The 72089-nt window shown below is 38.5% G+C and overlaps 2 protein-coding genes across 2 annotated transcripts in view; one reads left to right on the top strand and one right to left on the bottom strand.

Annotated features, from left to right (window-relative positions):
* Window positions 1-14575: 14575 nt before the first annotated feature.
* Window positions 14576-29478, bottom strand: LOC123774738 (probable ATP-dependent RNA helicase DDX43). Its single transcript, XM_069310976.1, has 12 exons — window positions 29232-29478; window positions 27675-27865; window positions 25959-26068; window positions 25370-25587; window positions 22965-23130; window positions 22166-22275; window positions 19548-19680; window positions 18182-18329; window positions 16990-17100; window positions 16270-16400; window positions 15416-15578; window positions 14576-15260 (listed from the first exon to the last, which is right to left on the bottom strand). Exons 1-12 carry the CDS (start codon window positions 29476-29478, stop codon window positions 15141-15143), a joined length of 1848 nt encoding a protein of 615 aa, XP_069167077.1. The 3' UTR covers window positions 14576-15140.
* A 38498-nt stretch (window positions 29479-67976) lies between these two features.
* Window positions 67977-72089, top strand: part of LOC138355655 (probable ATP-dependent RNA helicase DDX43) — a 15182-nt gene continuing 11069 nt past the window's right edge. The window contains exons 1-4 of the mRNA XM_069310977.1: window positions 67977-68223; window positions 69587-69777; window positions 71388-71497; window positions 71869-72086. Of these exons, the coding sequence (XP_069167078.1) occupies window positions 67977-68223; window positions 69587-69777; window positions 71388-71497; window positions 71869-72086 (766 nt within the window). The remainder of the gene's footprint in view (window positions 68224-69586; window positions 69778-71387; window positions 71498-71868; window positions 72087-72089) is intronic.

A 72089-nucleotide genomic window follows, 5' to 3' on the forward strand; every position in this document is an offset into this window, starting at 1 on the left:
GGCGTTTGACATGCCATCTTCAATCTGGTGCCCCTAGGAATCACATGAGACAAGCCCATGACATTACTCTAACAAGAGAAATGTTGAACAAGAATACTTGCATAATAGACAAAACCCAAGATTCAAGAAGATTACAAATTCTTGAGGCAATTCACATAAGAATAGAGCGACCTACCATGAACACCCAAATCACGGAACTATTTACTCTACCCACCATGAGAGTAAGGACAAGACAAGAACATATCGATGCCAACACAGAAGACAATGTCCAACATAACAGGCCAATTACACTGGATTAATCTTTGTGTTTAGATAGGAGATGCCTCGTATGGGCCAATAAGCCTTCTGCAGCCCCTATGTTTATCCCTTATGTATCCCCCCATGTTTTCACCTTCATTGTATTATATATATATACATATATATGTCGTACATTACGCTTCACTGTTGGAGGTAAATCAAAAATCAATTCTCCAAAATTTATTTTTATTTCTAGTCTGACGCGACACAGGCGCGTTTCGTAAAACTTTTTACATTTTCAAAGACTTTAGTTCACAAATACACAACTGAATAGAACTTACGTATCTCCGATTTTATATCTACATTTGAGTGAGGTGGAAGGGGTGATGTGGCATTACCACAAGACAGAACAAAGTGTGGTATTAATAGGGTATTAATTTCATCAACACAAGACAGAACAAGAGTATTAATAGGGTATTAATTTCATCAACACAAGACAGAACACGAAACAATGGATATTGAATAGAAGTGTTTGTAGAAAGCCTATTGGTCCATATTTCTTGATGCTTCTATATTGGAGCGGAGTCTTGAGGTGGGTAGAATATAGTTGTGCAATAATTGGCTGTTGATTGCTGGTGTTGACTTCTTGATGTGTAGTGCCTCGCAAACGTCAAGCCGCCTGCTATCGCTGTATCTATCGATGATTTCTGTGTTGTTTACTAGGATTTCTCTGGCGATGGTTTGGTTGTGGGAAGAGATTATATGTTCCTTAATGGAGCCCTGTTGCTTATGCATCGTTAAACGCCTAGAAAGAGATGTTGTTGTCTTGCCTATATACTGGGTTTTTTGGAGCTTACAGTCCCCAAGTGGGCATTTGAAGGCATAGACGACGTTAGTCTCTTTTAAAGCGTTCTGTTTTGTGTCTGGAGAGTTTCTCATGAGTAGGCTGGCCGTTTTTCTGGTTTTATAGTAAATCGTCAGTTGTATCCTCTGATTTTTGTCTGTAGGGATAACGTTTCTATTAACAATATCTTTCAGGACCCTTTCCTCCGTTTTATGAGCTGTGGAAAAGAAGTTCCTGTAAAATAGTCTAATAGGGGGTATAGGTGTTGTGTTAGTTGTCTCTTCAGAGGTTGCATGGCTTTTCACTTTCCTTCTTATGATGTCTTCGACGAAACCATTGGAGAAGCCGTTATTGACTAGGACCTGCCTTACCCTACAGAGTTCTTCGTCGACTTGCTTCCATTCTGAGCTGTGGCTGAGAGCACGGTCGACATATGCATTAACAACACTCCTCTTGTACCTGTCTGGGCAGTCGCTGTTGGCATTTAGGCACATTCCTATGTTTGTTTCCTTAGTGTAGACTGCAGTGTGGAAACCTCCGCCCTTTTCCATGACTGTTACATCTAGAAAGGGCAGCTTCCCATCCTTTTCCATCTCGTAAGTGAAACGCAGCACGGAACTCTGCTCAAATGCCTCCTTCAGCTCCTGCAGATGTCTGACATCAGGTACCTGTGTAAAAATGTCGTCAACATACCTGCAGTATATGGCCGGTTTCAAGTTCATGTCGACTAAGACTTTTTGCTCGATGGTACCCATGTAGAAGTTTGCAAACAGGACACCTAGGGGAGAACCCATGGCGACCCCATCTACTTGCTTATACATGTGCCCATCCGGGCTCAAGAAGGGTGCCTCTTTAGTACAAGCTTGGAGTAGTTTCCTCAGAATATTTTCTGGTATGTCAAGAGGAGTACAGGCTGGATCACGATACACTCTGTCGGCTATCATTCCGATTGTCTTGTCCACAGGTACGTTGGTAAACAGCGATTCTACTATGATTAGTAAGAATTTAAAACAAAAGGATCAATGCATAAATGTTCGTAATAAAGCAAATCGGACACTTGGATTTATTAATGACAGCGTTAGTAACAAGACACCTGGTGTGGTTCTCAAGCTATATCTTGCTCTAGTTAGGCCCCATTTAGATTATGCAGTTCAGTTTTGGTCGTCATATTATAGAATGGATATAAATTCACTTGAACGTGTCCGGCGTAGGATAAGAACATAAGAACATAAGAACAAAGGTAACTGCAGAAGGCCTATTGGCCCATACGAGGCAGCTCCTATTCTATAACCACCCAATCCCACTCATATACTTGTCCAACCCGTGCTTGAAACAATCGAGGGACCCCACCTCCACAATGTTACGCGGCAATTGGTTCCACAAATCAACAACCCTGTTACTGAACCAGTATTTACCCAAGTCTTTCCTAAATCTAAACTTATCCAATTTATATCCATTGTTTCGTGTTCTGTCCTGTGTTGATACTTTTAATACCCTATTAATATCCCCCCGGTTATGTCCATTCATCCACTTGTAAACCTCTATCATGTCACCCCTAACTCTTCGCCTTTCCAGTGAATGCAACTTAAGCTTTGTTAATCTTTCTTCATATGAAAGATTTCTAATTTGGGGAATTAACTTAGTCATCCTACGCTGGACACGTTCAAGTGAATTTATATCCATTCTATAATATGGCGACCAAAACTGAACTGCATAATCTAAATGGGGCCTAACTAGAGCAAGATATAGCTTGAGAACCACACCAGGTGTCTTGTTACTAACGCTGCGATTAATAAATCCAAGTGTCCGATTTGCCTTATTACGAACATTTATGCATTGATCCTTTTGTTTTAAATTCTTACTAATCATAACTCCCAGATCCCTTTCGCAATCCGACTTCGCAATCACAACACCATCTAGCTCGTATCTTGTAACTCTATCATCATTACCTAACCTCAGAACTTTACATTTATCAGCATTAAACTGCATCTGCCAATCCTTTGACCATTTCAAAACCCTATCTAGATCAACTTGAAGTGATAGTGAGTCCTCCTCCGAATTAATTTCCCTACCGATTTTCGTATCATCGGCAAATTTGCAAATGTTGCTACTCAAACCTGAATCTAAATCATTTATATATATTATAAACAACAGAGGTCCCAGGACAGAGCCTTGAGGCACTCCACTTACAACATTTTCCCACTCTGACTTGATTCCATTTATACTAACTCTCTGTTTCCTTTGGTATAGCCATGCCCTAATCCAGCTTAATATAGCACCCCCAATACCATGAGACTCTATTTTTTTAATCAGTCTTTCATGTGGCACTGTATCAAAAGCTTTGCTAAAGTCAAGGTATACAACATCGCAATCCTTACCACTATCAACTGCCTCAACAATGCTAGAATAAAAAGATAACAAATTTGTTAAACATGAACGGCCATTTATAAAACCATGTTGCGACTCAATTATTAATTTATGTTTTTCAAGATGAAGACGAATTTTATTTGCTATTATAGATTCGAGTAACTTTCCCACAATAGACGTTAGGCTAATTGGTCGATAGTTAGACGCAAGTGATCTATCTCCTTTCTTAAAAACTGGTATCACATTAGCAACTTTCCAAAACTCTGGCACTCTGCCTGACTCTATTGATTTATTAAATATGGTTGACAGTGGGTCACAAAGCTCCTCTTTGCATTCTTTAAGCACCCTAGCAAACACTTCATCCGGCCCTGGGGATTTGTTTGGTTTGAGTTTTACTATTTGTTTAAGAACATCCTCCCTGGTAACTGCTAAACTCGTCAACCTGTCCTCGTCCCCACCCACATAGACTTGTTCGGCTGAAGGCATATTGTTAAGTACCTCTTTAGTAAATACAGATACAAAATATTTATTAAAAATACTACTCATCTCTTCATCACTATCTGTTATTTGACCTGTCTCAGTTTTTAATGGACCTATCCTTTCCCTAGTCTTAGTACGATATAACTGAAAAAACCCTTTAGGATTTGTCTTTGCTTGCCCTGCTATGCGAACTTCATAGTTTCTTTTTGCTTTCCTTATCACTTTTTTAACATTTCTAACCAGTTGTACGAATTCCTGTTCTAAAGTGACCTCCCCATTTTTAATCCTTTTGTACCAAGCTCTCTTTTTACCTATAAGGTTCTTCAAATTCTTTGTTATCCACTTTGGGTCATTAGTATACGATCTATTCAATTTGTATGGTATACTACGTTCCTGTGCTTTGTTTAGAATATTCTTAAATAAGTTATATATTGAATCCACATCGAAATCCCCATTTAAGTCACCTATCGCTGGGTTCATGTCTCGCTCCAAGACCGGCCCACACCCCATACCCAAGCCATTCCAATCAATTTGACCCAAAAAATTTCTTAGGCTATTAAAATCAGCTTTTCGAAAATCTGGCACTTTAACAGAATTTTCTCCTACTGGTCTATTCCATTCTATGCTAAATCTGATTTCTTTGTGATCACTGCTCCCTAGCTCACTCCCTATTTCGATGTCATTAATTTGCGTTTCCCTGTTAGTTAACACTAAATCTAAAATATTATTTTCCCGTGTTGGTTCCTTAATGTGTTGCGTAAGAAAGCAATCGTCAATTAATTCTAGAAAATCTTCTGCTTCACTATTCCCTGTTTTGTTCAACCAGTTTATTCCGCTAAAATTAAAGTCACCCATGACATAAATACTGTTAGATCTAGATGCTCTAGATATTTCATCCCATAGATGCTTTGCTTCCATTCTGTCTAAATTTGGTGGCCTATATATTACTCCTATTATAATATTATTAGCTTTTTCGTTTAATTCAATCCAAATAGTTTCTGTGTGTGGCTCTGTTTTGATTTCCTCTTTGAGACTACATTTCAAATTGTCCCTAACATATATGGCTACTCCACCTCCTCGTCTAATATATCTATCTGTGTGAAATAGTTTAAATCCATATATTTGATATTCAGCTAATAGTTCTCTATTTTCTACATTCATCCACGTTTCGGTAAGTGCAATAATATCTATTTTTTCTGTGCAGACAAGAGCATTTAATTCGTTAATTTTATTTCTTAGACTTCTACTGTTAGTGTAATATACCCTAAGTGAATTGTTATTTTGCGGACCTTCTCTTTCCCTGATCGTTTTGCCAATTCCTTTCTCCCACAAACACATACTTTTATTACCTCCTTCCTCCAAATCAATTCCCATACCTCTAACTACTAACAGTTTAAACCCAAACAAACACCTCTAACCACTTCTTCTAGCGAGTTCGCAACAGCAACAACCCCAGCTCTCGATAGATGCACCCCATCACGAGCATACATTTCATTTCTTCCATAGAAGTGTTCCCAGTTGTCTATGAAAGATATTGCATTTGATTTGCAATATCTTTCCAGCCGGCAATTGACACCAAGTGCCCTCGATATCCATTCATTTCCCACTCCCTTTCTTGGAAGAATGCCACATATGATCGGGATTCCTCCCTTGCTCCTAACTAACTCTATGGCTGTTTTATACCTCTGAATCAGTTCCTCACTCCTGACTCGACCAACATCATTTCCTCCCACGCTAATGCAAATAATGGGATTGTTCCCATTACCAGCCATAATATCATTCATGTTGTTTATAATATCACCAATGCCAGCTCCGGGATAGCAAACCCTTAACCTGTTCCCCCTATCTCTAGCACAAAACGTTCTATCCAAATACCTTATCTGGGAATCTCCCACAACTAATGTTTGCTTAGGTACTTCCTTTACTTTCTGAGGGGCCTGCGCTTCCTTTCTCTTCGTTGCTTTCCCTTTTGCGCGATCCACAGTCTCTCCACAGCACTCGTCCTCCAAAACGTCAAATGAATTTGAAGTTGCTATGGCGTTTGAAGGCGGCTTTATCAAAGTCTTCTTAAGGCCCCTGTCTTTCGCAACTCTCCAAGACGAGGTCCCTTTACTGCTGGTCTCCTCCTTCGTTACTTCTCGTAGTTTTTTAAGCTGACGCACCTCCTCCCGCAGAGAGTCCAACTCTGTCCTCAGGGCTCCCACTAGAGTCATCCCACTAGAGGATGACTAAGTTAATTCCCCAAATTAGAATTCTTTCATATGAAGAAAGATTAACAAAGCTTAAGTTGCATTCACTGGAAAGGCGAAGAGTTAGGAGTGACATGATAGAGGTTTACAAGTGGGTGAATGGACATAACAAAGGGGATAATAATAGGGTATTAAAAGTATCAACACAAGACAGAACACGAAACAATGGGTATAAATTAGATAAGTTTAGATTTAGGAAAGACTTGGGTAATTACTGGTTCAGTAACAGGGTTGTTGATTTGTGGAACCAATTACCGCGTAACGTGGTGGAGGTGGGGTCCCTCGATTGTTTCAAGCGCGGGTTGGACAAGTATATGAGTGGGATTGGGTGGTTATAAATAGGAGCTGCCTCGTATGGGCCAATAGGCCTTCTGCAATTGCCTTTGTTCTTATGTTCTTAGTGTAATATACCCTAAGTGAATTGTTATTTTGAGGCCCTTCTCTTTCCCTGATCATTTTGCCAATTCCTTTCTCCCACAAACACATACTTTTATTACCTCCTTCCTCCTTCCAAATCAATTCCCATACCTCTATCTAATAACAGTTTAAACCCAAACAAACACCTCTAACCACTTCTTCCAACGAGTTCGCAACAGCAACAACCCCAGCCCTCGATAGATGCACCCCATCACGAGCATACATTTAATTTCTTCCATAGAAGTGTTCCCAGTTGTTTTGAAATGAAGTAGAGAAAAAATACAAACATTCCCATATGTACCTAATACATGCATAAAAATAGTATAATATATATTTACAGCATTTCGCGGGTACAGATTGGTCGCCATTAGCGTTATTAGCATCTGTTTTGCATATTTACTTTGTTCTGATAAATGTTACTATATTTCAACATGAATTGAAGTTGTAGTTGTGTTAGGGGTAAAATAAAATTATATTTCAATAACTTTATTGCATATACGTGAGAAGGCGGTCATCTGGTTCCCATCGTGGTGGGGAGGGAGCAGTTGCAGGAGGAGAAGGTGGGAGTGGGTGAGGGTATACTGTGTATGAGAGCGATGCTTTTGCTCAGCTGAGCGTGCCTCGCTTCCCACCACCTTCCCTCAACATGTATAACACACTTAGACACATAGGGCAGTGTGTGTAAGAACGATGCAACTATGTACTACTCCATGACATAAGTGCTTCGACACGAGTGCGTTCCACCTCTTCTCTCTGGAAGCAGAGACGCTGACTGGGGGATGCGTGGTGACAAATCTCGGGAAAAAATCTTTATTTCTCCATTTTTTCTGCAATAAATCACATTTTTCTTCAACATGCATGCATGACGGCTCGCCCACACCAGCAAAGACAGTATGTTGTGCAGTCGGTGGGTGGGGGGGGGGGGTGAGAATAACTCGTAAATTATTTGTTTTAACGTATAGGGATGAAACTTTCACGACTCTGATGCCACACCCGACATGATTTAACTGGAATATTTCTAAAATATTCGATTTTTAGTCAATATTTTTCGGTTCCCGGCCCTTAATTGTTTTCCCATAATATTCTCTTAAGGACGACACTTTCCTTTCTGTTAACTTTAATAGTAGAGCATTTTACATTTTTGTATGTTTTCAAATCGTCAGTCGTTCACGTGGCACATTAACCAGAAATTTATTTCAGGCCATAACGTGACGGGAAGGTGTCCGAAAAGTTAAGCAGTTTAGTTAAGCGGGATCTACTTGATAACAATACAATATTGTGAATATCATGCCTAAAGATTCTCCTCACATTCTTCAGATAGAAGTCAAACTTTGCAGAAAGTTTTGTTACATGCAGAAAGTTTACAATTATGTGATCGGTGATGACCAGAACCTGTACCAAGCAGTGCTCAATGTTAAAGATCTTTCTGTAACCATTTAACCCACAAATAGATTTTGTAGCAATATGCAAATATGTAGCAATATGTAAGGACCCGAGCGGACAGCGCATTCGACACGTGATCCTGTGGTCCCGGGTTCGATCCCGGGCGCCGGCGAGAAACAATATGCAGAGTTTTTCACCCTATGCCCCTGTTACCTAGCAGTAAAATAGGTACCTTGGGAGTTAGTCAGCTGTCACAGGACGCTTCCTGGGGGTGGAGGCCTGGTCGAGGACCGGGCCGCGGGGACACTAAAAAAAAAAAAGCCCCGAAATCATCTCAAGATAACCTCAAGATAAGATGATATTTTGTGTATATGGCCTTTAGATGTAAACACAGACGAATTTGTAGCCAAACTTAATGATCAAGTCACCTCTACAAAATTTACTATGGAGACTGAAATTGATAAATGTTTGTCATTCCTAGATGTACTTATTCATAGGGAAGACTTTTCACTAAAGTTTAGTGTCTACAGAAAACCTACGAATAATTTATCTTATGTTCATTATTTTTCAGGTCATAGATACAATGTGAAAAAAAATAATTTTTTTCTTCAATGTATCTAAGAGCTCTTAGAGTTTGAGTCCAGAATTCTTAGATGAAGAGTTTAAGAATATTGATTCGATTGGTCTCAGGCTTTGTTACCCACTGATTTTTTTGGAAGTTTGCCGTAGCAAAGCACGTCGTACATATTATAATAATATATGCAGAGAAAATATTTGCCCAAAGAATGTGTTATATTTGCCATATTTCTTGGGGTTTGAGAATGTTGTCAAGGCCTTGAAACTTTTTGATATACATGTATTGCTTAGCTATGAAAATAATGTTGGTAAGCTATTAGTTAGAAATAGCCCTCGTAGTGATAATTGTCATTTATAAAATACCTTGTAAAGACTGTAATAAGTTCTGTGTTGGGCAAACATCTAAAGATTTGAAATAACAAAGGATCTGAAGAACCTTATAGGTAAAAAGAGAGCGTGGTACAAAAGGATTAAGAATGGGGATGTCAGTTTAGAACAGGAATTCGTACAACTGGTTAGAAATACTAAAAAAGAGATTAGGAAAGCAAAAAGAAACTATGAAGTTCGCATAGCAGAGCAAGCAAAGACAAATCCTAAAGGGTTTTCCAGTTATACCGGACAAAGATTAGGGAAAAAATAGGTTCATTAAAAATTGAGACAGGTCAAATAACAGATAATGATGAAGAGATGAGTAGTATTTTTAATAAATATTTTATATCTGTATTCACCAGTCAGTCAGGTGCTGTCACCGTAAGAGGTTGTGTTAGCTGGAGCTCCGATCGTAGTAATATTATTACAGCAATAATGGAAGGATTAGTAAAGGAACTGGTCAATCTAGTTGGAGATCTGAGGACAGAGCTGGATTCGCTACGGGAGGAGGTACGACAGCTGAAACAACATCAGGAAGAAACAAAGGAGGCGACCAGTATTAAAAAGACCTCGTCTTGGCAAGTTGTAAAGGACAGGGGTCTTAAGAAGACCTTGGCAAAATCGACACATAATAGCTTAAGGACTTCTAACGCATTTGATGTGTAAGAGGACGAGTGCTGTGGTGAACCTGTAGTTCAACGAGGAGGCAAAGGCAAAGCAACGAGGAGCATTGAAGCGCAGGTCCCTCAAAGTGCCCTAAAGGAAAAGGGAGGAACGAAGCGAATTTTGGTTGAGGGAGATTCCCAGGTGAGGTATTTAGACAGAACGTTTTGTGCTAGAGATAAGGGGAACAGGTTAAGGGTTTGCTATCTGGGAGCTGGTATGGGTGATATTGTGGGAAACATGAAAGATATTATGACGGGAAATGGGAACAAACCCATTATTTGTATTAGTGCAAGGGGTAATGATGTTGGGCGAGTTAGGAGTGAGGAACTAATACAGAGATTCAAGACGGCAATAAAATTAGTTAGAAGCAAGGGAGGAGTCCCGATCATATGTGGCATTCTTCCAAGAAAAGGAGTGGGAAATGAATGGATGTCGAGGGCACTTGGTGTCAATTGCCGGCTGGAAAGATATTGCAAATCAAATGCAATATCTTTCATAGACAACTGGGGACACTTCTATGGAAGAAATGAAATGTATGCTCGTGATGGGGTGCATCTATCGATGGCTGGGGTTGTTGCTGTTGGGAACTCGTTGGAACCAGTGGTTAGAGGTGTTTGTTTGGGTTTAAACTGCTAGTAGATAGTGGTATGGGAATTGATTTGAAGGATGAAGGTAATAAAAGTATGTGTTTGGAGGAGAAAGGAATTGGCAAAATGATCAGGGAAATTGAAGGGCCTCAAAATAACAATTCACTTAGGGTATATTACACTAACAGTAGAAGTCTGAGAAATAAAATAAACGAATTAAATGCTCTTGTCTGCACAGAAAAAATAGATATTATCGCGCTTACCGAAACGTGGATGAATGTAGAAAATAGAGAACTATTAGCTGAATATCAAATAAATGGATTTAAACTATTTCACACAGATAGATATGTTAGACGAGGAGGGGGAGTAACCATATACGTCAGGGACAATTTGAAATGTAGTCTCAAAGAGGGAATCAAGTCTGAGCCACACACAAACTATTTGGATAAAATTAAACGAAAAAAGCAAATAACATTATAATAGGAGTTATTTATAGGCCACCAAATTTAGACAGAATGGAAGCAAAGCATCTATGGAATGAAATATCTAGAGCATCTAGATCTAACAGTATTTGTCATGGGTGACTTTAATTTTAGTGGAATAAACTGGTTGAACAAAACAGGGAATAATGAAGCAGAAGATTTTCTAGAATTAATTGACGATTGCTTTCTTACGCAACACATAAAGGAACCAACACGGGAAAATAATATTTTAGATTTAGTGTTAACTAACAAGGAAACACAAATTAAGGACATCGGAAAAGGGAGTGAGCTAGGGAACAGTGATCATAAAGAAATCAGATTTAGCATAGAATGGAATAGATCTGTAGGAGAAAATTCTGTTAAAGTACCTGATTTTCGAAAAGCTAATTTCAATAACCTAAGAAATTTATTAGGTCAAATAGATTGGAAAGTCTTGGGTATGGGGTGTGGGCCGGTCTTGGAGCTAGACGTGAACCCAGCGATAGGTGACGTAAAAGGGGTTTTCGATGTGGACTCAATATATAACCTATTTAAAAATATACTAAGCGAAGCCCAGGAACGTAGTATACCATATAAATTGAGTAGATCGAATACTAATGATCCAAAGTGGATAACAAAGGATCTGAAGAACTTTAGCATAATTATTGTCATGGGTGACATAGATGGTCCAGGACGGACCGAAACGTAGTCCTCCCTTCACCTTCTAGTGTGTGGTCTGGTCAAGCATCTCTCATCTTTTAGAGAATCAGACATCACCCATTCTGCTGAACTCACTATACTAATTAATAAATGATGGTCTTGTCTTATAGACATAATAACATAGGCTAAAAACCCACACTTGTGTATTTGTGAAAGTTATGTAAAAATTTACACCAAGTCTTTTGCAATATCCCGAGTGCTTTGTCAAGGTCTGAATATGTGGTTACAACTAGACTTTCATCTTAAGGACTAATGTGGCTGAATTAGAGCCACATTAGTTATTGAGATGCAAGTCTCATCCTAACCACATACTCAGACCTTGACAAAGCATTCAGGAAAGTTCAAAAGACTGTAAATCTTTACATAAATTTCACAAATACATAAGTGTGGCTTTTTAGCCTATACTAATTACTCTCACCTATGGCATCTGTGCACAAATTTGTATATAAACCATATGTACTTTGTAAGAAAAAAATATATGCCCAAAACGCTTTGCGTAATAGTGGCTTTAGGCATTGTATGTACTAGCTCTACCTATAAGTCAACCAATGTTCGTAAAAATTTCTTGTATGTATGTACCTTACCTAAATAAACATTTATTTATTTATTTATTTATAAATTAGTTTTAAGTTGAAGTGCTATATGCCATTCATATGACATGTATATAGATTATGAAAGCAAATATATAAACTAATTTTTAACATTGTCAAAAAGTGGTATGGATGTGAACAATGAAAAAGTTGCACAAGAAAGAACTGTGTGGAGGCTCTCTGTAAATACAGTAGTTCACGAGATTGCCCAAAAACTATTTAAAGTAGATTATCCTGAAAATCAAAAGGGAAAACTAATAGTACTCAACCAATATGAGAAGTTCTTATCCTCTTGGATTGACAGCTATTGTTGATCGTGAACATTTGTCGAGGTGGTGTGGTGGATATAGATGGTGTAAAGTTATTTTAGATAGGGATCAAATCTGATAGGGCACCCTCAGATGCTGAATTGCCATTGTGATGAACCAAGTGCAGTCAGCTTACAGCAAGCTTTCTTAGATGCCCTTTACACAAAAGTAAGTAAAGTTGCCTCGTGCCTTGTGTTCAACTTCATAGACACTGTAAAAAGCTCCAAAGTATCAAAAATCATTGTTACCCAACTCTATATACCTTATAAGACTCAATTTCCTCCATTCTTTCTTGCTCCTTGTACACAGTCACTAAATCAATAATTTCGGCATCAGTTGGCTTTTGAGAATTTGCGACTTCATTCCACATTATCCACCATTTTCTATTTGTTGTAAGTATTTTCTACCAATTCAGCTTTTAGTTTTGGGAATAATTCTCCAAAATTGGCTTAGTGATGGTTTATCAAATATTGAAATTCCTGGACTTTTTCTGAAAGCAGTCATTTTACCGCAGACATTTTCATCTACAGTATTTGCACTTATGACAGCACTGCCGCCAAAACACACACTACACCTTAGCTCTACTCACGGTCTTTATTGCCGACTTCAAGAAACCGTTGAAGACTAACTTTACCTGAAAGCATCACCTTCCTCACTTGATATCTGTGCATACAATTCTTGGGAGGACTACTCTTAACACTTTTTTTTATAAGCTCTTAGTTTTTAGTAATCATAGAAATTGATTACCCTTGGGTTACTTGCTTGATTAAGCCAATTGTAACACTACTTCATTTGTAGCAGATATGGTGCATGGATGTTCCTTAACTATAATGCAGGTTTTTTAGATCCACTAGCCCTCGTCATCCTGCCAGGAGAGAGGGGCAAGACTGATTCCAAATCAGAACACAAACATCACACGAGACCAGAAGGCATGGCAGGATGCGCAAAATACCCCCAATGAAAAGCAGATGTGCGATAGGTATGTTGAGGGAGAACTATCAACATCAAGTGCCCAAGACTTTTCAACACACCCCAGCTACACGCAAGGAGCATAATTGGCCAGCCTCTCAAGTGTTCAAGAGAGAACTCGACCAACACCTCCAAAGAATACCCGATCAACCAGGCTGCAAGCAGCTGCGACCCAACAGCCTGGTTGACCAGACCAACTGGGAGACTTGGTCGGAGATCAGGCCGCTGGTATGTTGATCCCCAGTACCTACACAAGGTAAGGGGGTTGGAGAAAAGTTTTCTGTTAACATGTTTCAAACAAGATATCTCCCCATCTCTTCTTCTAATCAAAATTTATATGGACCTTCTCAAAAATTATAAACTAGCTATTTTGAGTAAGCCGTGTTTGGAAAGCTAGTTTTCATGTCTTGCCTTGAAAAATTTGAGAGTTGTAATGTTAGGCTTTGTGATACAAGACCTTGACCCTTTATTTTCTGCTTCTACACAAGTGACAGTAAGAAACTGCGGAATAATATCAGAATTGTTAGCAGAAATAAAATGTACAGTACTCTTTCAAGTACATACATGAAGTAAGTAATTACAGTATCAAAAAGAAGGCACCAAACCGGGAAGGATATGTAAGTACATACATGAAACACATGGTTTTCAATTTCTTTTACAGATATTTCTTTTATTTAAATAGCAATACATTTAATACACAAATTTTTGCCTTTTACATTTCAATTTTGCTTACTATACTTAATACTAAGTTGATTGCATAACTAGGAAAGCAAGTAGAAAAATATATGTATATCTGTATTCTAGTGCACAATAATTCCCTATAAAAAAGTAATTTAACTTAAAGATCAGTACAAGTTCCATTAACAAAGATTTTACATTTAACAAAGATGTGGTCTTGCACTTGTCCCTCTTATGGAGGACACTAAATACATGCAGTTAGATTTCCAGAAACTTATATCAAGACTAAATAAAATTAACGACACTTTGGTTCTCTTGTCTTTAAAACTTATCATTAACTAACCTTGTATAACTGACAAGAATAATGACATAAGGATACCATCACACAAATAATGGGTATACTACTTTAAAGTCAATAGTATTTTTAATAGGTGACAAATAACATCAAAAACAGAATATCAGCAGCTACTTCTAAATGTTCCACTGACCTGTGATGTCCAGATTGTACTCAGTTCACAACTAAATTTCCAGTCAATTTTTTTTTAATTTTCCTAAATTAAAAAATACCTATTTATTATTTTTCTAAAATATTTTCTAGTATTTTCCTAAATACCCTATATCCACTAAAATTATATCATGCAGCATTTTTAAATGACAATAAATTACTAGCTAAAAACATTTAAGAGAAACCATTACTGGTAAGATGATCAGAAAAAAAGAACAGTGTAAATGCCACATGTACAATGTGCCAAAAATCACATACAAGCATAATGAGTGAAAATAATATGGATAGCCAAAGTCGAGACAAAGGCGTGTGAAGGAATGTGTAGCAAGCCGAGGCCCTGTATGACTGAAATCCCACATATACCACTTTTCAAATCCTAATGCTAATTCATATAATTTATTAATTTATAAATATATATGATTTAATCATTCAATAATAGATATTGATTGGTTAAGCTTTCCAACAAATTATTACTAAAGACATATCCTTTTTAATTTATACCCTTTTGATATCACTCATCATATCAATCTACCTCAGATATGATGATATTAAATCACCAATAAAACAGTACTACTGGTTGAATATCTGTAAAACTATGCCCAGCAAAACAAGTCTGTATTGCAAATTAAAGTTATCTTTTCATACATTAAAGATATCAGAATATTAGTTGTACGTTAACTAAATATCAATGATTATTGCACGCACAGCATATATAAAACTACTTCAATGGTCCTTTAATAATATACATCTTGAGGCCCCCTATTTCTATACCGACTTGTATTTTCACGAAGATTTTTTTCAGTCCTGGCTTTCTCCCAACGTTCCTTCATGCGGTATAATTCAGGGTGGACCTCCTAGAAATCATTAATATGAATCAACAATAACAATTTATTACTTTGCAAAAAAAATATATATAAATATGTATGTGCCTTTAGTAAATATAAACAGAAGTTTAAAGTACTGTACAGTATTTAAATATACAATATATTAAATAAGCTGGTGTAATTACCTGATTTGATTTCTCCAAGATTTCAATCAACTTGCCAGCGGTCTTCCAGTCCTCCCGTGTGACTAATGTACAAGCACAGCCAGTGCGACCAGCTCGGCCCGTGCGACCAACACGATGGACATACTCCTCCATATCTCTTGGACAATCATAATTCAAAATGTGTCTGTTGAATTTAAAAAATATGAATGAAACAAGTAATACCTACCCTCAAATAATACACTGCATTTTGACAAAATATGATTCTCTACAAATCATAGCAGCTTGCAAAAGTTCATTTTCTATTCATGGGACATCAGTTAGGTTCGGTAAAGTTAATTCAGCACATTGTGATGTAACGAGCAAATGGGCTGGAATAATATATATATTCCGGTTTTGTTTGTATTTTATGATCTTCAATTACAAATACCTCAACATTAACCTCAATTAAAGTTGACACAATAGTAGAGAAAGGGGTGAGAAAGATGAGTGTGCAAATGTGGTACTATTGAGGTACAGTACTAGCCTCACTAACCAGACAAATTAGCCAAACAAATTTATTAACTAATAAAGGCCATGTTTAATCAAGGATTAACACATTAATTTAACCCCATGGTACTGCCTATCCCTGAAGCTATAAATGCCACGACCACCCAGATTGAAAATCCAGTGGGAAAAAAAATCAGGAAAAATGGTGGGACCTTAGACAAACCGCCAGCTTCCTGCCCCCATCAAGTCCACTAGATGGATGATAAGCCTCTGATAAATTAAGCAAATAATATGTAGCAACAATACACAAAATTTCAAGACTTATGAACAAAGTTACAAACAACAACACATTAACTGTACATGTTCATTAACTACCAAACAGTACTTACGTCACATCAGTAACATCAATTCCTCTTGCAGCAACATCGGTGGCAATAAGAACTTTGACTTTCCCAGTTTTTAGATCATTTAATGCTTCTTCACGATCACACTGTTCTCGGTCACCATGCATGCTCTGTACCTGAGAGCGCACACGCATTATGATCATCATAATTAACATGCTAAATATTATTCTCAATCATAATCCTCAAGTTGAAAACAGTTATATATGGCATAACAAGCTAGGGTTGGGAGAGGGTACAGAGAGCTAGGGTTGGGAGAGGATACAGAGAGCTAGGGTTGGGAGAGGGTACAGAGAGCTAGGGTTGGGAGAGGGTACAGAGAGCTAGGGTTGGGAGAGGGTGTACAGAGAGCTAGGGTTGGGAGAGGGTACAGAGAGCTAGGGTTGGGAGAGGGTACAGAGAGCTAGGGTTGGGAGAGGGTACAGAGAGCTAGGGTTGGGAGAGGGTACAGAGAGCTAGGGTTGGGAGAGGGTACAGAGCTAGGGTTGGGAGAGGGTACAGAGAGCTAGGGTTGGGAGAGGGTACAGAGAGCTAGGGTTGGGAGAGGGTACAGAGAGCTAGGGTTGGGAGAGGGTACAGAGAGCTAGGGTTGGGAGAGGGTACAGAGAGCTAGGGTTGGGAGATGGTACAGAGCTAGGGTTGGGAGAGGGTACAGAGAACAAGGGGGTGTGAAAGACAGGGTACGCAGGCATATCATAAAGAACTTACAATCTGTCCTGCTTCAAGCATTAAGACCGAAAGATGATCGACCATTACCTTCCTTCCGACAAACACAATGGCCTTATCACCGGTAGCCATACCCTTGATAAACTTCAAAAGCTGAAAATATAAATTATACATTTCTTACAACTTTCAAAACTATAAATTTAACAAGGAAAACCACAATGCTAAATAAGAAGCTAACATGATTTTTTGTTGAGCAATTTAGCAAATGACATACTATTTAGGTGTCAATGATGAAAGGCACAGGCACACAGTATATAAAATTTACAAAAGCAAACAATTTTTTATAGAAAATTTGAGTGAAATTTGTTGTATGTTAATTAATATTTCCTCGTTTCTCACTTTAAAAGTTGAATGTCTTCCAACCTGTTTATCACATTTGGGAGGTCATTCCACAATTTGGGACCCTTTATTTGCTCAGCATTTCTGCTTTGCTAAAGTCTCACTCTAGGAATATCAATTAGATATCAGTTTCTAATTTCTACTGATGACAGGCAAACGATGATAAATTCCAACCAGACACCACTCAACACCCTTTGTGAAATCCTTGAAAGTTAATATTTAACTCTTTCCACACACATTATTGTACTTTCAATATGCTTATGTACCAAGTACTCTATGTCTATGTACAAAACACTGAACTGCAATACTAATAATTACATCAAATACTTCCTGGAGGGCTAGAACCCATAACACCACACCAGAAGCAAATATCTACTGTTTTTTATATTCCTAGAGTAGCAACAGGTGGCCCTGTATGATAACTGTCACCTCAGGTGGGCCCACCCCCTGTAGTGACAGCGTCACCTCAGGTGGCCCACCCCCTGTAGTGACAGCGTCACCTCAGGTGGCCCACCCAATGCAGCAACACTGCCAATGAGTGTAGCAGCAAGCAGCACACGATGTAGCTAAAGCTAAGAACCAAGAAAGGAAGAGCCCATTCTTCTTACCCCTCACCAGTACTGGTACTCTTATATTTGACAAAAGCCACTTAATTTCTTCGTAATTTACATAAATACTAGTTTGTGAAATAAAACCATCCCAATAAATGAATAATCATAGCAAAATGCTGACAAGAATTATGGTAAAAAAAAATGTATTAACGTCTTCATCTCTTCTCTACTCGAGTCCAGCATGTGAAATCTTGGAAAATGTTAAACCTCGGTAAATACTGTACCTCATCCTTTTTCCCATCCTCAGTACAGAAGGTGACATGTTGAGTCACTGTGTGCACAGCCTGAAGAGCTAGACTCCCCACAACAACATGTATAGGATCCTTCAGCAGCTTTTTTGCCAGGTCTCTAACACCTTCAGGCCATGTAGCACTGTAAAGCAATGAAAATTATTAATAAAGCATACAACACTTGCTTTACCTAATTAATTACCCAAGTGTAGTTAAAGGATGAGAGCTATGCTCGTGGTGTCCTCTCTACCCAGCACTCTTAAGAATGGTATACCTTGCATCATCACATACCAATGTCAGAACATTAGGTCGAGACGGGTTTCTTTGGCTGCTATTTAACCAATGCAAGCGATGAGTCACAATAATGTGGCTAAAGTACGTTGACCAGACCACACACTAGAAGGTGAAGGGACGACGACGTTTCTGTCCGTCCTGGACCATTCTCAAGTCAAGACAATCGACTTGAGAATGGTCCAGGACGGACTGAAACGTCATCACCCCTTCACCTTCTAGTGTGTGGTCTGGTCAACCATTAACTAATATTATTGTATTTAATGTCTATCTTCAACAAAGGATGCAGGCATGATAGTTTCACATGATCCCCAGTTTCCTTCCATCTTGAATGTGTCTATAGCTGGTGCTAAATTCCCAAATGAAAAAGTATCAAAAGCACATAATTACTTTTTTACTTTCCATGTATCCTTATAATAAAAAGCACACTTTACATTAATTACATTTTGATGCCCTTTACACTTTGTAGTTTATAGCCACTATTCTGGCCATTTTGTCCCCACCCTCACACAAACAAAAATCATAACTGCTATGTATACAAGAATACACAACTTCACTGCTTTCACAGTTTCTTCAACATATTTTAGTTGAAGAAACTTGGGGTTGGGAAGGGGGGACACTTTTATAGGATGTTATATATAACAAAGATTAATAATCCAATGGAATTTAACATTTATAATTAAGTAGTTATGTGAATTCAAATACAATGTACCTATCATTACATTTATTGGTTAGCTTAAAGATCTGCCCATAATGCTAGGAGTATTAGTGGCTTTACAAGAATGTACTACTCAATCAGCATGATTGTAATTTATGTAATGTATGTAATTTCCCAATGCTGTGTACCTTCTTGTATATAAATAATATACATGCATGTACTAAATGTAACTACATGGGAGCCCATGGAACAACCCTCTCTATTGGTAACAAATTCCAGATGTTTTAATGTTAGTGAAAGAGTACAACAGGCAAACTATCATGTTCACAAGGGTAATGACACCGTCTCCATACCGCATCTCATTACTTTTCAGTTACAATACACGACATTTTTATAGACCCTATTACGTACCTTGTCATTACACACTGTTTGTCTGGACGTATGTCCAATACAATCTTGCGTATTTGGTGTTCAAATCCCATGTCAAGCATACGGTCTGCTTCATCCAGAACCAAGTACGATACGCCACTTAAATCGATGACTCCTACAAGATAACAGCAATGCTATTAGTAGACATAATTTATATTCACTTCTCGTAAGAACAAACATTTCAGTACTTTAAGGAGTTTCCACAATTTAGTCAGCATATATCATTACCACATTTCCCACTTTCATAGGCATATCAGGCCAAAGGAGTGAAAGCAGTATAGGAAAAAAATTTGGCTTAAGATAAGCATTTCAGGCAAAACTTAGAATAATTCAGAGGAACATTAAAGGTATAATGGGTATAATGGGGTGATCACTTGATATTAAATGAAAAATAAGTTAACATGCAAGATTTTCAGGAAATTACATCAATATAAACTTCGTACTTAATGATGACAGGCATATACTACTACTACATTATAGAACCTGTACAAACAACTCTTACTAACACATCACAAACTGTGGACCTCTTTGTCTTGTTTGTCATCACATTCAAGAGTGCCTTCAAACTATCACTTCCCACCTATTCACTGTTGGCCCATCAATTTTTTACCCCCATTCCCTCAAACACACTTCACCATTCTAAATGACTCAAAAAATTATAGCTAGTTTCACAATTCAGATTAAAAGCTGGTTAAGGAGATCAAGAAAGGCTTGTTGATTTCATGCTCTACAAGGAAGACGAATGCAACAAGCCATTTACCGAGCAAGATAATTTCAGCCCTAAACAAAGGTGAAGCCACATCCACTGGTGACGATGGTATCACTTATGATATTGTGTTTGCTTCCTTTAATACCAGGAAATCCCCTTCTTGAGCTGTATAATATCACCTACGTTACTGAACTTCCTATCTCTAGGACCAACAGTATGAACATTGTAATTCCCAAGACCATTCAAGATAATGCTTTCCACCCAATTTTCCTTACTAGCGGCATTTGCAAAAAATTAGAGAATGGTCCTAACTATCTCCTCCATAGAATAAGAATTGTGCTATCCTCCCAGATTTCCTAATCCTCCCAGACTTCATGCATGGATGGAGCGTGCATCATTGCATCACCACTTTTCTTACCCTGCACACTGAAAAGTCATGTACCACCTTCCTAGATCTCAAGTCTGCCTTTAATATTGCAAACTGACATGTTATCGTGAGTAAGCTTGCAAGAATGAATATTGGTGGTCGGCTTCTTTGTTGAATCGGGTTACTTATCCAACACGAAGTCATTGCGTTTTTCCAGGGGCATAGAAGTGTAACAAGAAACTTCGAACTTGGTATTAGATAGGGAGGTGTCCTCAGTCCTACATTTTTTAATATCTTAATAAACATGCTGTTCAACTCTGTACCGAGCAAACCGAGCATGCATATCATTAGCTTTGCTGATATAATGATACACACCACTGGGTATGCTAACATGCAGAACACACTTAACTCTGTATTAGACTCATGTCAGGGCCTAGGTTTAGTCATCTCAGCAGAGAAAGATACACTAAATCGGCACTCACCCAAGTAGGGAGGAGTTGTTCCCAAGATGCAACTGTATGTTTACATAGTCAAACTGGCTACCAGCTTGACTATGTAAACAGATTCAAATACCTTGGCCTTGAGGTGCCACTGTATGGTCATGTATTCAGACTGTCGTCAGTATAAAGCGAGGCTTCGAGCTCTCGAAGCTGTTGCAGGTTATCACTCAGGCTATGGTGCCAATGTCAGAATTGTCAAAATGATTACCTTGCATACATCAGATCTTTAGTGGATTATGCTGCACCTTTGCCTGCTTTGATGCCTGAAAGAAAGCTTGGTAGGCTTGAAAAATTGCGTAACGAAGCCTTGAGGATAATCCTCGAGTGCCTTCGTACCATGAAGATACTTCACATGAGTCAGGAACTTAATATTCCGAGCATTGTTGATTGTCTTTGATTGGCATAAAAGTGCTTAGGCTGGCTCATCCTAACCCTTGCACAGAAGCCCTCCATAATTTCTTTATTGAAGGTCTACATTGTTCTAAATGGATAACTAAAACTGGAACTTAGTTAAAACTCGGAATGTATCAGACTTATAATTTTGTACTAAGGGAAACGGTAGCACTTTCCTGCACTGTGGGAGATTACACCCTTTCCAATTTTAATCCCTCCCTTTCCACCCAAAGGGTGAATTAGAGGTCAGCCCAAGCTTCGTCTTGAGGCAAAGCTCAATGCCTTAAGCCATATTGATGCTCTGTCCACAGAGCATTCTCTCTCAAATCATATACACTGATGGTTCCCTACAGCACCCCACAGGTTCAGCTGGAAGTGCAATTGTCCCGACAATGGACGATGGCTTATAATTTGAGTAGGGAGTCCGTATGAACAACTGGGCCTCTAAACATGCATAGGCCTTTTATTAACACCCTTCCACATATTTTAAGCCTCTCAACTTACATCTAAAAAAAAATTTAAATCCTTAATAAATTAATGCCAAAGTAAACAAATTCTAAAAACTACCTTATCAGCAAGAAAGGATATCACATCAAATCTCATAAAATCACAATAACTACTAATACATTACTTTTGCTGGTAAATTCATTGAGTCTCCCAGGAGTAGCAATAACAATTTCTGATTTGGCATTTATCTTCTGAATTTGCTGATTTTTATCGCCCTGACCATATACGCACACACTGTGAAGATACAAAGGACCACAAGGCATTAACCAATACTCTGCAAAATACTAAACAAGACTATTATTAATACAGATAAGTCATTAATAATAAAAGCTATCATTAATCAATGAATTATGCTGAAAGTCAAAATACTGTACAACAAATGTATAATTTACAAGTCAATAATTCAATACGATTTAACATTTGCTCTCCAAAATTGGAGAGCAGCTCCTTGACAATTTTCCCAAAGATGTTGACCTATGTGAAATTCAACTTAAAACTGAAGAAAAAACCTTGGGAATGGAGCAAACATTAATAGAAAGGAATTAATTCTCAAATCAATTTGATTGAAATAATTCTTTTCCAAAAATCATTTCCTATAAAATAAGAAAAGGCAAGCTTATTTTTGTTAGTATGAATTTAGACCTTGGGATAGGTACCAGATCCAGTTAGTATAATGCAGGGTCATAAAATCAACATTTTGAGTTTGATCACATAATTGTCGAGAAATTAAAGAATAAATAGTTATGATGTTTCAACAAATAAGCTTATCAATTAGCTTTGATTTTACACAATGTGGTAACACTCCACAGAAACATTCATGTCTGCTTGCATTACTATTCCAACATTTAGGGCCATTGCTAGAAGCACTGTACAGTACTCGCCATTAAATAATAATATACAATAATTTATTAAAATTAACCTACCATCTAATATTTTCATATTGATATTTAGACACCTCCTTTTCAATTTGTTGAGCCAATTCTCGAGTTGGAGCGAGAACAAGACAAGTAGGCCCAACACGTTCCCAACGAGGGGTTGGCTGAGCAACAATGTGCAGCAGTGCTGGCAGAAGGAAGGCCAAGGTTTTTCCTGTAAAGAGGAAAGTGATCATTCATGAATAATAAAGAACAACTTTTATAAAAGCTCTATGGCAAAAATCTTCTCTCACTCGCACGTATTTTTGCATATACCGAACCTCATCCAGACCTGCAGCTCTCCTATATCAGTAGTGAAGCTCTCCACAGCTTCAGCACCGATAACTTCCACAGATATATCTGATACTTTATCTGCCACTCTTCTCAAACTAGTCAAAATCATATTCATGATGGCATGGTCATCTCATTTCTCCCAACACATTCATAATACTTTTTCTACCTACATTCAATTACTTTACTTCAAATCTTCAGCCCTTTTAAGATGATGCTTTTTGATCTTACCCATGCAAATTCCTCTCCTCCCACAAGTTGATAAGTTATAATATTAATGAAGATAATGAGAATCCTGGATGGTGTAAGTCTTGTTTCAATTGTGCATGTTTAGATATTATTTAAAAGTACATGAAATAGTTGCAGAGTTTGACAGTCTACATAAAAAGTAATACCTATGCTAATACTTAACATTTACCTACATACAATCACTATTATATTTTTGTTTATAGATTATAAGATTGTAAAAATAATAATATAATACAGCAGTAGAAAATTACTAAAGTGATGTGGAGAAACTAACAATACTATTTGTAGCCGGCATTAACCCTATTAGGCAATCATCAAATCTGACGGACATCCACGGCTGCATTTTATAAAGGAAAAGAGGGGGAAGAGTTAGGTCAATGATGTGAATGTGGGACAAGGTCAATGAAGGCCAGATGTTAAATAAAAATGATATAATTTATCATACAAGAGGTAACTATAATGTTTCTTCACCAAAGAAGAAAACATTATTAGACATGTCTAGTATCTTCAGCCACCAAACAGCACCACCATTCAAAAGATTGAAGGAAAAGTCCTAATTGTATCCCCCTCTTCTTACATTAATACTTAAAAATCAAAATTACAACAATCCATGACATAATAACTATCATTACAACCACAAATTTCCACCATAAGGCCAACACTTTTTTTATTGTATACTGTACATCAATGATGTAAGAATATTGCAATCATTAAATTTGCAAATTACACCAAGATCTATGGTAATGGAGAATGCAAACCTTACATGGACAAATACTAGACCTTGCATATGAGCACAACAGTGCATAGCACAGCTCTCAAAACACTACCATCATACAGCAAATTGATGAAGAAAAATACCCTGGAACCAGGATCCATCAGTCATTGAAAGTGGCACAAGTGAGCTGCAGAAAAAACAAAAAGGTACCCAAACCCTAGGAATAGTTAAATGAATCTTTGATTCCAAGGAGAAGAAATTGGTTATTAATTTTACAAATCTGGGGCCAGATTCACGAAGCAGTTACGCAAGCACTTACGAACCTGTACATCTTTTCTCAAACTTTGGCGACTTTATTTACAATTATTAAACAGTTAATGAGCTCTAAGGCACCAGGAGGCTGTTTATAACAATAACAGCTGATTGGCAAGTTTTTATGCTTGTAATCTGTTAAATAAATGTAATCAAGGCCGTCAAAAATTGAGGAAAGATGTACATGTTCGTAAGTACAGTACTTGCGTAACCGCTTCGTGAATCTGGTCCCTGGTGTATGCCCATTCTATCCAAGCATGGAGACCTCACCTTCAAAAGGATATGCTGTACTGTATCTACTTTAGAGAAAGCAGGATAGAGGGACAAAAACAAAGGAATGGTTGAGGACCATAGATCTAATACTGCAAACCAGACATTACAAGGCTGATCTCAAACTTTTAATAGTTAAAGATATTAATCAAAACCACTTCTTTAAAAAGGTCAATTGTAACATGGAAGGAGCAACAGCTTCAAGCTCAACAAGCCACAATGTAGGACTGAAAACATGGGATGCTTTTTTTTGCCCCCTAGGGTTAATCCCATACACCTGTCTATCCACTGAAGATGTAAATACAAAGACATTATTGCAGTTCAAACTCCAGTTGGAAAAAAACCTTAGAAACAATGGGGATACCATTGACAGGCTGTCAACTTATCACTGTCAAGGCACCAAGAAAGAAAGCAACCCTCGGGTAAATTTAAGTAAATTATTCAAGTGTTGTTAATGGATTGTGCATCTATGCACTTTGTGTGCCATTGGTTATTTAAGTCTTTTTAATAACAATTTCTTTGGTTACCTGAGGACTATGTAAATGACAGCTTCTCCAACAAAGACATAAACACATACCTGTGCCTGTTTGCGCAATACCGATCATATCATGTCCTTGCATCAAGATTGGCCATGACTGACACTGTATTGGTGAAGGGGTCTCAAATCCCATCCTCTCTATTTCTGCCAGCAACTCTGGATAAGGCCCAAATGCCTGCTTAAACGTGAGCACAGGCTTTGGTATTTTCTTACTGTTGCCATCGTCCCAGCGAACAGTTATATTGAAATTCTTCTTTCTGAGGTATTAACAAAATTAATACATACTTCAGGTTAATACATAACTAAATGTTGTAAATAATAAAACACACATTTAAACCTTATCATATAAAATTAGTACAACTGTAGGGATACATATTGAGCAAAAGTTCTCAAAGTTTAGTTATTTGGAAGAAATAAAAGTAAAGGTGACAGACTATCAATTTTGAGCAATAGTAGGGTTTGAGAAACTGATGGAAGCAATTATCAAAGCACAGTATACTGTATATAACATACTATGACTAACAAATATTCCCAGAAAAGTCCACTACAGTATCAGAAGTGGCAACGGACCGATTCCATCAACTGATCCCCTTGCACTCAAATGTGCTACAATGAACATTTAACATACCTGAAATTCTGCACTTCTTTTTCACTGAGAATCTTGACCTCAGGATCTTCAACATAAAGATTCTTTTGTAGTGGTGGCAGAGCAGCCAAACGTTCTGCCTCATACTTATTCTATAAAAAGAAACACAATTGAATGTTTTATTTTGTGAGCAGTCCCTGAGCCCATTATGTGCCTTTGTAACCCTTTCCACTACCACCCACAAGATGGGTATGGGATGCATAATAAATTAACTAAACTGTGTGAAACAAAGTCAATCAGAATGTTGCTCGTGCTTATCAAATATTGGGTAGTGATCCTTAATTTTTTTATGAGAGCTATAAAAGCTATAGCTTTTATATATTTTTTATAAGAGTTACACTTTACATATATAGTTAAAGAGCTATCCAAGCAAGGAGCTTGGTCGCTCCCCTTAGGCAAGATCCATTTTCCCATGAAAAGTATTCAGTGTTCAGGGGAGGCCTACATTTTGCAATTGCACATCAGGAGTTTGCTTAAACTTCCCTGTCAGGTCCCACTGCTTCATTTTCTCCCTTTAACACCAGTCTTATTTAAGGCCAGAGTGGCCTTGTGAGACCTTCCAAGTTCTACCAAACATCAAATGAACCACCAATCAGCTCTGCTAATTGCTAGTTGGCCTGCTCAGCTCCTACACTTGGCTAGTTACCTACCACCACCATGGTACAAGTACTGTACCTATTTTCCAACCTCACAGTTCTATTTTGACCAGACCACACAATAAAAGATGAAGGGACGACGACGTTTAGGTCCGTCCGAAATTTCCAATACTGTACATACATAGTTTAGACTGGTGTAGACTAAAATAACTCAATCAAGTGACTCCAGGATGGAGTAACAGTTTACTAATTTCCCCTTTGGGATGGCCCAACAGGGCTGGCTGATCATAAAGATCTATTTCACTGGTGCAAAATAATGACCTGCCCTAATTACCAGCCTATCTCTGTTGAAACAGTTTAACCTTGCCTAAATGAGCAAGATTAGTGAAGCAACTCGGAAAATGCTATGCAACTTTCTGAAAAAACCTATAGTATGAATTCATAAAGGTAATGCATAAAAAAACATGACATTACAATCACATTTCCACAATTAATACTAACAGAGATTTTAACCCAAGTGCGTAGGTGAGCAAAGTGGCATACATTGTTGGAACTACCGAGCTTTAGCATAAAATTTAAACCCCTTAAGTGCAGCTTTGATCGAAGTTACCTCTGCAAAAAATTTTTTAAATATATAAAATGATACATTTACATGTAAAAATATACGCAAAAAATAAATAAAACATGCATACATATATATATATCTCCTAGTCTTTTTCTGTGCCATTTTCTTGACTGCATCCTAACTGTTCACTCCCAGTATACAGTTTAGGTTTCAATATTATGTCACTTATCTTTCCACCACTGTTCTCCATTTTATTCACAAACTATTACATGCCTCCCCCCCCCCAAAAAAAAGCAGGTATCAATGCCATACTCCTATAACAATTATTCTTGTCGGGGACAAGAATTGCCTCCAAATTTTAAATGGGAAATCCATTTAAATTTATCCACTGTTTAAAAGAACCCTTTTAGTGATGTCCGGATTTGGGAGATGTGACTGTACATGTGAACTCCCATACATTATAAAAATATTTGATACATCTGAATGTTTGATTAAATCTTCCCAGACTTGCAACCCAAATAAGAAATAAACACTTACACTCGCTTTAATAAGTGCATCCCAATCAATTAGTCCTTCATTTGCCGGTTCACATTTCTCGCTCTTTTCATATTTATTTTCACCTCTGTGATAACCTTTTTCACATGTCTGGCCACTACTTTGACCTCTCTGCCGATCAAAACTGTCTTCCTTTTTCCACTGTGGTGAATCATGCGAGGAGGATCGAGAGCCTGAAACCAAAATAAATTTTAAAATATCAGACAAAAAAATTATCTCTGATACTAAACATACACCATACAGTCTCCTGAACATGACCCGACAGCCGAGTGAACAGCGCTCGGTATTCGTAGTCCTGAGGTTCCGGGTTCGATCCCCGGTGGAGGTGGAAACAAATGGGCAGTTTCTTTCACCCTGAAACCCCTGTTCACCTAGCAGTAAATTGGTACCTGGGAATTACAGCTGCTATGGGCTGCTTCCTGGGGGGGGTGGTTTTAACAAAAAAAAAAAAAGAGACCTGGTTGAGGACCGGGCTCGTGGATGCTGAGCCCCACAATCATCTCAAGATAATCTCTCCCCCTTTGTACCAAAAAAAAAAAAGGTAGAACACAAATGGTACAAAGAAGTACTAAAGTCTTAGTATTTAAATACTAATCATAACTTTAAACTCGTTAGATGGATGTACAGTTAGAGAACCCACAAAGATGAGGACCCTATGGATAATTATACTATGTGATGAGTATATCTTAAAAATTTACTACATACTGTAGTATAATTTAGATACAGAGTTGTACGCATATACAGTATAATAAATGGATGAGCGACTTATTTAATATCTAACTTTTTTTACATTAATTTCTCTTCTCTGGACTGATGCCTCCCTGCCCCATGGTGGGAAATGAGGTAATGATAAAGTACTGCATGTAGAGCCAGCACCATGCCCGAAATGCTATGCCTGTTAGTGGTTTTGTAAGAATTTAAGAACAATGTTATGTACTGTACTCTCACAAACCTATTGTGCCTTTGTGTATATAAATAAACCATTACACTCCAGCAATACTGTATATACACTACAGCACCCAATGTAAATTGCAACTCACAGGATATACATACATCCTACGAGTTTCAATATAAAAAATATAAAGACTTTACAAACCGATTCCATCTTGCCACATTCGTCATTTTTGTATTCTGTTCACACTTCCTCTTTGCTCGTTAGTACGATTTATTCCAAAGACATTCAAACAACTCACAATCAACACTGGTTGGCTTATGGATAAATTTAAGCTTACGTCACGTCAACAAAAGACTGGTCTGACAGTAGGCTACACAGTATGTATGCCCATTTGTATCCAGTTTTTAAATACCATTCTGTATTGCTTAAATAGTGAATACTCCTCACAGATTAGTAAATCTCAAGCTATACCCTCTTAATATTTGATAAAGGCTGTAATATGTGACGGTAAAAATTCTTCTGGAAATTAACCAAATAAGATTTTTGAAACCGATTTACCAGAATAAACTTAAAAGTATGTTACCAACATCAATAACTTTCAGGTTAGCTTTAACATTTACGTTTATACAACCAAGTATACATACCTTTTGAATCTCCACATTTAAAGCAATAAACTCTATTAGAATAGTTGGAAAAATTGCACTTCTGACACTCCCAATTCGAGTCAGAGTTGCTCGACCTCACGGACTTCTGACTGGCATAAGTTTGATTAGGCTGGTTTTTGTAACTATAGTTTCCCCGATTGTTGACATTATCACGATATCTGCCTCTACCGCTGAAGCTATCTTGGTAATTGTCACACTGTTGACGGCCACCTCTACGACGATTCATGCTAGAAGTGAAGAACGAAAAATTATTAGTCCAATACTTTCTTTTTAAATAGGTATGTTATCCTGAGCACCTTGTAGTAAATCTAAATACATTATTTTATTAAATATCATTAAAAAATAAAATATTCCTTTGTAATGTATACTACTATTAAAACTACTGTAGTGCACAAGAAAATCGTGATGTGAAAAAATCGTGAAATATTAACGTGATGTATGCGAGAAATTCAGTAAGAGCCATGAGGAGGATTCGAACCTCTGCTTTGGGATACTCCCAAGCAAAGTAGTGGTCTAACGTGTTTGTTTGGGAGCACCCAGAGCATAGGTTCAAATCCTCCACATGGCTTCTACTGATTTTTTCACTAACCACAGTGATAGGTCATCATATCAAAAGTGAAGGTGTCAGGTTAAGCAGGCGATGAGTCACAATAACGTGGCTGAAGTATGTTGACCAGACCACACACTAGAAATTGAAGGGACGACGACGTTTCGGTCCGTCCTGGACCATACTCAAGTCGATTGTCACAATCGACTTGAGTATGGTCCAGGACGGACCGAAACGTCGTCGTCCCTTCAATTTCTAGTGTGTGGTCTGGTCAACGTGTCAGGTTAAATTCCTACAGCACTAAAGATAACTGGGTACATTTCCCCTTCACCCAATGGATCCAACTAATTATGCAAAGCTTCCTAGTATTATGTAAGTAATGAAGAAATACATATGTTATATTTACTCACTATAATGTTGGTGTTGAATGTAGAACATGAAAAAACATTTTTACTCCGAAATAATATAATTTTATCACGAAATTTGACAGAACCAGTTGGCAGCCGACACCATAGGAGTCGATGATCAAAGTGACATCTTTGATCGCTTTGAGTAATTAGATGGACCCAACTTTGTTATAAAATTATATTATTTCAGAGTAAAAATATATTTTATAAAGTTATACATTCAGCTCAAACATTTGAGTAAATACAGTATGTAATTTTTTCACTGAACATGTCATTTCTTATATTACTTATGTAATGCTAGGAGGTTTTGGGTAGTTTTGGGTAATTACATGGACCACACTCAGTGACTATTCATCCAGCAATAAATAGCTAACTGAAAGACGGGCAACTGATGATAACCAGGAAAAATGTCAGTAGGTTGCAAAGGGTGACTGATAAGCCTTAGTACCACTCCTGTATACTTTTCTTCCTTAAAAGTGCTCACATAGTTATTACGGAGTCATTGACAATGCCAGTGACACTCAATAACACTTATTGAAGCCGTCAATAACAACTTCCCCCCCCCACTCTACCACTGACAGTAGGGGTGCCACAGGGCAGCATCTTGGGACCTCTCCTATTTCTTGTATTTGTCGGAAAATCCGACACCATTTAATATATCATACAGACAGATAATAATTGCTGCTGTATTACCAACAAGTTACCCATAGAAAACGTAACTTGTAGTGGAATTACTGTCTATAGAAAACGGGATATCATCACCACATACTATTATAATTCACCACCTATTATGGTGGGAATTATTCTTAAATACATTAGTCTTTGGACTTTACCATCATAAAAACATCTCATATAAATTAACTTAATTATCAATATTAAAGTAGAGTAAATGTGACCCTTCTATCACTTTCTGTCATGTGGACAATGTAGGCCAGGCGTCAGTGAGGAAGGAGGGGCAGCCATTGTTGCGTCACCTCCGAGACGTGTGGAGCAAATTCGGCTCCTATCATATCTGGACAATGTCGGCCAGTAGCGTCAATAGTAAGGAGTGTTAGACATTGCCATTGTTGAGACTAGACCAGAGGCTCACACGGGAGCAAATTCGGCTCCTGTTAATTTTACTTGGACGTAGTGTTATGGAAACCAAAGGTGTACCATCTCCAACACGCTGTCATCAAATCAAGTTAAGTGTTCTTTCCGAAACCCGTTTATCTATCATTAGTGGCCATTAATGTCATTGGGTAGGGTGTCCCGGTTAGATCACGAAATCGCCTCAAACTAAAGGTAATTAAGCCAGGTCTTCATTGTTCCATGTACTGTATAGTGTTTTCTCTGATATAGCCTGTCATATATAGGAACCTGGCTTTACAGCTAGCGCCCTTTTAACAGGTCACGAGGAACCTGGAAGACGAGGAAGAAAGACTTTGTGCAACAGTTACTGGGTGATGGAAGCTACCTCAAAGAGGATAATTTGGTGTCTACATCCTAGTTATATCTGTTTGGACTAAGGCCTGCTGTACTATAAAATAAGGAACCTTTTCAATGTATGTAGTTAATACTGTAGTAAGATTGGCTGCATATATATAAATTTAATTAATATAAACCCCCCTAATGTGTAGAGGATCGATTTGTGAGATTATGAGATTATTGCAGAAATACAGTCCACTTATCATTATACAAATTGCTATCGAAGTATATAAATTAACGTAAATATAAATTCATATAAATTAAATAAATATAAATCTCACAGGTCGGTTCCCACATTATTTGGTCATCTTCGAACCGGATGACGGATTATTTGATTCTTTGAACCCACATTTCGTCATCTTAGTACCGGATGAACCAGTTAACCAGTGGATTCAATAAATAAACTAGTGCAGTGTTATTTAAACAAAGCCAGCAGTCAATGATGGCGGCGTTGACTCGTGCGAGTTCACGAGCCCCGCTCAGTTCAGATCAGCTTCGTCAGCGGTTTCATGTACACCCACAGATTTGGTGGCGTGTTATTCTGTGAAATGACAGCGCTAATATAGAAACCAGCCAAATTAGTGACTGTGTCTTCGCGATATTGTTCACGGATTTCGTGGTGTTAAATTTCGCGAGAGATCATCTACGAATTTTGTGGACTTTATTTCGCGAGGTCACTAATAATATTTAATACTTCTAGATAATATTAGAAGTTTCATAGAGGCTAATTAAGAGGATATTATCAATAATTGTGTATATTATTTCTCCAAAATAGAGAATTATTTAATATATATTGCACTAGTGATCACAGTATAATATTTACTAATTGCCAACCCACAACAGGGTAGGATATTAAACATTGACTAGTTGAACTATTATTGCTCATCCTAGTCCCATTATTACCATAGTCAGTTGTACTATATTGATCAATTTAACACCATTAATGAATGGTCCAGACCCTATTTTGGGTGTAATTTTTATCAACTCGAGTTGAGTTGTATATATAATAATTTACTTATGATCATTACACCTTTGAGTGATTAATTAGTGTCTCTACCATCCTAGGGTGATATAGAAGAGCTAACCTAAAGGTACTTCCAATGACACTGGTTTATCACTCAAATCATTAGTGTGTATGATTGTATATATATAATGTGTATTAATTTTAAGTGCTAACCTCTAGTAGAGGTAGGATTATTGCCTAGTGAGTGCAGAATTTACCCTAGGCTACCATCAGTGCTTGTTCAGTATTATGAGCAGCCCAAGTACAAGCCCCACAAGGCTTCACCAACTAGCCAGTATGGATAATGCAGGGAGAATGAAAAGAACCCTTGCAGGTCTTAAAGGCCACTTAACAAAACAGATCAAGAAATGTGAAGATTTGTCACAACAATCAACAGTTGATTATGCTGACCTGGAAAGCTATTATCAAGCAGCTGCAGGTAAATTTGAGCAAATCAAATGTCAAATAGCAACATATGTGGCTGAACTTGCCAACACCAATTTATCAGAAACAGAAATAGATGACATTATGGTTGATCTTGCGAATTATGAAGATCACACTCAGGCCACATTACAGCCTTATGTCAAATTAATTGCCCAGAACAAGGCAACAACAACAACAGTTGCATCTAATACGAGTCAAGCAGAAGCTCGACTCCCTCCAATTAATTTACCCGCTTTCTCAGGAAAAGATGAGGAAGATTGGGACGAATTTTGGAACAAATTCGTTGACCTTGTAGACTCAAAACAATCTTTACCAAAGAGTAGTAAATTCTCTTATTTGCAAGGCCAATTAAATTTAATTAATATAAACCCCCCTAATGTGTAGAGGATCGATTTGTGAGATTGAGATTATTGCAGAAATACAGTCCACTTATCATTATACAAATTGCTATCGAAGTATATAAATTAACGTAAATATAAATTCATATAAATTAAATAAATATAAATCTCATAGGTCGGTTCCCACAGTATTCACCAATGATTTGCCAAATGTTTCTACCACTCTTAAACCTATATCATTTGCTGACTATACTACCTTCATCTATTCTGACCCCAACCCCCACACACTAAATATTGTAAATAATGAATTAAAAAAAAAAGTCCACTCATGGATGTCAACCAATAAACTCACACTAAACATAGAAAAGACTTGCATTTTATTTGGTAGTAAATCATCAAATTGTATGCAACTTCAATAATAAATGAACTAAAAAAAAATCAGATAGACAAGGTTAATATTAGCAATAAAGATGAAGATCAACTTCAGCATCCCACATACAACACAAAATGTTGTCACATACAAGGCATACAAATTTTGCCACATACAAGGCAAAAAAAATCTCAAAAAGTCAGTAAACTCATCAACAATATGGTAAACACCGACCACAACTACACTCCCTTAGCTAAGCAACTTACATATGTGGAATTTAGTGGTACATTTGGTCACCTACAACGCCTAAGACGGCTCATTTAACCCATTTTAAAACTTATAAGCTAAGAAAACACAACCTAATTTTAACACGTTGACCTCCAGTTGAGAAGACCAAAGAGGACACAGCTCAGCCCGCAAACACAACTACGTGAGTACGTATATAACCTAAGCTAACACAGCTTAAACTTACGTTTTTTAAGTAGTAAAAGATCTCTGTCGAAACAGCCGAATAAGATTTGAGTGAAGCACCAAGACGCTATAGTTGACCCGTCTTAAAACACTGCCGTGACCCAGGGCGACACAACTCCTTAACTACAGCTCCAGTCACTAGCAACAACACATTTATAGACTCCTCACCTGAACTAGGAGCGGTGTAACCACAGGAGGCAGAAAGTGGAGATGGAAGAGGAGGTATGGCGCGTGTTGCCCACGTCCTGGCCACAGTTACAATGGCTCCCGGGTGTCCATGCCGGCTCCACCTGCACCTTACCTTTGGGGATAAACTTATCCCTTCTTATTCTTGGGTTCCTAGCTCTATAATCATCTAAACTAAAAGCCAGTTATAAATTAAATTATCTTGCTGAACGTATATTCTCTTGTCTGACGTATATAATTTTGGAAGTGTTTTTCGTGACATTATTTTTGCATGGCAAATATATTATATACTGCAAGTTTATTTAATAACGTTTACTTGTCTAATGAATGGAACCTTCGGCCATACATAAACTAGGGTGAGCATGACATAGTGATACTGAAGCAAATAATAATTGAGGCTTCACAATATATTCACAATTAAGTTCAAACCCAAAATGAGACAACTTTTGTTGTTCATCTTAGCCCATTTCTACCTTACTCAGAATTTCTGACTCTCCCAAAAGCCCTCTATAGTGATAAGTAATGCAAGTTAGTTTTATGGCAAAGCTTAATCACAGTTACATATACTGCTGCTGCAACGGCTATATGAATTAAAGTTTTTTTAGTTTAGTTCATTTATTATGCACCCCATACCCATCTTGTGGGCGGTAGTGGAAAGGGTTACAGAGGCACATTAAAGTAAAGCATAAATGATGTAATTAAATTATTGACAATAATTTATGCATTAACGAACTGATATAGAGGGATATAAATGAATTGCCTCGTATTGGACAATAGGGTTTCGTCTGGGCCAATAGACTTTATGCAATTTTCTTAATTCTAATGTTTCTATTATTTCAAGAGTAACAGAGGTATTGCTACTTATATGAGGCAACGGAAAGTTTTTACTCTAATTTTGCGCCACACGTTAGTTTATGATTTCTTTTATATATTTTCTTTATTTACTCAAAAGGAAATGTGGATATTGTGGAAGATTTGAGGTGGTCATGTGATGAGGACGGGTTGTGCACTGTCCGTCTCTCTAGTCTTGTGATAATCTGTGTTCTCACTCGTTAGTCTACCGAATATACGCGTTAACTCGCAGATGACAATATCAAACATGCCTCTGAATATCCTTCTACTCCTCCTGGATTGATAGAGGTAAGTTCTTATCCTATTTAATATCCAAATGTGCCTGAGAAGGCAAAAAAAACTATTTTCTCGGATCAGCGGACGCCATATCCATGTTGGCCCGTAAGTAGACTTTTTTAAACTTTTGTATTATAGCGTATTCGTCTTAGAGACGTTCCCTTTATTGACATCACCGTATCATCCTTTTGGTATTTGATACTCTTTCCCATTGATACGTCATGTTAATGTGACATCATTGTGCAGTGGGCTCTCTTTGTTCTAATTCAAGCGTTCTCTGATGATGATGTTCGGTGTCTTCGTGGTAATACAAGATTAAGATTAAATGGTTTGTTTACTGCAAGTACTAAAGTACTATTAATTCTAAGTCTACTGCAATTGTCACGTATGAAAGTTAAAAATTAAATAATGGTGTTAAGTTGTTCAGAAAACTTTGTATGATGTCACTAATTACTAGTACTGTATATAGGAAAGTTGTCAAATATACAATAATTCTCTATTCAATATGAATTGAATAATTCTCTATTCGAATATGAGCTTGTTTCTATGATTAAGAACATAAGAACAGAGGCAACTGCAGAAGGCCTATTGGCCCATACGAGACAGCTCCTATCTATAACCACCCAATCCCACTCATATACTTGTCCAACCCGCGCTTGAAACAATCGAGGGACCCCACCTCCACCACGTTACGCGGTAATTGGTTCCACAAATCAACAACCCTGTTACCGAACCAGTATTTACCCAAGTCTTTCCTAAATCTAAACTTATCCAATTTATACCCATTTCAAGTTCAAGTTCAAGTATGTTTATTGAGATAAGCAATAAATACATCTCAAAGGGATAGAGTAGCTTAGGCTATTTCTACCCCCCTCTACTTCAAGTCTCTCAAGGGGCGCACAAATTCAGTGAGTACAAATAGACAAATAACATTACAAGAATCCCATTTAACATTGCAGGTTTATATAGTAAGTACAGCATATAATTGTTACACTCTCGGGGCAAAATTCTTGTAGCTCCTAAGTATACTGTCTATTATACCATTATCACACATCCAAACAATTTGATGTGGTACACTATTTATTTCCTTATTTCTGTAGTTTTCAATAAGTTGACACTCTAATACATGATGTTCTAAGGTGTGGGCGTGCGGCATACTACATAATTTACACTCCTTATCTTTTTCACTGACATCAACACCGTATTGCCAGATATATTTGTAACCTAATCTTAATCTCATGTAAATTGAATCCTTCCAAGTAGACTTTCCTTTACCATAAGTGAAGGACGAATTTGTATTTATTATTGAATAATTCTTAAGTGTGCTACTACTGTCTACCATTGCCATTCTCTTTATCATTTCTTCACCCTCTTGGATCATCTTGATTCTTGTTTTTATTTGTTTCAAGGTTAACTGACATACAACATCAACAAGAGTTTTTTCAGTGGCTCTCTTCGCTATGTCATCAACTACCTCATTCAACAGTACTCCCACATGTGAAGGGATCCACATGAATCTTACTTTATACCCAGTTTTTTCTAGTCTCTTAATATTCTCTCTATACTCTATCACAATATTCTGATATACTGGGCGTCTGCTATTTAAAGACTCTAACGCTCCTCTGCTGTCAATAAAGAAGCAAGCATTTTTACCACATTTGACTACTTCCTGTAATCCTGCTAATACTCCTTGGAGTTCAGCCTGCGTTGAAGAGACATTGTCAGTTAAGCTGCGTCCAATAACAGTATCTACAGTGCCAATGTCAGTGTACTCCTTGATCAAGACTCCACATCCTGCTTTCCCATCCCTAGCTACTGACCCATCACAATATACATGTAGAGTGTTTTCTGTAGGCAGTTTTCTAATTATACAATCATATGTTGCCCTCAGCTCTCCTATTTCATACATACTTTTTTTCTTATGCAAGGGAGTAATTACTACATCTACATTACAATCCTCCCATGGTGGTGTAAATTTTCTCTTGGGCACAGCAATACACTCTGTAATAACATCATACTTTATAACATTATAACATAATTTATTCATATATACTCTCTTCTTCATCATACACTGTTCACTACTTCCCACCTTTTGAACCAAGAGGATTAATTCATTAGCTCCCCCACCTCTCATTAATCTAATGGCAGAGGCTACATTTATCTCTGAAATTCTATCCCCAATACTCTGCAGATTCAACTCCATCCTCATTATCTCAATCACAGCATTTCTTGGGCATCCTAAGATAATTCTCATGGCTTCATTTTGTACCTTCTCCAACTTACCCATCCTACCTTTACCAAAACAAGAAATGACAGGTGCAGCATAATCAATAAGAGATCTTACAGTACTCAAGTATATCATTCGTAGCACAGGGACTCCCACTCGACACTTGGTCCGGGAGACATCTCCCGTCACGCAGGGTGCAGTTGCACCTCCACAGATCTCCAGTATCAGCTCTTGATACTGGTAATGGCTCAAAAGGGCCACCACTTACGGGCTATTCATGCCCGTGCCACCTTTTCGATGGTTTAATCGTCATCTTGGACACATTCATGGGAGACATCTCCCGTCACGCAGAGTGCACTTGCACCTCCACAGATCTCCAGTATCAGCTCTTGATACTGGTGATGGCTCGAAAGGGCCACCACTTACGAGCTATTCATGCCCGTGCCATCTTTTGGGTGGCTTCATCTTCATCTTCTTCATCTGTTTAAAACACGGGAGACATCTCCCGTCACCCTGGGTGCAGACGCACCTCCACAGATCTCCAGTATCATCTGGAGATCATATATTATCATAGCAATATGGAAGTTGTAGTGAAGGACCTGGTGACTCTAGTGGGAGCCCTGAGGACAGAGTTGGACTCTCTGCGGGAGGAGGTGCGTCAGCTTAAAAAACAACGAGAAGTAACGAAGGAGGAGACCAGCAGTAAAGGGACCTCGTCTTGGAGAGTTGCGAAAGACAGGGGCCTTAAGAAGACTTTGATAAAGCCGCCTTCAAACGCCATAGCAACTTCAAATTCATTTGACGTTTTGGAGGACGAGTGCTGTGGAGAGACTGTGGACCGCGCAAAAGGGAAAGCAACGAAGAGAAAGGAAGCGCAGGCCCCTCAGAAAGTAAAGGAAGTACCTAAGCAAACATTAGTTGTGGGAGATTCCCAGATAAGGTATTTGGATAGAACGTTTTGTGCTAGAGATAGGGGGAACAGGTTAAGGGTTTGCTATCCCGGAGCTGGCATTGGTGATATTATAAACAACATGAATGATATTATGGCTGGTAATGGGAACAATCCCATTATTTGCATTAGCGTGGGAGGAAATGATGTTGGTCGAGTCAGGAGTGAGGAACTGATTCAGAGGTATAAAACAGCCATAGAGTTAGTTAGGAGCAAGGGAGGAATCCCGATCATATGTGGCATTCTTCCAAGAAAGGGAGTGGGAAATGAATGGATATCGAGGGCACTTGGTGTCAATTGCCGGCTGGAAAGATATTGCAAATCAAATGCAATATCTTTCATAGACAACTGGGAACACTTCTATGGAAGAAATGAAATGTATGCTCGTGATGGGGTGCATCTATCGAGAGCTGGGGTTGTTGCTGTTGCGAACTCGCTAGAAGAAGTGGTTAGAGGTGTTTGTTTGGGTTTAAACTGTTAGTAGATAGAGGTATGGGAATTGATTTGGAGGAAGGAGGTAATAAAAGTATGTGTTTGTGGGAGAAAGGAATTGGCAAAACGATCAGGGAAAGAGAAGGTCCGCAAAATAACAATTCACTTAGGGTATATTACACTAACAGTAGAAGTCTAAGAAATAAAATTAACGAATTAAATGCTCTTGTCTGCACAGAAAAAATAGATATTATTGCACTTACCGAAACGTGGATGAATGTAGAAAATAGAGAACTATTAGCTGAATATCAAATATATGGATTTAAACTATTTCACACAGATAGATATATTAGACGAGGAGGTGGAGTAGCCATATATGTTAGGGACAATTTGAAATGTAGTCTCAAAGAGGGAATCAAAACAGAGCCACACACAGAAACTATTTGGATTGAATTAAACGAAAAAGCTAATAATATTATAATAGGAGTAATATATAGGCCACCAAATTTAGACAGAATGGAAGCAAAGCATCTATGGGATGAAATATCTAGAGCATCTAGATCTAACAGTATTTATGTCATGGGTGACTTTAATTTTAGCGGAATAAACTGGTTGAACAAAACAGGGAATAGTGAAGCAGAAGATTTTCTAGAATTAATTGACGATTGCTTTCTTACGCAACACATTAAGGAACCAACACGGGAAAATAATATTTTAGATTTAGTGTTAACTAGCAGGGAAACGCAAATTAATGACATCGAAATAGGGAGTGAGCTAGGGAGCAGTGATCACAAAGAAATCAGATTTAGCATAGAATGGAATAGACCAGTAGGAGAAAATTCTGTTAAAGTGCCAGATTTTCGAAAAGCTGATTTTAATAGCCTAAGAAATTTTTTGGGTCAAATTGATTGGAAAGGCTTGGGTATGGGGTGTGGGCCGGTCTTGGAGCGAGACATGAACCCAGCGATAGGTGACTTAAATGGGGATTTCGATGTGGATTCAATATATAACTTATTTAAGAATATTCTAAACAAAGCACAGGAACGTAGTATACCATACAAATTGAATAGATCGTATACTAATGACCCAAAGTGGATAACAAAGAATTTGAAGAACCTTATAGGTAAAAAGAGAGCTTGGTACAAAAGGATTAAAAATGGGGAGGTCACTTTAGAACAGGAATTCGTACAACTGGTTAGAAATGTTAAAAAAGAGATAAGGAAAGCAAAAAGAAACTATGAAGTTCGCATAGCAGGGCAAGCAAAGACAAATCCTAAAGGGTTTTTTCAGTTATATCGTACTAAGACTAGGGAAAGGATAGGTCCATTAAAAACTGAGACAGGTCAAATAACAGATAGTGATGAAGAGATGAGTAGTATTTTTAATAAATATTTTGTATCTGTATTTACTAAAGAGGAACTTAACAATATGCCTTCAGCCGAACAAGTCTATGTGGGTGGGGACGAGGACAGGTTGACGAGTTTAGCAGTTACCAGGGAGGATGTTCTTAAACAAATAGTAAAACTCAAACCAAACAAATCCCCAGGGCCGGATGAAGTGTTTGCTAGGGTGCTTAAAGAATGCAAAGAGGAGCTTTGTGACCCACTGTCAACCATATTCAATAAATCAATAGAGTCAGGCAGAGTGCCAGAGTTTTGGAAAGTTGCTAATGTGATACCAGTTTTTAAGAAAGGAGATAGATCACTTGCGTCTAACTATCGACCAATTAGCCTAACGTCTATTGTGGGAAAGTTACTCGAATCTATAATAGCAAATAAAATTCGTCTTCATCTTGAAAAACATAAATTAATAATTGAGTCGCAACATGGTTTTATAAATGGCCGTTCATGTTTAACAAATTTGTTATCTTTTTATTCTAGCATTGTTGAGGCAGTTGATAGTGGTAAGGATTGCGATGTTGTATACCTTGACTTTAGCAAAGCTTTTGATACAGTGCCACATGAAAGACTGATTAAAAAAATAGAGTCTCATGGTATTGGGGGTGCTATATTAAGCTGGATTAGGGCATGGCTATACCAAAGGAAACAGAGAGTTAGTATAAATGGAATCAAGTCAGAGTGGGAAAATGTTGTAAGTGGAGTGCCTCAAGGCTCTGTCCTGGGACCTCTGTTGTTTATAATATATATAAATGATTTAGATTCAGGTTTGAGTAGCAACATTTGCAAATTTGCCGATGATACGAAAATCGGTAGGGAAATTAATTCGGAGGAGGACTCACTATCACTTCAAGTTGATCTAGATAGGGTTTTGAAATGGTCAAAGGATTGGCAGATGCAGTTTAATGCTGATAAATGTAAAGTTCTGAGGTTAGGTAATGATGATAGAGTTACAAGATACGAGCTAGATGGTGTTGTGATTGCGAAGTCGGATTGCAAAAGGGATCTGGGAGTTATGATTAGTAAGAATTTAAAACAAAAGGATCAATGCATAAATGTTCGTAATAAGGCAAATCGGACACTTGGATTTATTAATCGCAGCGTTAGTAACAAGACACCTGGTGTGGTTCTCAAGCTATATCTTGCTCTAGTTAGGCCCCATTTAGATTATGCAGTTCAGTTTTGGTCGCCATATTATAGAATGGATATAAATTCACTTGAACGTGTCCAGCGTAGGATGACTAAGTTAATTCCCCAAATTAGAAATCTTTCATATGAAGAAAGATTAACAAAGCTTAAGTTGCATTCACTGGAAAGGCGAAGAGTTAGGGGTGACATGATAGAGGTTTACAAGTGGATGAATGGACATAACCGGGGGGATATTAATAGGGTATTAAAAGTATCAACACAGGACAGAACACGAAACAATGGATATAAATTGGATAAGTTTAGATTTAGGAAAGACTTGGGTAAATACTGGTTCAGTAACAGGGTTGTTGATTTGTGGAACCAATTGCCGCGTAACATTGTGGAGGTGGGGTCCCTCGATTGTTTCAAGCACGGGTTGGACAAGTATATGAGTGGGATTGGGTGGTTATAGAATAGGAGCTGCCTCGTATGGGCCAATAGGCCTTCTGCAGTTACCTTTGTTCTTATGTTCTTATGTTCTTATGTTCTTATCTATTGATACTGGTGATGGCTCAAAAGGGCCACCACTTACCAATTCATGCCCGTGCCACCTATTGGGTGGCTTCATCTTCATCTTAACACATTCACAAGGGAGACATCTCCCATCATGCAGGGTGCATTCGCACCTCCACAGATCTCCAGAATCAGCTCTTGATACTGGTAATGGCTTAAAATGGCCACCACTTACGGGCTATTCATGCCCGTGCCACCTTTTGGGTGGCTTAATCTTCATCATCATCGACTCCCACTCGGGAGACATCTCCCGTCACGCAGGGTGCAGTCGCACCTCCACAGATCTCCAGTATCATCTATTGATACTGGAAATGGCTCAAAAGGGCCACCACTTATGGGCTATTCATGCCCAAGCCACCTTTTGGATGGCTTAATCTTCTCTCTCGACTCCCACTCCCTTTCCACAGCATGTCAAGGCCTTCAGAGGTTGTAATCTCTTCCAACATTGACCCAACAGTCTGTTAATCTCAGCTTCCAAACTCTCATGGGTATATCCAACATATATGCCTAAATATTTATATATATTAACTCTCTCTATATTTTTACCGTTTATTTTCAATACAATGGGGCTCCGACTTCTACATTCAAACTTAGTTTTGTTTTCATTAACCACCAGTCCCATATGGTGACACAGGTTTCCGAAATTGTTCAACACTGTTTGAACCTTTGAAATATCTTTGCCCTGAAACAAAATATCCCATTGTTTCGTGTTCTGTCTTGTGTTGATACTTTTAATACCCTATTAATATCTTCTTTGTTATGTCCATTCATCCACTTGTAAACCTCTATCATGTCACCCCTAACTCTTCGCCTTTCCAGTTAATGCAATTTAAGCTTTGTTAATCTTTCTTCATATGAAAGATTTCTAATTTGGGGAATTAACTTAGTCATCCTACGCTAGACACGTTCAAGTGAATTTATATCCATATTATAGTACGGCATCCAAAACTGAACTGCATAATCTAAATGGGGCCTAACCAGAGCAAGATATAGCTGAAGAACCACACCAGGTGTCTTGTTACTAACGCTTCGATTAATAAATCCCAGTGTCCTATTTGCCTTATTACGAACATTCATGCATTGATCCTTTTGTTTTAAATTCTTACTAATCATAACTCCCAGATCCCTTTCGCAATTCGACTTCGCAATCTCAACACCATCTAGCTCGTATCTTGTAATTCTATCATCATTACCTAGCCTCAAAACTTTACATTTATCAGCATTTAAACTGCATCTGCCAATCCTTTGACCATTTCAAAACCCTATAAACAGATATATATAACTACAAATGCTTAAAAATAATAGATATTATGTAATTAATATAGTCATGTAATTACTTTAAGCATTTTACTATTATTAGGATTCAAGTTCAAGTATGTTTATTGAGACAAGAAAGAAATACATCTCAAAGGGATAGGGTAGCTTAGGCTATTTCTACCGCGCTTTTATTAGGATATTAGCAAAGTGAGTTGCAATTAAGTCGAATACCAGTGATGGGATTATATACTTTACCCAAGGGATATATATATACTTAGTATATATATCTTAGCCGATATATATACGTATATATATAAGAACATAAGAACATAAGAACAAAGGTAACTGCAGAAGGCCTATTGGCCCATACGAGGCAGCTCCTATTCTATAACCACCCAATCCCACTCATATACTTGTCCAACCCGTGCTTGAAACAATCGAGGGACCCCACCTCCACAATGTTACGCGGCAATTGGTTCCACAAATCAACAACCCTGTTACTGAACCAGTATTTACCCAAGTCTTTCCTAAATCTAAACTTATCCAATTTATATCCATTGTTTCGTGTTCTGTCCTGTGTTGATACTTTTAATACCCTATTAATATCCCCCCGGTTATGTCCATTCATCCACTTGTAAACCTCTATCATGTCACCCCTAACTCTTCGCCTTTCCAGTGAATGCAACTTAAGCTTTGTTAATCTTTCTTCATATGAATATATACAGTTCATATATATACAGTATCTTTTATGTACAGTATCTTATTTCTCTGTATATTTACATTTGTGTTGTCGGTCTCGAGCCCATTGTTGATGTGACGATGTGCATTGAATTTTGTAACTAACTCATGAAGATTGTAACTTGCTAATCTAAGTGAATTGTGGGGTTCAGTTCCTGAGCCCTTTATGTGCCTCTGTTACCCTTTCCACTACCGCCCTCAAGAGGGGTATGGGGTGCATACTAAATGAATTAAACTAATTGCGGTTACTGTAGTCCAGAGTAGTCAAAAGGTGTGTATACTTGTTAGTTGATAAGTAAGCTCTGGTGAAGGGTCTCTCCTGCGGATTATGGGCCTTGCCTAACACCGAACCAACGTATGGCATTGGGAAGATCATTGATGTGAAGGACCTGGTGACTCTAGTGGGAGCCCTGAGGACAGAGTTGGACTCTCTGCGGGAGGAGGTGCGTCAGCTTAAAAAACAACGAGAAGTAACGAAGGAGGAGACCAGCAGTAAAGGGACCTCGTCTTGGAGAGTTGCGAAAGACAGGGGCCTTAAGAAGACTTTGATAAAGCCGCCTTCAAACGCCATAGCAACTTCAAATTCATTTGACGTTTTGGAGGACGAGTGCTGTGGAGAGACTGTGGATCGCGCAAAAGGGAAAGCAACAAAGAGAAAGGAAGCGCAGGCCCCTCAGAAAGTAAAGGAAGTACCTAAGCAAACATTAGTTGTGGGAGATTCCCAGATAAGGTATTTGGATAGAACGTTTTGTGCTAGAGATAGGGGGAACAGGTTAAGGGTTTGCTATCCCGGAGCTGGCATTGGTGATATTATAAACAACATGAATGATATTATGGCTGGTAATGGGAACAATCCCATTATTTGCATTAGCGTGGGAGGAAATGATGTTGGTCGAGTCAGGAGTGAGGAACTGATTCAGAGGTATAAAACAGCCATAGAGTTAGTTAGGAGCAAGGGAGGAATCCCGATCATATGTGGCATTCTTCCAAGAAAGGGAGTGGGAAATGAATGGATATCGAGGGCACTTGGTGTCAATTGCCGGCTGGAAAGATATTGCAAATCAAATGCAATATCTTTCATAGACAACTGGGAACACTTCTATGGAAGAAGTGAAATGTATGCTCGTGATGGGGTGCATCTATCGAGAGCTGGGGTTGTTGCTGTTGCGAACTCGTTAGAAGAAGTGGTTAGAGGTGTTTGTTTGGGTTTAAACTGTTAGTAGATAGAGGTATGGGAATTGATTTGGAGGAAGGAGGTAATAAAAGTATGTGTTTGTGGGAGAAAGGAATTGGCAAAACGATCAGGGAAAGAGAAGGTCCGCAAAATAACAATTCACTTAGGGTATATTACACTAACAGTAGAAGTCTAAGAAATAAAATTAACGAATTAAATGCTCTTGTCTGCACAGAAAAAATAGATATTATTGCACTTACCGAAACGTGGATGAATGTAGAAAATAGAGAACTATTAGCTGAATATCAAATATATGGATTTAAACTATTTCACACAGATAGATATATTAGACGAGGAGGTGGAGTAGCCATATATGTTAGGGACAATTTGAAATGTAGTCTCAAAGAGGGAATCAAAACAGAGCCACACACAGAAACTATTTGGATTGAATTAAACGAAAAAGCTAATAATATTATAATAGGAGTAATATATAGGCCACCAAATTTAGACAGAATGGAAGCAAAGCATCTATGGGATGAAATATCTAGAGCATCTAGATCTAACAGTATTTATGTCATGGGTGACTTTAATTTTAGCGGAATAAACTGGTTGAACAAAACAGGGAATAGTGAAGCAGAAGATTTTCTAGAATTAATTGACGATTGCTTTCTTACGCAACACATTAAGGAACCAACACGGGAAAATAATATTTTAGATTTAGTGTTAACTAACAGGGAAACGCAAATTAATGACATCGAAATAGGGAGTGAGCTAGGGAGCAGTGATCACAAAGAAATCAGATTTAGCATAGAATGGAATAGACCAGTAGGAGAAAATTCTGTTAAAGTGCCAGATTTTCGAAAAGCTGATTTTAATAGCCTAAGAAATTTTTTGGGTCAACTTGATTGGAAAGGCTTGGGTATGGGGTGTGGGCCGGTCTTGGAGCGAGACATGAACCCAGCGATAGGTGACTTAAATGGGGATTTCGATGTGGATTCAATATATAACTTATTTAAGAATATTCTAAACAAAGCACAGGAACGTAGTATACCATACAAATTGAATAGATCGTATACTAATGACCCAAAGTGGATAACAAAGAATTTGAAGAACCTTATAGGTAAAAAGAGAGCTTGGTACAAAAGGATTAAAAATGGGGAGGTCACTTTAGAACAGGAATTCGTACAACTGGTTAGAAATGTTAAAAAAGAGATAAGGAAAGCAAAAAGAAACTATGAAGTTCGCATAGCAGGGCAAGCAAAGACAAATCCTAAAGGGTTTTTTCAGTTATATCGTACTAAGACTAGGGAAAGGATAGGTCCATTAAAAACTGAGACAGGTCAAATAACAGATAGTGATGAAGAGATGAGTAGTATTTTTAATAAATATTTTGTATCTGTATTTACTAAAGAGGAACTTAACAATATGCCTTCAGCCGAACAAGTCTATGTGGGTGGGGACGAGGACAGGTTGACGAGTTTAGCAGTTACCAGGGAGGATGTTCTTAAACAAATAGTAAAACTCAAACCAAACAAATCCCCAGGGCCGGATGAAGTGTTTGCTAGGGTGCTTAAAGAATGCAAAGAGGAGCTTTGTGACCCACTGTCAACCATATTTAATAAATCAATAGAGTCAGGCAGAGTGCCAGAGTTTTGGAAAGTTGCTAATGTGATACCAGTTTTTAAGAAAGGAGATAGATCACTTGCGTCTAACTATCGACCAATTAGCCTAACGTCTATTGTGGGAAAGTTACTCGAATCTATAATAGCAAATAAAATTCGTCTTCATCTTGAAAAACATAAATTAATAATTGAGTCGCAACATGGTTTTATAAATGGCCGTTCATGTTTAACAAATTTGTTATCTTTTTATTCTAGCATTGTTGAGGCAGTTGATAGTGGTAAGGATTGCGATGTTGTATACCTTGACTTTAGCAAAGCTTTTGATACAGTGCCACATGAAAGACTGATTAAAAAAAATAGAGTCTCATGGTATTGGGGGTGCTATATTAAGCTGGATTAGGGCATGGCTATACCAAAGGAAACAGAGAGTTAGTATAAATGGAATCAAGTCAGAGTGGGAAAATGTTGTAAGTGGAGTGCCTCAAGGCTCTGTCCTGGGACCTCTGTTGTTTATAATATATATAAATGATTTAGATTCAGGTTTGAGTAGCAACATTTGCAAATTTGCCGATGATACGAAAATCGGTAGGGAAATTAATTCGGAGGAGGACTCACTATCACTTCAAGTTGATCTAGATAGGGTTTTGAAATGGTCAAAGGATTGGCAGATGCAGTTTAATGCTGATAAATGTAAAGTTCTGAGGTTAGGTAATGATGATAGAGTTACAAGATACGAGCTAGATGGTGTTGTGATTGCGAAGTCGGATTGCGAAAGGGATCTGGGAGTTATGATTAGTAAGAATTTAAAACAAAAGGATCAATGCATAAATGTTCGTAATAAGGCAAATCGGACACTTGGATTTATTAATCGCAGCGTTAGTAACAAGACACCTGGTGTGGTTCTCAAGCTATATCTTGCTCTAGTTAGGCCCCATTTAGATTATGCAGTTCAGTTTTGGTCGCCATATTATAGAATGGATATAAATTCACTTGAACGTGTCCAGCGTAGGATGACTAAGTTAATTCCCCAAATTAGAAATCTTTCATATGAAGAAAGATTAACAAAGCTTAAGTTGCATTCACTGGAAAGGCGAAGAGTTAGGGGTGACATGATAGAGGTTTACAAGTGGATGAATGGACATAACCGGGGGGATATTAATAGGGTATTAAAAGTATCAACACAGGACAGAACACGAAACAATGGATATAAATTGGATAAGTTTAGATTTAGGAAAGACTTGGGTAAATACTGGTTCAGTAACAGGGTTGTTGATTTGTGGAACCAATTGCCGCGTAACATTGTGGAGGTGGGGTCCCTCGATTGTTTCAAGCACGGGTTGGACAAGTATATGAGTGGGATTGGGTGGTTATAGAATAGGAGCTGCCTCGTATGGGCCAATAGGCCTTCTGCAGTTACCTTTGTTCTTATGTTCTTATGTTCTTATGATGTAAAAAAGAAAGAGGATTAGACCAAGTATGCTTCCTAGTGGAACGCCAATGTTAATTGACATAAGAACATAAGAACAAAGGTAACTGCAGAAGGCCTATTGGCCCATACGAGGCAGCTCCTATTTTATAACCACCCAATCCCACTCATATACTTGTCCAACCCGCGCTTGAAACAATAGAGGGACCCCACCTCCACCACGTTACGCGGCAATTGGTTCCACAAATCAACAACCCTGTTACTGAACCAGTATTTACCCAAGTCTTTCCTAAATCTAAACTTATCCAATTTATACCCATTGTTTCGTGTTCTGTCTTGTGTTGATATTTTTAATACCCTATTAATATCCCCCCCTGTTATGTCCATTCATCCACTTGTAAACCTCTATCATGTCACCCCTAACTCTTCGCCTTTCCAGTGAATGCAGCTTAAGCTTTGTTAATCTTTCTTCATATGAAAGATTTCTAATTTGGGGAATTAACTTAGTCATCCTACGTTGGTCACGTTCAAGTGAATTTATATCCATTCTATAATACGGCGACCAAAACTGAACTGCATAATCTAAATGGGGCCTAACCAGAGCAAGATATAGCTTAAGAACCACACCAGGTGTCTTGTTACTAACGCTTCGATTAATAAATCCCAGTGTCCTATTCGCCTTATTACGAACATTCATGCATTGATCCTGTTACACCTGATATGAGTGGGGCTTCTATGGGGTACTGGTACTATTCAGGGGTAAAGGTAGTTAGAAGACAAGAGTATCAAATATGGGAGAGCTAAAAGGCCCGGCCCCCAAAATAAACTATCCACAGTAGTAATAACTTGCTACAAGACCATATATGTTAGTCTAAGGGTTGATCACTGCGCTCCCACCTTGGAAGAAGAGATACTCTGTAATTCATGTACTTATTTATTAACCCCTTAACAACCCCCCATATACACTCACACCAATAACAATAATAATAATAACTTTACCACACTATCTTACGTTAAAAGCCTTGGTCCACGTAGGCAGGATACAAGGTTTACACTAATAACAAGCTAGGGTAAAGTACTACTGGATAAGCACTGAAGCTGGATGCAGCTTAGGGTAGTGAGACCATGTGGTACCCTAATACAAAACACAACACTTAGGGTAAACAAAACACTGGCAAATACTAACCCCAGGTCTCACCAATAGTTACTACCAGAGTAGGTATACTTACTGATGCCCCGTACTTAGCTTAAGGATACAGGAACTTCAGGTAAGGGAAATAAGTAAGAGGAGAAGGGAGAAGAGTAGGGATACAGCCACAGAGTAGGTCTTATCCGCACACACCAGCCAGAGAGAAGACCGAGCTAGCCACCAGCTGCCTCCCTCATGTTGTGGTGCCGGGAGGAGCCTAATTGATCGTGCAGCTAAGCACATTAAAGATCTTCCCCTATGCAACGTATTGTTACTTTATGAATGATTAGAAAGTATTAGTAAGCAAAGTTGGTGCCTATGTTATTATTTAATAATCAACTCAGTCTTTAAATGCTCTTTGAGAAACAATAATAGTCTTACGTCTGGCAGGGAAGATACAAACAATTGACATTCTAGATGCCCAACTGTGCTACCAGGAAGTTTAATAGCTCAATTTTGACCTCTGGTTTCCACTGGAGAACCCAGGGTCGTAACACTCCTCCCCCCTTCAGAGAAAAAAAAATGTGACTACTAGAATAGTAGTCATATTTTTTTGTAAGAGTATACAGAGAACAAAAAGAAAAACATATGACAAAAACAAAAAATCAATCAAAAGCAATTTCTCTGCAAAAAAAAAAAAAATACAAAGGAGTTCTCTGAAAGAAAAAAAACATACACAACAAAAATAAAAGAACAGGGAAGTAAATAAATTGGACACGGAATATTTAATGTCACAGGAGAACCTAAAAAAAATTAACTAAAGCATGACGGTTGGTAAATGGCTTTCTGTGGCTCAGATGAATGTTATTCAGGCAACCGGGACAGAGCGTCGGCTATCACGTTGAGTCTGCCCGGTAGGTGGGTAATGGAAAGATTGAAGTCCTGTAGGTACAATGCCCACCTGAGGATGCGTTTATTCTTACCCTTCATCTGAGTCAGGAAGACTAGTGGGTTATGGTCCGTGTACACTTCCACTATATTACCTGTGAGGTAAACTTCGAACTTTTTACATGTTAACACTAGCGCCAACGCCTCTTTTTCTACCACTGAATAATTGCGTTGCGCCTTGTCGAATTTCACAGAGTAATAATATACTGGGTGTTCCACCTGATCATCCCCAGTTTGCAACAACACTGCACCAGCACCCGAGTCAGACGCGTCAACATGAATTTTAAACGGTCGGTCGAACCTTGGACTAGCAAGCACTGGGGCGGAAGCTAAGATCAATTTCAAATTTTTAAATGCCTCTGCACAGTCTGATGACCACTTAAATTTAACGGCTTTCCGCAACAAGTCTGTGAGAGGAGTGGCAACACTGGAAAAGTTCTGACAAAAGCGTCGATAGTACGCACACATACCGATAAATCTTTGAACGTCCTTTTTAGACTTTAGTACTGGATACTCCAGAATGGCACTGATTTTATCTTGCCGAGGTAACACTTTTCCTTGGCCCACTTCATAACCGAGGTACGTCACTGTGCCTTGGCCAAAATGACACTTTTTAGCATTTAAGGTAAGATTTGCCCTTTTCAAGATGGCAAACAACTGGCGTAACCTAGCTATGTGGTCAGCCCAATTACTGTCAAACAGCACGATATCATCTAAATACGCCCGACAATTTGGCACCTTAGCGAGTAGAGAGTTCATGAGTCTCTGGAACGTGGCCGGAGCATTACGCAAGCCGAACGGTAACACTTGATACTCAAAAACACCCTCGGGTGTCACGAACGCAGTGAGCTGTTTAGCACGTTCAGTGAGTGGAATTTGATAATACCCCCTCGAGAGGTCGAATTTCGAAACGTACTTGGCATTTCCCAACTCGTCGATGCAGTCCTCGAGGAGGGGCAGCGGATAGGCATCCACAATGGTCACCTTGTTGAGCTGCCGATAGTCGGTGCATAATCGCCAGGAGCCGTCTGGTTTGGGGACCAAAAGGCAGGGCGAGCACCAAGAGCCCTGGCTCGGCCGGATGAGGCCGTGCTGGAGCAAGAAGTCGACCTCCTTCCGTACGATGGCCTTCTTTTCTGGACTCATCCGATAGGGTTGAAGGCGAATGGGAGTGTAGTCCGTCAACTCGACATCATGGCAAATGGCATCAGTCTGGGTCGGGACCTCCCCGAACAGACTGGAGAATTCATCAACCAACGACTGCACCTCTTCACGTTGGGCCATCTGCAAATGGGACAGTTCCTCCACAGCATTCACAGAACTAGAATTATTGAAAATGAGATTAGTTGGGTCCCCAGAACAATCATCCCCTCTCTCCCTGGAAATGGAAACATTGGTTAGTGCAATGGGCCTGGGGCCCTGGAACTTCTTCAGTCGATTTACATGTATGAGCATTACCTGGTTACGTTTGTCAGAGTGCCTCACTTTGTACGTGAGGTCCCCAGTCTTTTCTGTCACTATGAAGGGGCCTTCGTACTTGTGGGACATAGTGTTCCCTAGTCGAGGCTTTAATACCAGGACAGGGTCGCCAGGCTGAAATACCCGTAACTTAGATTTAGCATCGTTACGTTCTTTCATCTTTTCTTGGGCCTTGCCAAGATACTTAAATGCAGCCGCCTTGCAGTCCTTGAGTCTCTGGTGGTGTTGCGCAAAGAAAGCCGAACCTTCGGTTAACGTTACGTTCCCTAACAGATTCTCCTGTAACATTTGCAAGGGTCCACGAACTTTATGGCCAAAGACTAACTCAAAAGGAGAACAGCCCAGTGAACTTTGTAATCCCTCTCTAGCCGCAAACAAAACATATGGTAAATTCTCATCCCAGAAGGTGTGGGAACTCTCGCACGATGTCTTCAACATCTGCTTCAGAGTTAGATGGAAACGTTCAATTACCCCCTGACTCTGTGGATGGTATGGGCTGGAAACCTTATGAGTTATTCCATGTTCCTTACAAAATTGCTCGAAAACATCAGACTTAAAATTAGTACCATTGTCAGTTTGCACGACCCGAGGCAGTCCAAAAGTGGAAAAAAATTGCAACATACGAGCAACAACAGTTTTTGCTCGGATGTTCCTTACAGCAAAAGCCTCTGGGTAACGAGTAGTGATACACATCATCGTGATTAGGTAAATATTACCAGACTTAGTTCTAGGTAATGGTCCAACACAGTCCATTACCACATGAGAAAATGGTTCCTCTGGCACGACAATAGGCCTTAGAGGAGCTTTAGGTGGAGTCTGGTTTGGTTTCCCAACCAGTTGACAAACAACACACGCATTACAAAATTTTGCCACATCGCTTTTCAGCTTGGGCCAGAAAAAATACTTTAAAATTTTGTGATACGTAATATTAATACCTTGATGTCCCCCCATAGGATCATCATGAGCAGCTGCCAAAACCCTTTCTCTATAGCAGGTCGGCAACATAACCTGGTGGACTACCTCCCACTCATTTGACAAGGGAGCACTCTGTGGTCTCCATTTTCTCATCAAAATCCGATCATTGTAGTAGTACCCAGTTGCTGCGTCTACAATTTCCTCCATAGAGACGGCTGTTTCATGACAATCTGCAAGAGTGGGGTCAGCTTTCTGTAACTCACTCAAGGAGGCATCTAGGCCTTGGTCAGATGCCATTGGCCGAGGCTCAACAGTGTTCTCCACCTCCCCACTACTCTCAGTAGATGGCGGTGGCAGGCTCTCCACAATGTCCTCGGCCACGTCATCGAGTCGGGCCATGAATGTGTCCGCGAGGTCCACTTGGTTTTCACCACTCGGAAAGCTCCTCGTGACCTCGGGATTTACCACCTTGGCAAGCACAGGGCTGCCCTTACATTTAAGTCCCATAGACCTGGTCACCGCGCACGCAGGGTACACAACATTATCCTCTGCGGCGGGTGGATCCAGGCAAACCTTAGGGGTAGGCAACATAATAGGCAGTCTGGAGTCCCCTACCTTATCCCCTGCTAAATCATTACCAACTATTACATCAACATTAGGGAAAGGTAGGTATGAAGTGACTCCGACTGTACAAACACCCTTGTGGAAATCAGATTCCAGGGTAACCTTATGGAAGGGTACTGCCCGAGTATCACTAGTGACACCCTCGACCAGCACCACCTCTCCAGTGTCGAGAGTGTTGGCACCTTGCAATGCACTCTCTAAAATTAAAGTCTGGATGGCACCGGTGTCTCGGAAGATCACCACGTCCTTCCAGGAAGAACCCTCAGACAAAAGTAGTCTCCCTTTCGATAAGAATGGGGTAAGCAAGTCCAACCACTGTGGGTTGGAGGTCTTACTCCCTAACCCTTCTGAAAGCCTCAAGCCCTGTGTCACAACTAGAGCATTGGGTCTTTTTTCTGGGTGCAGTTGCCAACAACGGCTAATAGTGTGGTTTGGACGATTACAGTGACCACAAAAACGTCGGGGAGAAGAGACATTACTAACAGAATTACCCTTCGGTTCACCTTTAGGTGCCGTTGGGCTAGACACTTTAACAGGGTTAGTTATGTCTGAAACAGAAGGTGCATTAGGTAAAGGGTTAGAATGAGCTGGTCTGGACTGGCTGTGGGTATAAGGTTTGCTACTCTGTGGGGTATAATTATTTTTATTGGGCCTTTTGCCCGCCAATTGGTAGTTTTCTGCCAACTTGGCCAAATCCCCTATTTTAGAATTTAACTCTATCCTTCCTCTAATATACTGGGAAACATTCTCTGGCATAATATCTATAAAATGCTCCATTAAAATTAAGTTCCTGAGAGCCTCGTATGTTTCGGCTTTCGCCGAGCGAATCCATTTATCAAATAATCGAACTTGATCATTCACAAATTCAGTGAGCGGTTGGTTGTGAGTAGGCCTAAGGTTACGATAAACTTGGCGGTGAGCTTCAGGAGTAATTTCATATGCCCGCAAAATACATTCCCTGACTTTATCATATTCGAAACACTCGTCGTCAGGCATGTTTATAAAAATATCTTGTGCTTTACCCCTAAGTCTTCCCTGTAGGATTTTCACCCACTCTTCCTTTGGCCAGTTCATGGACGTGGCCACTCTCTGAAAATGGTTGAAAAACCTTTCAGGGTCAGACTCGGAAAATTCAGGCAAATTATGCTTTTTCTCATAATGCCTGGGGTTTGAATCCCCGGCAGGTGGAGTTCCAGTGGCATTCGCTCTAATTCTAGCCTCCTCGGTTTTGAGTTTTTGCTCCTCTAATTTTATTTTTGCTAACTCTAAAGCTAATTCACTTTCCCTATGAGTTGCACTTTCTGCTTGGCTAGGCTGGCATAAAGGTGTATCACTTGCCAATAGTTGTTCATCAATACAATGTTGTAATATTTCATTCACCAAAGTCCACTTTTTATCTGCGACATTTAATTCTAGGCCAAATTCCTGGCCTAACAATACTAAATTAGACTTTTTAAGTTTCTTTATCTCTACCACTGAAGGCTCCCTTGCCAGTTTCTGCATTTCAGAAGACATCACTAATAATTTTAGCTCCCAGCCAAAGAAAAAATTAAAAAATAAAAATTGGAAAAAAAACAAAAATTTGCACGGCCCCTAACACAAGGCCACACTAACCTTAATCGTGAAGGGATCCAGCTGGGTGTCCAGTCAGTGCAAGAATGTCCTTTGCTAGATGAGCTGGACCCTAGGCTAGCACACAACCGTTCTGCGGAAATAAAAAATTTTAATTTTGGCACTCAAGAATCTAATTTTTTACACTTATAATGTTCCTCCCGGACTGGCCAACCACTTGTTACACCTGATATGAGTGGCGCTTCTATGGGGTACTGGTACTATTCAGGGGTAATGGTAGTTAGAAGACAAGAGTATCAAATATGGGAGAGCTAAAAGGCCTGGCCCCCAAAATAAACTATCCACAGTAGTAATAACTTGCTACAAGACCATATATGTTAGTCTAAGGGTTGATCACTGCGCTCCCACCTTGGAAGAAGAGATACTCTGTAATTCATGTACTTATTTATTAACCCCTTAACAACCCCCCATATACACTCACACCAATAACAATAATAATAATAACTTTACCACACTATCTTACGTTAAAAGCCTTGGTCCACGTAGGCAGGATACAAGGTTTACACTAATAACAAGCTAGGGTAAAGTACTACTGGATAAGCACTGAAGCTGGATGCAGCTTAGGGTAGTGAGACCAGGTGGTACCCTAATACAAAACACAACACTTAGGGTAAACAAAACACTGGCAAATACTAACCCCAGGTCTCACCAATAGTTACTACCAGAGTAGGTATACTTACTGATGCCCCGTACTTAGCTTAAGGATACAGGAACTTCAGGTAAGGGAAATAAGTAAGAGGAGAAGGGAGAAGAGTAGGGATACAGCCACAGAGTAGGTCTTATCCGCACACACCAGCCAGAGAGAAGACCGAGCTAGCCACCAGCTGCCTCCCTCATGTTGTGGTGCCGGGAGGAGCCTAATTGATCGTGCAGCTAAGCACATTAAAGATCTTCCCCTATGCAACGTATTGTTACTTTATGAATGATTAGAAAGTATTAGTAAGCAAAGTTGGTGCCTATGTTATTATTTAATAATCAACCCCCAGCTCAGTCTTTAAATGCTCTTTGAGAAACAATAATAGTCTTACGTCTGGCAGGGAAGATACAAACAATTGACATTCTAGATGCCCAACTGTGCTACCAGGAAGTTTAATAGCTCAATTTTGACCTCTGGTTTCCACTGGAGAACCCAGGGTCGTAACAGATCCTTTTGTTTTAAATTCTTACTAATCATAACTCCCAGATCCCTTTCGCAATCCGACTTCGCAATCTCAACACCATCTAGCTCGTATCTTGTAACTCTATCATCATTACCTAGCCTCAGAACTTTACATTTATCAGCATTAAACTGCATTTGCCAATCATTTGACCATTTCAAAACCCTATCTAGATCAACTTGAAGTGATAGCGAGTCCTCCTCCGAATTAATTTCCCTACCGATTTTCGTATCATCGGCAAATTTGCAAATGTTGCTACTCAAACCTGAATCTAAATCATTTATATATATTATAAACAACAGAGGGCCCAGGACAGAGCCCTGAGGTACTCCACTAACAATATTATCCCACTCTGACTTAACCCCATTTATACTAACTCTCTGTTTCCTTTGGAATAGCCATGCCCTAATCCAAGTTAATATAGCACCCCAAATACCATGAGCTTCTATTTTTTTAATCAGTCTTTCATGTGGCACTGTATCAAAAGCTTTGCTAAAGTCAAGGTACACAACATCACAATCCTTACCACAATCAACTGCCTCAACTATGCTGGAATAAAAAGTTAGCAAATTTGTTAAACATGAACGGCCATTTGTAAAACCATGTTGCAACTCATTTATTAATTTATGTTTTTCAAGATGGAGACGAATTGTATTTGCAATTATTGATTCAAGTAACTTTCCCACAATAGACGTTAGGCTAATTGGCCGATAGTTTGACGCAAGTGATCTATCTCCTTTCTTAAAAATTGGTACCACATTAGCTACCTTCCATGACTCTGGCACTCTGCCTGACTCTATTGATTTATTAAATATGGTAGACAGTGGCTCGGAAAGCTCCTCTTTGCATTCTTTAAGCACCCTGGCAAACACTTCATCCGGCCCTGGGGATTTGTTTGGTTTTAGTTTTTCTAATTATTTAATTACATCCTCCCTGGTAACTGCTAAACTAGTCAACCTGTCCTCATCCCCACCCACATAGACTTGTTCGGCTGAAGGCATATTGTTAAGTTCTTCTTTAGTAAATACAGATATAAAACATTTGTTAAAAATCCTACTCATCTCCTTGTCATTATCCGTTATTTGACCTGTCTCAGATTTTAATGGACCTATCCTTTCCCTAGTCTTAGTTCGATATAACTGAAAAAAAACTTTAGGATTTGACTTTGCTTGCTCTGCTATGCGAACTTCATAGTTTCTTTTTGCTTTCCTAATCTCTTTTTTAACATTTCTAACCAGTAGTATGAATTCCTGTTCTAACCTGACTTCCCCATTCTTAATCCTTTTGTACCAAGCTCTCTTTTTACCTATAAGGTTCTTTAAATTATTTGTTATCCACTTTGGGTCATTAGTATTCGATCTATTCAATTTGTATGGTATACTACGTTCCTGTGCTTTGTTTAGAATATTCTTAAATAAGTTATATATTAAATCCACATCGAAATCCCCTTTTACGTCACCTGTCGCTGGGTTCCCATACCCCATACCCAAGACTTTCCAATCTATTTGACCCAAAAAATTCCTTAGGCTATTAAAATCAGCTTTTCGAAAATCTGGAACTTTAACAGAATTTTCTCCTACAGGTCTATTCCATTCTATGCTAAATCTGATTACTTTGTGATCACTGTTCCCTAGCTCACTCCCTATTTCGATGTCATTAATTTGTGTTTCCTTGTTAGTTAACACTAAATCTAAAATATTATTTTCCCGCGTTGGTTCCTTTATGAGTTGCGTAAGAAAGCAATCGTCAATTAATTCTAGAAAATCTTCTGCTTCACTATTCCCTGTTTTGTTCAACCAGTTTATTCCGCTAAAATTAAAGTCACCCATGACATAAATACTGTTAGATCTAGATGCTCTAGATATTTCATCCCATAGATGCTTTGCTTCCATTCTGTCTAAATTTGGTGGCCTATATATTACTCCTATTATAATATTATTAGCTTTTTCGTTTAATTCAATCCAAATAGTTTCTGTGTGTGGCTCTGTTTTGATTCCCTCTTTGAGACTACATTTCAAATTGTCCCTAACATATATGGCTACTCCACCTCCTCGTCTAATATATCTATCTGTGTGAAATAGTTTAAATCCATATATTTGATATTCAGCTAATAGTTCTCTATTTTCTACATTCATCCACGTTTCGGTAAGTGCAATAATATCTATTTTTTCTGTGCAGACAAGAGCATTTAATTCGTTAATTTTATTTCTTAGACTTCTACTGTTAGTGTAATATACCCTAAGTGAATTGTTATTTTGCGGACCTTCTCTTTCCCTGATCGTTTTGCCAATTCCTTTCTCCCACAAACACATACTTTTATTACCTCCTTCCTCCAAATCAATTCCCATACCTCTATCTACTAACAGTTTAAACCCAAACAAACACCTCTAACCACTTCTTCTAACGAGTTCGCAACAGCAACAACCCCAGCTCTCGATAGATGCACCCCATCACGAGCATACATTTCATTTCTTCCATAGAAGTGTTCCCAGTTGTCTATGAAAGATATTGCATTTGATTTGCAATATCTTTCCAGCCGGCAATTGACACCAAGTGCCCTCGATATCCATTCATTTCCCACTCCCTTTCTTGGAAGAATGCCACATATGATCGGGATTCCTCCCTTGCTCCTAACTAACTCTATGGCTGTTTTATACCTCTGAATCAGTTCCTCACTCCTAACTCGACCAACATCATTTCCTCCCACGCTAATGCAAATAATGGGATTGTTCCCATTACCAGCCATAATATCATTCATGTTGTTTATAATATCACCAATGCCAGCTCCGGGGTAGCAAACCCTTAACCTGTTCCCCCTATCTCTAGCACAAAACGTTCTATCCAAATACCTTATCTGGGAATCTCCCACAACTAATGTTTGCTTAGGTACTTCCTTTACTTTCTGAGGGGCCTGCGCTTCCTTTCTCTTCGTTGCTTTCCCTTTTGCGCGATCCACAGTCTCTCCACAGCACTCGTCCTCCAAAACGTCAAATGAATTAGATTTGATATATTATAAACAACAGAGGTCCCAGGATAGAGCCTTGAGGCACTCCACTTACAACATTTTCCCACTCTGACTTGATTCCATTTATACTAACTAATAGGGTTTTGAAATGGTCAAAGGATTGGCAGATGCAGTTTAATGCTGATAAATGTAAAGTTCTGAGGTTAGGTAATGATGATAGAGTTACAAGATACGAGCTAGATGGTGTTGTGATTGCGAAGTCGGATTGCGAAAGGGATCTGGGAGTTATGATTAGTAAGAATTTAAAACAAAAGGATCAATGCATAAATGTTCGTAATAAGGCAAATCGGACACTTGGATTTATTAATCGCAGCGTTAGTAACAAGACACCTGGTGTGGTTCTCAAGCTATATCTTGCTCTAGTTAGGCCCCATTTAGATTATGCAGTTCAGTTTTGGTCGCCATATTATAGAATGGATATAAATTCACTTGAACGTGTCCAGCGTAGGATGACTAAGTTAATTCCCCAAATTAGAAATCTTTCATATGAAGAAAGATTAACAAAGCTTAAGTTGCATTCACTGGAAAGGCGAAGAGTTAGGGGTGACATGATAGAGGTTTACAAGTGGATGAATGGACATAACCGGGGGGATATTAATAGGGTATTAAAAGTATCAACACAGGACAGAACACGAAACAATGGATATAAATTGGATAAGTTTAGATTTAGGAAAGACTTGGGTAAATACTGGTTCAGTAACAGGGTTGTTGATTTGTGGAACCATTTGCCGCGTAACATTGTGGAGGTGGGGTCCCTCGATTGTTTCAAGCACGGGTTGGACAAGTATATGAGTGGGATTGGGTGGTTATAGAATAGGAGCTGCCTCGTATGGGCCAATAGGCCTTCTGCAGTTACCTTTGTTCTTATGTTCTTCTTATGTTCTATCTAGATCAACTTGAAGTGATAGTGAGTCCTCCTCCGAATTAATTTCCCTACCGATTTTCGTATCATCGGCAAATTTGCAAATGTTGCTACTCAAACCTGAATCTAAATCATTTATATATATTATAAACAACAGAGGTCCCAGGATAGAGCCTTGAGGCACTCCACTTACAACATTTTCCCACTCTGACTTGATTCCATTTATACTAACTCTCTGTTTCCTTTGGTATAGCCATGCCCTAATCCAGCTTAATATAGCACCCCCAATACCATGAGACTCTATCTTTTTAATCAGTCTTTCATGTGGCACTGTATCAAAAGCTTTGCTAAAGTCAAGGTATACAACATCGCAATCCTTACCACTATCAACTGCCTCAACAATGCTAGAATAAAAAGATAACAAATTTGTTAAACATGAACGGCCATTTATAAAACCATGTTGCGACTCAATTATTAATTTATGTTTTTCAAGATGAAGACGAATTTTATTTGCTATTATAGATTCGAGTAACTTTCCCACAATAGACGTTAGGCTAATTGGTCGATAGTTAGACGCAAGTGATCTATCTCCTTTCTTAAAAACTGGTATCACATTAGCAACTTTCCAAAACTCTGGCACTCTGCCTGACTCTATTGATTTATTAAATATGGTTGACAGTGGGTCACAAAGCTCCTCTTTGCATTCTTTAAGCACCCTGGCAAACACTTCATCCGGCCCTGGGGATTTGTTTGGTTTGAGTTTTACTATTTGTTTAAGAACATCCTCCCTGGTAACTGCTAAACTCGTCAACCTGTCCTCGTCCCCACCCACATAGACTTGTTCGGCTGAAGGCATATTGTTAAGTTCCTCTTTAGTAAATACAGATACAAAATATTTATTAAAAATACTACTCATCTCTTCATCACTATCTGTTATTTGACCTGTCTCAGTTTTTAATGGACCTATCCTTTCCCTAGTCTTAGTACGATATAACTGAAAAAACCCTTTAGGATTTGTCTTTGCTTGCCCTGCTATGCGAACTTCATAGTTTCTTTTTGCTTTCCTTATCTCTTTTTTAACATTTCTAACCAGTTGTACGAATTCCTGTTCTAAAGTGACCTCCCCATTTTTAATCCTTTTGTGCCAAGCTCTCTTTTTACCTATAAGGTTCTTCAAATTCTTTGTTATCCACTTTGGGTCATTAGTATTCGATCTATTCAATTTGTATGGTATACTACGTTCCTGTGTTTTGTTTAGAATATTCTTAAATAAGTTATATATTGAATCCACATCGAAATCCCCATTTAAGTCACCTATCGCTGGGTTCATGTCTCGCTCCAAGACCGGCCCACACCCCATACCCAAGACTTTCCAATCAATTTGACCCAAAAAATTTCTTAGGCTATTAAAATCAGCTTTTCGAAAATCTGGCACTTTAACAGAATTTTCTCCTACTGGTCTATTCCATTCTATGCTAAATCTGATTTCTTTGTGATCACTGCTCCCTAGCTCACTCCCTATTTCGATGTCATTAATTTGCGTTTCCCTGTTAGTTAACACTAAATCTAAAATATTATTTTCCCGTGTTGGTTCCTTAATGTGTTGCGTAAGAAAGCAATCGTCAATTAATTCTAGAAAATCTTCTGCTTCACTATTCCCTGTTTTGTTCAACCAGTTTATTCCGCTAAAATTAAAGTCACCCATGACATAAATACTGTTAGATCTAGATGCTCTAGATATTTCATCCCATAGATGCTTTGCTTCCATTCTGTCTAAATTTGGTGGCCTATATATTACTCCTATTATAATATTATTAGCTTTTTCGTTTAATTCAATCCAAATAGTTTCTGTGTGTGGCTCTGTTTTGATTCCCTCTTTGAGACTACATTTCAAATTGTCCCTAACATATATGGCTACTCCACCTCCTCGTCTAATATATCTATCTGTGTGAAATAGTTTAAATCCATATATTTGATATTCAGCTAATAGTTCTCTATTTTCTACATTCATCCACGTTTCGGTAAGTGCAATAATATCTATTTTTTCTGTGCAGACAAGAGCATTTAATTCGTTAATTTTATTTCTTAGACTTCTACTGTTAGTGTAATATACCCTAAGTGAATTGTTATTTTGCGGACCTTCTCTTTCCCTGATCGTTTTGCCAATTCCTTTCTCCCACAAACACATACTTTTATTACCTCCTTCCTCAAAATCAATTCCCATACCTCTATCTACTAACAGTTTAAACCCAAACAAACACCTCTAACCACTTCTTCTAACGAGTTCGCAACAGCAACAACCCCAGCTCTCGATAGATGCACCCCATCACGAGCATACATTTCATTTCTTCCATAGAAGTGTTCCCAGTTGTCTATGAAAGATATTGCATTTGATTTGCAATATCTTTCCAGCCGGCAATTGACACCAAGTGCCCTCGATATCCATTCATTTCCCACTCCCTTTCTTGGAAGAATGCCACATATGATCGGGATTCCTCCCTTGCTCCTAACTAATTCTATGGCTGTTTTATACCTCTGAATCAGTTCCTCACTCCTAACTCGACCAACATCATTTCCTCCCACGCTAATGCAAATAATGGGATTGTTCCCATTACCAGCCATAATATCATTCATGTTGTTTATAATATCACCAATGCCAGCTCCGGGATAGCAAACCCTTAACCTGTTCCCCCTATCTCTAGCACAAAACGTTCTATCCAAATACCTTATCTGGGAATCTCCCACAACTAATGTTTGCTTAGGTACTTCCTTTACTTTCTGAGGGGCCTGCGCTTCCTTTCTCTTCGTTGCTTTCCCTTTTGCGCGATCCACAGTCTCTCCACAGCACTCGTCCTCCAAAACGTCAAATGAATTAGAAGTTGCTATGGCGTTTGAAGGCGGCTTTATCAAAGTCTTCTTAAGGCCCCTGTCTTTCACAACTCTCCAAGACGAGGTCCCTTTACTGCTGGTCTCCTCCTTCGTTACTTCTCGTTGTTCTTTCAGCTGACGCACCTCCTCCCGCAGAAAGTCCAACTCTGTCCTCAGGGCTCCCACTAGAGTCACCAGGTCCTTAACTACAACTTCCATATTGCAATGATAATATAACAACACTCAGGAGCTCCGGTTAACACAACCTCTCACTGTGACTTCACCTGACCGACGATTAGAACAACTGATGCAGTGCCGATGTCAGTGTACTCCCTGATCAAGACTCCACATCCTGCCTTCCCATCCCTAGCTACTGACCCATCACAATATACATGTAGAGTGTTTTCCGTAGGCAGTTTTCTAATTATACAATCATATGTTGCCCTCAGCTGTCCTATTTCATACATACTTTTTTTCTTATGCAAGGGAGTAATTACTACATCTACATTACAATCCTCCCATGGTGGTGTAAATTTTCTCTTGGGCACAGCAATACACTCTGTAATAACATCATACTTTATAACATTATAACATAATTTATTCATATATACTCTCTTCTTCATCATACACTGTTCACTACTTCCCACCTTTTGAACCGAGAGGATTAATTCATTAGCTCCCCCACCTCTCATTAATCTAATGGCAGAGGCTACATTTATCTCTGAAATTCTATCCCCATTACTTTGCAGATTCAACTCCATCCTCATTATCTCAATCATAGCATTTCTTGGGCATCCTAAGATAATTCTCATTGCTTCATTTTGTACCTTCTCCAACTTGCCCATCCTACCTTTACCAAAACAAGAAATGACAGGTGCGGTAGGAGCTGTCTCGTATGGCCCAGTGGGCCTTCTGCAGTTGCCTCTGTTCTTATGTTCTTAATCATAGAAACAAGCTCATATTCGAATAGAGAATTATTCAATTCATATTGAATAGAGAATTATTGTATATTTGACAACTTTCCTATATACAGTACTAGTAATTAGTGACATCATACAAAGTTTTCTGAACAACTTAACACCATTATTTAATTTTTAACTTTCATACGTGACAATTGCAGTAGACTTAGAATTAATAGTACTTTAGTACTTGCAGTAAACAAACCATTTAATCTTAATCTTGTATTACCACGAAGACACCGAACATCATCATCAGAGAACGCTTGAATTAGAACAAAGAGAGCCCACTGCACAATGATGTCACATTAACATGACGTATCAATGGGAAAGAGTATCAAATACCAAAAGGATGATACGGTGATGTCAATAAAGGGAACGTCTCTAAGACGAATACGCTATAATACAAAAGTTTAAAAAAGTCTACTTACGGGCCAACATGGATATGGCGTCCGCTGATCCGAGAAAATAGTTTTTTTTGCCTTCTCAGGCACATTTGGATATTAAATAGGATAAGAACTTACCTCTATCAATCCAGGAGGAGTAGAAGGATATTCAGAGGCATGTTTGATATTGTCATCTGCGAGTTAACGCGTATATTCGGTAGACTAACGAGTGAGAACACAGATTATCACAAGACTAGAGAGACGGACAGTGCACAACCCGTCCTCATCACATGACCACCTCAAATCTTCCACAATATCCACATTTCCTTTTGAGTAAATAAAGAAAATATATAAAAGAAATCATAAACTAACGTGTGGCGCAAAATTAGAGCAAAAACTTTCCGTTGCCTCATATAAGTAGCAATACCTCTGTTACTCTTGAAATAATAGAAACATTAGAATTAAGAAAATTGCATAAAGTCTATTGGCCCAGACGAAACCCTATTGTCCAATACGAGGCAATTCATTTATATCCCTCTATATCAGTTCGTTAATGCATAAATTATTGTCAATAATTTAATTACATCATTTATGCTTTACTTTAATGTGCCTCTGTAACCCTTTCCACTACCGCCCACAAGATGGGTATGGGGTGCATAATAAATGAACTAAACTAAAAAAACTTTAATTCATATAGCCGTTGCAGCAGCAGTATATGTAACTGTGATTAAGCTTTGCCATAAAACTAACTTGCATTACTTATCACTATAGAGGGCTTTTGGGAGAGTCAGGAATTCTGAGTAAGGTAGAAATGGGCTAAGATGAACAACAAAAGTTGTCTCATTTTGGGTTTGAACTTAATTGTGAATATATTGTGAAGCCTCAATTATTATTTGCTTCAGTATCACTATGTCATGCTCACCCTAGTTTATGTATGGCCGAAGGTTCCATTCATTAGACAAGTAAACGTTATTAAATAAACTTGCAGTATATAATATATTTGCCATGCAAAAATAATGCCACGAAAAACACTTCCAAAATTATATACGTCAGACAAGAGAATATACGTTCAGCAAGATAATTTAATTTATAACTGGCTTTTAGTTTAGATGATTATAGAGCTAGGAACCCAAGAATAAGAAGGGATAAGTTTATCCCCAAAGGTAAGGTGCAGGTGGAGGCGGCATGGACACCCGGGAGCCATTGTAACTGTGGCCAGGACGTGGGCAACACGCGCCATACCTCCTCTTCCATCTCCACTTTCTGCCTCCTGTGGTTACACCGCTCCTAGTTCAGGTGAGGAGTCTATAAATGTGTTGTTGCTAGTGACTGGAGCTGTAGTTAAGGAGTTGTGTCGCCCTGGGTCACGGCAGTGTTTTAAGACGGGTCAACTATAGCGTCTTGGTGCTTCACTCAAATCTTATTCGGCTGTTTCGACAGAGATCTTTTACTACTTAAAAAACGTAAGTTTAAGCTGTGTTAGCTTAGGTTATATACGTACTCACGTAGTTGTGTTTGCGGGCTGAGCTGTGTCCTCTTTGGTTTTCTCAACTGGAGGTTAACGTGTTAAAATTAGGTTGTGTTTTCTTAGCTTATAAGTTTTAAAATGGGTTAAATGAGCCGTCTTAGGGGTTGTAGGTGACCAAATGTACCACTAAATTCCACATATGTAAGTTGCTTAGCTAAGGGAGTGTAGTTGTTTACCATATTGTTGATGAGTTTACTGACTTTTTGAGATTTTTTTTGCCTGTGTTGTATGTGGGATGCTGAAGTTGAGTCTCTGGTCTATGTATAGGACAAGGAACTTGTCTTCATCTTTATTGCTAATGTTAACCTTGTCTATCTGATTATTTTTTTTTTAGTTCATTTATTATTGAAGTTGCATACAATTTGATGATTTACTACCAAATAAAATGCAAGTCTTTTCTATGTTTAGTGTGAGTTTATTGGTTGACATCCATGAGTGAACTTTTTTTTCAATTCATTATTTACAATATTTAGTGTGTGGGGGTTAGGGTCAGAATAGATGACGGTAGTATAGTCAGCAAATAATATAGGTTTAAGAGTGGTAGAAACATTTGGCAAATCATTGGTGTATACAAGAAATAGGAGAGCTCCCAAGATGCTGCCCTGTGGCACCCCTGCTGTCAGTGGTAGAGTGGGGGCGAAGTTGTTATTGACGGCTTCCTATTGGTGTCTGACACCAATAGGTGTCACTGGCACTGTCAATGACTCCGTAATAACTATGTGAGCACTTTTAAGGAAGAAAAGTATACAGGAGTGGTACTAAGGCTTATCAGTCACCCTTTGCAACCTACTGACATTTTTCCTGGTTATCATCAGTTGCCCGTCTTTCAGTTAGCTATTTATTGCTGGATGAATAGTCACTGAGTGTGGTCCATGTAATTACCCAAAACTACCCAAAACCTCCTAGCATTACATAAGTAATATAAGAAATGACATGTTCAGTGAAAAAATTACATACTGTATTTACTCAAATGTTTGAGCTGAATGTATAACTTTATAAAATATATTTTTACTCTGAAATAATATAATTTTATAACAAAGTTGGGTCCATCTAATTACTCAAAGCGATCAAAGATGTCACTTTGATCATCGACTCCTATGGTGTCGGCTGCCAACTGGTTCTGTCAAATTTCGTGATAAAATTATATTATTTCGGAGTAAAAATGTTTTTTCATGTTCTACATTCAACACCAACATTATAGTGAGTAAATATAACATATGTATTTCTTCATTACTTACATAATACTAGGAAGCTTTGCATAATTAGTTGGATCCATTGGGTGAAGGGGAAATGTACCCAGTTATCTTTAGTGCTGTAGGAATTTAACCTGACACGTTGACCAGACCACACACTAGAAATTGAAGGGACGACGACGTTTCGGTCCGTCCTGGACCATACTCAAGTCGATTGTGACAATCGACTTGAGTATGGTCCAGGACGGACCGAAACGTCGTCGTCCCTTCAATTTCTAGTGTGTGGTCTGGTCAACATACTTCAGCCACGTTATTGTGACTCATCGCCTGCTTAACCTGACACCTTCACTTTTGATATGATGACCTATCACTGTGGTTAGTGAAAAAATCAGTAGAAGCCATGTGGAGGATTTGAACCTATGCTCTGGGTGCTCCCAAACAAACACGTTAGACCACTACTTTGCTTGGGAGTATCCCAAAGCAGAGGTTCGAATCCTCCTCATGGCTCTTACTGAATTTCTCGCATACATCACGTTAATATTTCACGATTTTTTCACATCACGATTTTCTTGTGCACTACAGTAGTTTTAATAGTAGTATACATTACAAAGGAATATTTTATTTTTTAATGATATTTAATAAAATAATGTATTTAGATTTACTACAAGGTGCTCAGGATAACATACCTATTTAAAAAGAAAGTATTGGACTAATAATTTTTCGTTCTTCACTTCTAGCATGAATCGTCGTAGAGGTGGCCGTCAACAGTGTGACAATTACCAAGATAGCTTCAGCGGTAGAGGCAGATATCGTGATAATGTCAACAATCGGGGAAACTATAGTTACAAAAACCAGCCTAATCAAACTTATGCCAGTCAGAAGTCCGTGAGGTCGAGCAACTCTGACTCGAATTGGGAGTGTCAGAAGTGCAATTTTTCCAACTATTCTAATAGAGTTTATTGCTTTAAATGTGGAGATTCAAAAGGTATGTATACTTGGTTGTATAAACGTAAATGTTAAAGCTAACCTGAAAGTTATTGATGTTGGTAACATACTTTTAAGTTTATTCTGGTAAATCGGTTTCAAAAATCTTATTTGGTTAATTTCCAGTAGAATTTTTACCGTCACATATTACAGCCTTTATCAAATATTAAGAGGGTATAGCTTGAGATTTACTAATCTGTGAGGAGTATTCACTATTTAAGCAATACAGAATGGTATTTAAAAACTGGATACAAATGGGCATACATACTGTGTAGCCTACTGTCAGACCAGTCTTTTGTTGACGTGACGTAAGCTTAAATTTATCCATAAGCCAACCAGTGTTGATTGTGAGTTGTTTGAATGTCTTTGGAATAAATCGTACTAACGAGCAAAGAGGAAGTGTGAACAGAATACAAAAATGACGAATGTGGCAAGATGGAATCGGTTTGTAAAGTCTTTATATTTTTTATATTGAAACTCGTAGGATGTATGTATATCCTGTGAGTTGCAATTTACATTGGGTGCTGTAGTGTATATACAGTATTGCTGGAGTGTAATGGTTTATTTATATACACAAAGGCACAATAGGTTTGTGAGAGTACAGTACATAACATTGTTCTTAAATTCTTACAAAACCACTAACAGGCATAGCATTTCGGGCATGGTGCTGGCTCTACATGCAGTACTTTATCATTACCTCATTTCCCACCATGGGGCAGGGAGGCATCAGTCCAGAGAAGAGAAATTAATGTAAAAAAAGTTAGATATTAAATAAGTCGCTCATCCATTTATTATACTGTATATGCGTACAACTCTGTATCTAAATTATACTACAGTATGTAGTAAATTTTTAGATATACTCATCACATAGTATAATTATCCATAGGGTCCTCATCTTTGTGGGTTCTCTAACTGTACATCCATCTAACGAGTTTAAAGTTATGATTAGTATTTAAATACTAAGACTTTAGTACTTCTTTGTACCATTTGTGTTCTACCTTTTTTTTTTTTGGTACAAAGGGGGAGAGATTATCTTGAGATGATTGTGGGGCTCAGCATCCACGAGCCCGGTCCTCAACCAGGTCTCTTTTTTTTTTTTGTTAAACCCCCCCCCCCAGGAAGCAGCCCATAGCAGCTGTAATTCCCAGGTACCAATTTACTGCTAGGTGAACAGGGGTTTCAGGGTGAAAGAAACTGCCCATTTGTTTCCACCTCCACCGGGGATCGAACCCGGAACCTCAGGACTACGAATCCCGAGCGCTGTTCACTCGGCTGTCGGGTCATGTTCAGGAGACTGTATGGTGTATGTTTAGTATCAGAGATAATTTTTTTGTCTGATATTTTAAAATTTATTTTGGTTTCAGGCTCTCGATCCTCCTCGCATGATTCACCACAGTGGAAAAAGGAAGACAGTTTTGATCGGCAGAGAGGTCAAAGTAGTGGCCAGACATGTGAAAAAGGTTATCACAGAGGTGAAAATAAATATGAAAAGAGCGAGAAATGTGAACCGGCAAATGAAGGACTAATTGATTGGGATGCACTTATTAAAGCGAGTGTAAGTGTTTATTTCTTATTTGGGTTGCAAGTCTGGGAAGATTTAATCAAACATTCAGATGTATCAAATATTTTTATAATGTATGGGAGTTCACATGTACAGTCACATCTCCCAAATCCGGACATCGCTAAAAGGGTTCTTTTAAACAGTGGATAAATTTAAATGGATTTCCCATTTAAAATTTGGAGGCAATTCTTGTCCCCGACAAGAATAATTGTTATAGGAGTATGGCATTGATACCTGCTTTTTTTTTGGGGGGGGGGGGGAGGCATGTAATAGTTTGTGAATAAAATGGAGAACAGTGGTGGAAAGATAAGTGACATAATATTGAAACCTAAACTGTATACTGGGAGTGAACAGTTAGGATGCAGTCAAGAAAATGGCACAGAAAAAGACTAGGAGATATATATATATGTATGCATGTTTTATTTATTTTTTGCGTATATTTTTACATGTAAATGTATCATTTTATATATTTTAAAAAATTTTTGCAGAGGTAACTTCGATCAAAGCTGCACTTAAGGGGTTAAAATTTTATGCTAAAGCTCGGTAGTTCCAACAATGTATGCCACTTTGCTCACCTACGCACTTGGGTTAAAATCTCTGTTAGTATTAATTGTGGAAATGTGATTGTAATGTCATGTTTTTTTATGCTTTACCTTTTTGAATTCATACTATAGGTTTTTTCAGAAAGTTGCATAGCATTTTCCGAGTTGCTTCACTAATCTTGCTCATTTAGGCAAGGTTAAACTGTTTCAACAGAGATAGGCTGGTAATTAGGGCAGGTCATTATTTTGCACCAGTGAAATAGATCTTTATGATCAGCCATCCCTGTTGGGCCATCCCAAAGGGGAAATTAGTAAACTGTTACTCCATCCTGGAGTCACTTGATTGAGTTATTTTAGTCTACACCAGTCTAAACTATGTATGTACAGTATTGGAAATTTCGGACGGACCTAAACGTCGTCGTCCCTTCATCTTTTATTGTGTGGTCTGGTCAAAATAGAACTGTGAGGTTGGAAAATAGGTACAGTACTTGTACCATGGTGGTGGTAGGTAACTAGCCAAGTGTAGGAGCTGAGCAGGCCAACTAGCAATTAGCAGAGCTGATTGGTGGTTCATTTGATGTTTGGTAGAACTTGGAAGGTCTCACAAGGCCACTCTGGCCTTAAATAAGACTGGTGTTAAAGGGAGAAAATGAAGCAGTGGGACCTGACAGGGAAGTTTAAGCAAACTCCTGATGTGCAATTGCAAAATGTAGGCCTCCCCTGAACACTGAATACTTTTCATGGGAAAATGGATCTTGCCTAAGGGGAGCGACCAAGCTCCTTGCTTGGATAGCTCTTTAACTATATATGTAAAGTGTAACTCTTATAAAAAATATATAAAAGCTATAGCTTTTATAGCTCTCATAAAAAAATTAAGGATCACTACCCAATATTTGATAAGCACGAGCAACATTCTGATTGACTTTGTTTCACACAGTTTAGTTAATTTATTATGCATCCCATACCCATCTTGTGGGTGGTAGTGGAAAGGGTTACAAAGGCACATAATGGGCTCAGGGACTGCTCACAAAATAAAACATTCAATTGTGTTTCTTTTTATAGAATAAGTATGAGGCAGAACGTTTGGCTGCTCTGCCACCACTACAAAAGAATCTTTATGTTGAAGATCCTGAGGTCAAGATTCTCAGTGAAAAAGAAGTGCAGAATTTCAGGTATGTTAAATGTTCATTGTAGCACATTTGAGTGCAAGGGGATCAGTTGATGGAATCGGTCCGTTGCCACTTCTGATACTGTAGTGGACTTTTCTGGGAATATTTGTTAGTCATAGTATGTTATATACAGTATACTGTGCTTTGATAATTGCTTCCATCAGTTTCTCAAACCCTACTATTGCTCAAAATTGATAGTCTGTCACCTTTACTTTTATTTCTTCCAAATAACTAAACTTTGAGAACTTTTGCTCAATATGTATCCCTACAGTTGTACTAATTTTATATGATAAGGTTTAAATGTGTGTTTTATTATTTACAACATTTAGTTATGTATTAACCTGAAGTATGTATTAATTTTGTTAATACCTCAGAAAGAAGAATTTCAATATAACTGTTCGCTGGGACGATGGCAACAGTAAGAAAATACCAAAGCCTGTGCTCACGTTTAAGCAGGCATTTGGGCCTTATCCAGAGTTGCTGGCAGAAATAGAGAGGATGGGATTTGAGACCCCTTCACCAATACAGTGTCAGTCATGGCCAATCTTGATGCAAGGACATGATATGATCGGTATTGCGCAAACAGGCACAGGTA

This window comes from Procambarus clarkii, chromosome 68 (genome assembly GCF_040958095.1).
Source record: "Procambarus clarkii isolate CNS0578487 chromosome 68, FALCON_Pclarkii_2.0, whole genome shotgun sequence".
Classification (NCBI taxonomy): Eukaryota; Metazoa; Arthropoda; class Malacostraca; order Decapoda; family Cambaridae; genus Procambarus; species Procambarus clarkii.

Excerpts from the sequence above, each read along its gene's own strand:
- LOC123774738 (XM_069310976.1), bottom strand. The coding sequence starts at position 29,478 with ATGAATCGTCGTAGAGGTGGCCGTCAACAGTGTGACAATTACCAAGAT. Across the intron at positions 19,681-22,165 it reads CAATGAATTTACCAGCAAAA|GAGTCATCGATTTAAGTGGC; the intron begins GTAATGTATTAG and ends GTTATCTTGTAG. Across the intron at positions 16,401-16,989 it reads TGCTTGAAGCAGGACAGATT|GTACAGAGCATGCATGGTGA; the intron begins GTAAGTTCTTTA and ends GTGCGCTCTCAG.